General features: G+C 40.5%; 1 protein-coding gene and 1 long non-coding RNA gene across 2 annotated transcripts; one reads left to right on the top strand and one right to left on the bottom strand.

Annotated features, from left to right (window-relative positions):
- Positions 1–17518: 17518 nt before the first annotated feature.
- Positions 17519–60569, bottom strand: trhde.1 (thyrotropin releasing hormone degrading enzyme, tandem duplicate 1). The gene is made up of 13 exons (XM_088003269.1): positions 60508–60569; positions 54973–55038; positions 54417–54595; positions 45412–45500; positions 43475–43608; positions 43322–43377; positions 34916–35063; positions 34725–34828; positions 34190–34297; positions 26926–27093; positions 23778–23918; positions 23619–23700; positions 17519–21459 (listed from the first exon to the last, which is right to left on the bottom strand). The coding sequence occupies exons 1-13, from the start codon at positions 60553–60555 to the stop codon at positions 21307–21309; spliced, it is 1476 nt and encodes a 491-aa protein (XP_087859395.1). The 5' UTR covers positions 60556–60569; the 3' UTR covers positions 17519–21306.
- LOC148152540 (uncharacterized) lies at positions 54580–58991 on the top strand. The gene is made up of 2 exons (XR_015762131.1): positions 54580–54668; positions 56571–58991. It is a non-coding gene; the product is annotated as an uncharacterized LOC148152540 (long non-coding RNA).
- Positions 60570–72089: the final 11520 nt, after the last annotated feature.

Here is a 72089-nt window from a genome sequence, read left to right as displayed (position 1 = left end):
AAAATCCATCACAGCCGAAAAAAATGGAGAGAAACAAATGAAAAAGACTAAAGGAAGAGCTGAGCAGGTTAAGTGGAGCAGGTGGTAAAGTGGGAAGATAAATGAGCGGAGTGCAGCGGTGGAGAGACGGAGCAGGGTGACCTCCATTAGCCTCTCTGATGCAGCGATGGGAACCAGGAGGTACGAAAACATTACAGAGAAACTGGAGGAACGTCACAGAAAAGTGGGTCTCCATTAACTCAGCCGCCTGCTGCAAATTAAAACGTCCAAACGTCGAACTCACAGAAAGACTTTACAGCCAATCGGACGCGTCAGGAGGCTAAAATGTAGCTTCAACGTTACATTGTGATGCTAATAAAGCGGCGCTGCTGCTGGCAGGCCAACGATTAAACGATAAGAAAGGCGACTGAATTAATGCCGAGATGATGTAAAAGAAATTCATTTTAAACTAGTGGCTCAATTATTCTGACAGCTTTCTGCATAATCTTCAAAACAAAACCCCTTTCTTTTATTTATAATCCTGGCATTCGGCGTTAACAATTGAAAAACTGTGTTCAGCTTTAAGAGTATTTGTGTTTGATCAACTGTTGAAATGACAGGACTGAACGGAGATGACTGGAGGGCAATAAAACCTTTTAAATCCAGAAAATATGTCTGCCTATGATTCAGACCAGAAATATGGTGTTAAATATGTCACACAGACATTTACTGCAACACATGATGGGAAAAAAATCATCCATCCATTTTTTACAGATATTTTACATTTTTCTTTGATGTGTTTTGTCAGTTGGGATTATTTCTATTTAATCCCAACTGATTAAATACAAAACAAAACAAAAAGAGCAGGTTGTGAATCATTTCCGCAGTATTTGGTAAAATCTCCAGGATTTGGATCAAAGTTAGTTTTCTGGAGTTCTGGCCCATTCCTCTGCACAGAACCGGAGTAACTGGGTCAGGACTTTGTGGTGCCACACCAAAATGTTGACGACGGTTTCCTGAAGCTGAGGGTCGTCGTCCGTCCAGAAAACCCATCTGGGTCGGGTTAGAACCCGTCTCCGTCCTGAACGAGACGACGTTCGGACTTAAATCGACTTGTTTCCACGCTGAAGGTCGTCCTTTGGAGACGCCAACAGAACCACCAAAAGCCACAGCCGGTTTCCAAACCCGGCGCCGCCAGCAGGTGAATGCTGCTTGTTCTGTCCGGGTTCTGCTGCCAGTCGGTTAAATAATTACGGGTCTCTGTGTGTGAGACAGATCTGTATCTGCTTGTCGCTCCGGCTTGCAGGCCTCCCACATGCTGCTGCTATCAGGCGTGTCATCTCGCTCCATTAGGAGCTTCTTCTCCTCTTATCAGCCTGAACCTCGGCAGACACCGACGCCGATATCAGCCGGAAACACATGAAAGTGCCGTCACTCTTTCGGCTCCATTCAATTTAAAATCGCAGCGATACGGATCTGTTCCCCAGGAAAATCTCTTGGACCACATCTGTTTTCCAGAGGGAGTGGAGAAAATAAACGTGTGATCTGCATGTTTGGACTCTGATGTCAGAGGATTTCATCAGAACAGGAAGTGATGCAGGAGTAAAAGTTCTGGTTCCGACCAGTTTTATTCTTTATGTTTTTGATCGTTTGACAAATCATGAAAGTTATTCTGTAAAGTTAATGTTTTAATGTTTGGTTGGTTGTTATTTCACCTATTTTGGCTCCGTTTCTACGTTCATGTGAAGAGAAGAAGGTTTGAAGATGGAGATGTGAACGTTTGGACGGGGAAGTGAAATGAAAACTAAAACTCAGATTTCATCCTTCCAACACCTGCCCTGCAGCCTGGACTTGTCAACTCAGGCGGTTCCAGTAATTTCCAACTTGGGGAACAGAAACAATTCATGGAAAGGTTGAGAACATGTTCGTTCTGTTGTTCGAACACAACAAAAAGTAAATGTCACTAGAAAAGTTGAGAGAAAACTCCAGTGAGCAACACAGGTTGATCATCTCAGACTCCTCAGTTAAAAGCTGCAACCGAGAGCCGAGACGTTTTAAACTATTAATCAGCTCATGTCTCTACATGCTGCCATTAAGGAGAGGGATTGATGATTGATGATTGATGGATTGATTCAGAAATGATCCTTTGCACCAAGTGACTGAAAATATTTTCAATGGCGCCCAAAGGAGGGGCGACTCCTGCGCTCTAGGAGAGTTTTAAAGAAAACCGTGAAAACTACGGCTGTTGCACTTACACTTCCGTAAAGCAGACATGAGTGGCTGCGTTTTGATGCATGAAAAATTTCTGTAGAGTGAAATTTGAACAAACAGCAGCATTTTGTTTGAGAAAAATCAGTGATGTTTGACAAAGCATCTGTTGCTATAGCGACAGCTGGATTACACGGTAAAACCGAAAAGGGACAAAAATGTCCATAAATCCTGAATGGTGACATTAGAAAAACCGAGACACCAAAACGTTGAGTCAGATGAACGCAGCTTAACGGCTTGTGGTTCCTTTGAATGGAGTTTCTGAAATAATCTGTCAAAGTTGGCAGAATAAAGATTTTCCATGTATTTCAATGAGGCAAAAAGTTCAAACATTTCAAACACTATGATGACAAAAAGACAGCTGAATGCTCTGATGTATGAATTGTTGAAACGTACAGAGAAACGTGGGACTGACGAAGAGCATTCGCACCAATAAGCCGTTCTGACCCGGTCCAGCAGAGGGTCATCGATTCATGTGTAATTAAACTCATTCAGAAATCCACACAGCCTGAAACATTAGCATCATTGTTGTGCCTACGGACCAGCGCTTATTTGTGTTCGTTTCAAGGGGAAATCTTAGTGCCGACTTCAAACGAGGCCGGGCCTGATCACCGTGACCTCTCTGGTTCCTGATCCGACGCCTCCTTCTCGCCTCTTATCTCGGTTTCCCATTAAAGCCGTGTTCTCCCGCGTTTAATCAGAGTATTTAACGTCGCTCTGAGGCAGGTTTCTGATGTCGGAGGTAAAGAGAAATGAAAAACTTTCCCCGCCGCCGACTGCAAGTCGTCGTTCCGGTTCTGAAGACCCACAGGCTGCGGCCCAGAGCGGCATCGGCGCCGTTAGAGGAGCTGCTCCTAAATTACAGCTGGAGTGAAGCGAACGCAGCGAAGTTCAGCAGCGGGAGGCAGCAAACTTCACTTCCCTGCTTCTGAATTTCATTTCAGGATTTATCTGGAGGAGGAAAGGCGCGGCGTGTCTGCTGGTCTGTTTATCACCCTGCAGCCTTCCTTCCTCCTCTCAGATGTCTCCTTCCACTGAAGCGACTCAATTTGTTTTGTTCCCCGCGCATGTCTGAGAGCGCGTGTTGATAAGAGAGCTCGTGTGATTATCAGCCACAATTACAGAGACGGAGGAGGAGTGGGTGGAAGGAGGTGAGCTCCATTGATATGCTAATATCTGACACACACACACACACACTCTGAGTGAGGCCTACTGCGGTGTGACAGCCGGAGAATAGAGGCTCTCGTTCTCCGACTCACCAACATTTCATTACAGTACAGCGAGAGATTGAAACTGCTCATTAGAGACAAAGAAGAAAGGTGTTGCATTCAAGGAATTCATGCAAACTGGAGCGTGCAGAAGGTGACACTTTAGTGGCTTTTAGATCTTCTCACACCAGAGCAGACTGGAAGGGTTGCACGTAGATGTGGTAATGTATATTTAATGAGACGCTTCGTACGCGTCGTCAATGTTAAAAGCAAGAACTTCAGCAGCTCACAAGGTGCTTATATGCAATAAAATGATATGCAACATTTGGTTCTAGTGCAACACATTAACTTTAACCAGAGTTGGTGTCTGGGATGAAACTGCAGTCCCCGGTTTGTTTTGAGGGAAACTGAATCTTTCAGAGATTGAACTGAGTCCAGTTCGTTTCCATTGAAGGGAACAAACTGGGAGCCGATTAAAACTGTTTCACACCGGATAGTTTGGTAGATTCGGTTTGATCTGGGACCAAAACTGCAACATTTGTTTCATTTCCAGCTGCTGTGGTTCTTCCTCACTTCACTGAGTCAAACCAAACCCTTTAAAAACCTGTTCCCCTCCTGGCCTGTGGGGGCGCTGCACCAAAAACCACTGAAGGAAACGACACAAAAACCTCTGAAGACACTGAGAACAAATAAAGTGGCGTCTGATTTTAGCGATTGGAGGATTTCTCTTTTGTCTTTGCAACCAAAACAAACATGCTAACCCAACGCTAGCATGAGAAAGGCTCGTTATCATTTACCCAAAATGCCCTGCTCTGTAGTCCACTTCCTGCTTTTGGAGCGGTCTCCCGTTCACGTGGCGTTCACGTAAACATTCAAACTGAACCACTTCAACCGAACAGAGACCAGGGTTTGATTTTTGGTCCAATTAATCGTTCACAGCTGCCCAAACGAACCGGACCTTCCAGACAAACTGGAGTTGGTCTAAAGCGGACCAAACAGGACTGGTGTGAATGCACTCTTAGTTTCCTTCAAATGGACCAAAGTTTATTTCCCCTGTTGGTCCGGATCTTTAGTGCACAGACCTGAACCCCGGCGTCTCGGTTCGGTCCACTTCTGGTGCAAACAGAGAGCAGCTTCGATCCGAACCAACAGGAAATATTCAGCTTTTTGGACTTCCTGAGCCACCATTGCTGGGCGTTGTGGTAAAAATGAGCCCTTCAGTGTTGCTAATGCTACTGCTGCAGGTACCGATTGGACTGGAATCGCCCCAAAGTTTGCTGACCTCTGTCCCACCCCGTCATTTCTGTCCAATGGAACCAATATAATGTTGACCTGCATGGCTCTGTTTACAAATTAAAGCAGTGTGAAAACAAACGGCATCAAATAAAATAGAAAAAGTCTCATTTTGGACCGGACCAAACCAGCGGACCGGTTCTTTTAGCTGTTTAACTTGATGCTTAAATTATTTTGTCAGATCGTCTGACGGAACGGAACCAGATCAAGTTCTAATTGGATCAGTGGTACTGAGGGAAAGTTTTCAGTTTGCTTCAACTTCAACTTGTTTAGTGGATATAAATGAACTTTATCCAAGACATGAAGCTTAAAAATCTTTAAACCTAAAGATAACGAGCAGCAAACCTTCCTAGGAAGCTATATGTGGTTTATATTCTAATATATGCACATATATGCAACATTTGCTCCAGTTTAGTAACCTGAGCTGCATTCTGCAGTTTTTACCGTTATGTTAAATACTAAGGTGGGTGATGCTTATTCCATTTAATTTACACCAGCAGATTTAGAGCACAGACGGGCTGAACATCTGTTCTAACGTGCGATTATTTTAAATAAGCTGCAGACGACAGTTTCCGTCGCTTTCATGCACTAAAGTTGGTTTGACATTGAAACTTTTCTCTTAAAACTCGCAGATGTGCTCGCACCTCCAGCAGCATTTCCTACAGACGCTGTAGCGATGTCAGATTAATAGTCCTGGGGTGCGTTTGAGGCCTCAGGCTGCAGATAGAACCTCAATCATCCATCAACCATGACTGCTGATATAATTACTACACACACACACACACACACCTTTCTGTTTTCTTAACGTGTCCCTATGAAACAACCACTTTCCTCTGAACATTTCCATTTACCTCTGAGCTCCTTCTTCTCGTCTCGTCAGCCTTCCTCCTGATTGGCTCTGAAATAAATTGATGAATTATTATTGAATGCTCATTAATTACCACCTACTCAGTCAGCACTATTCTCTGGAACTAATTAAAGGTCACCAAAGTAATTAAAATATCATATGGTTCAGCTGCAGCTAACATGAATCTGACATCACTTACAGATTCTAACAGATCAGATAAAAGGATGAAAATCAGTCACATAAAAAGGTTCTAAAATGAGCCGGATATGGTTTAAAATCACCACACACACACACACACACACACACACACACACACACACACACACACACACACACACACACACACACACACACACACACACACACACACACACACACATCTGTAGCTAATATTGACTAAATCTTTGTGTGAGACCTGGTGATAAAAATTAGCTAACGTTAATATTAGAGCCATTATAGACGGTTAAAAAAAATGACACCAAAAAACTCAAATTTTAGATTAATCTCAAAATTGGAAATTATGAGTTTTAAAATTGCTATAAAAAACTCAGGAAAATATTAATCTCAGAGGAAAAAACATGGATATTTATGAGTTCGAAACGTCAAAAATGTCCATGTTTTTTTTCCTCAGAAATTTCTGAAATTAATCTACAAATTTCAGATTTTTTTCTAGCAAATGTTCAACTTTTCAGACTCAGAAATCTCCTTTTTTTTCTTTCTTGAAAATTTCCCAGATTTATCTCAAAATTGAGGGTTTTTTCTTACAAATTTTCTCCTTTCCAAACTCAGAAATATTCTTATTTTTTCTAAGAAATATTCTGAGATTTGTTGATGGAAATTTACTCCTCGTTTTATCACCCTTATACGCTGAAGGCAGATTAAAGCAGTGACATGAAATGCATAATAAGCAATACGTCACTTTATTGCTTGGATCTGAATCCTTTTACATCCAATGAAAGGATGTTAAATAAAATATTAATTACCAGAATTAATATTCTGGTAATTTTGTGATATTTCTACCTTTATGGTCTTAAAATAAAATCCTAAGTCCTCAGAAGCTGGACCTTCAGAGAGTAAAGAGTTAAACAATCAAAAGTTTAAAGGAGGTCACATCAGGTTTACCTGTAAAGGCTCTTCAGTTTAAACTAATTTTTTAGTTATAATCCCAGCGTAGATTATGAGCTTTATGAAAATATGCTGAAGCTACAAACTCAGACAAATCCTCTGAGACGTAAACAAAGTTAAGTAAAAGTGTTTGAACCTGTAAGAGCATTATCCTGATTTACATTAAAGCACCTCACCAGCAGCAAACGCATTAAAAACAGTGAAATAAAAGCATCGAGTCCAGCTTTGGTGTCTAAATGTGAGCGAAGTCAAACAGAAATTGAATTAAAATTGCAAATGAGTCCTGGATGTGTCTCGACCCGAGGAAAATCAGCTCAGCTTTCATTCATATTGAAATGAAGCAGCGAGGAAGCAGAAACAAAGTCGGATTAGGAGGAATAAGGAAACGACAGAAGAGGAACGAGGGAGACGGCAGAGGAGGAGTGGAGACATAAGAGGACAGAAGACGGAAAGAACGTCAAATCATCTGTTTGTTGGTTTTCAGAAGAAATAATCCACCATCAGCAGAGAAACACACTTTACACGCGAAACGAGTCGGCAGAGGTCAGGAGATTTCTGACGAGAGCAACCAGTTCAAACCTTAAACCAGCCTGAGGTCTGGTTAACTGGTCCGTTACAAACTGGTCCGTTACAAACTGGTCCGTTACAAACTGGTCCGTTACAAACTGGTTCAATACAAAATGGTTCAATACAAAATGGTTCAATACAAACTGGTTCAATACAAACTGGTCCCTTACAAACTGGTTCAATACAAACTGGTCCCTTACAAACTGGTCTGTTACAAACTGGTCCGTTACAAACTGGTTCAATACAAACTGGTCCGTTACAAACTGATTCAATACAAACTGGTCCGTTACAAACTGGTCCGTTACAAACTGGTTCAATACAAACTGGTTCAATACAAACTGGTCCCTTACAAACTGGTTCAATACAAACTGGTCCGTTACAAACTGGTCCGTTACAAACTGGTCCGTTACAAACTGGTCCGTTACAAACTGGTTCAATACAAACTGGTTCAATACAAACTGGTCCGTTACAAACTGGTCCCTTACAAACTGGTTCAATACAAACTGGTCCCTTACGAACTGGTCCCTTACAAACTGGTTCAATACAAACTGGTTCAATACAAACTGGTTCAATACAAACTGGTCCGTTACAAACTGGTCCCTTACAAACTGGTCCCTTACAAACTGGTTCAATACAAACTGGTTCAATACAAACTGGTTCGTTACAAACTGGTCCGTTACAAACTGGTCCGTTACAAACTGGTTCAATACAAAATGGTTCAATACAAAATGGTTCAATACAAACTGGTTCAATACAAACTGGTCCCTTACAAACTGGTTCAATACAAACTGGTCCCTTACAAACTGGTCTGTTACAAACTGGTCCGTTACAAACTGGTTCAATACAAACTGGTCCGTTACAAACTGATTCAATACAAACTGGTCCGTTACAAACTGGTCCGTTACAAACTGGTTCAATACAAACTGGTTCAATACAAACTGGTCCCTTACAAACTGGTTCAATACAAACTGGTCCGTTACAAACTGGTCCGTTACAAACTGGTCCGTTACAAACTGGTCCGTTACAAACTGGTTCAATACAAACTGGTTCAATACAAACTGGTCCGTTACAAACTGGTCCCTTACAAACTGGTTCAATACAAACTGGTCCCTTACGAACTGGTCCCTTACAAACTGGTTCAATACAAACTGGTTCAATACAAACTGGTTCAATACAAACTGGTCCGTTACAAACTGGTCCCTTACAAACTGGTCCCTTACAAACTGGTTCAATACAAACTGGTTCAATACAAACTGGTTCAATACAAACTGGTCTGTTACAAACTGGTCCCTTACAAACTGGTCCCTTACGAACTGGTCCCTTACAAACTGGTCCCTTACAAACTGGTCTGTTATGAACTGGTCCCTTACAAACTGGTCCCTTACAAACTGGTCCCTTACAAACTGGTCCCTTACAAACTGGTCCCTTACAAACTGGTCTGTTACAAACTGGTCCCTTACAAACTGGTCCCTTACAAACTGGTCCCTTACGAACTGGTCCCTTACGAACTGGTCCCTTACGAACTGGTCCCTTACAAACTGGTCCCTTACAAACTGGTCCCTTACAAACTGGTCCCTTACAAACTGGTCCCTTACAAACTGGTCCCTTACGAACTGGTCCGTTACAAACTGGTCCGTTACAAACTGGTCCGTTACAAACTGGTCCATTACATTGGTGTTAGTTAGGGTGTTCCTGCTCCTTTAAGTGGTCAGAAACGGTTGTGGCATTAATGTTATACTGGCTGCGTTTCCACTGCAAATCTGCACAAAACTTTGTCTATTAAAAAAAAAACAATTTCAGAATTGCTGTGCTTCAGTTAAAGAAACTCAATTGAAATCACACATGAATACGTTTGCAAACATGACAAATCATTAAAAACACGCAGCGTCATCATCCTCCACTTTCTGTCATTGTCTTCTTTGATGTCTCCGCCAGTAGTAACATCCTGTTTTGATCAAGTGTTCCCAGTGCAGCATTACAAAATAAACCAATTTCAATACAGCCAAAAAACTTTTTTTTTTAATCAAAAAAGTTTTTTTTTAAATTGTCTTGTTTCTATGAAGCAAATTTATTTTCAAAATGTCAAATTGTGCATTTTTATCTTCTATCTCTAACACAGTTTTTGAGCTTTAGCATTACTGCTCCTGCAAACATCCAAACATGAATGCAGTTACAGTCCGTCCTCAGCATTCATGGCACATTTAAATCGTTTTACAATTGCAACATTGTAAACACCCCAAACTAGAGCGACACGACACACTGAATTACAACAATCACTGCAGCAATAAGATCAAGGGGCTGCGCTGCACTATAAAACTTGTATTTTGAATAAATCTGAATAAATGTGGTGGGTGTCTGCAGGGCTGCTCCAGCAGATCCGTCCTGTTGTAAGACGCTGATCTCTGTGGTTCTTCTCGTCCCGCTGAGATCAATAAAAGCTGCCAGTACATCACGCCCGTCTGAACTCCAACCCCACTAATGCGCCGAGCACAATGCGAACATCTCACTCCGCTTCAAACGCCCAACACGGCTCAATAATGCACAACGAAGCTGATCTATTATGTATTTACAGCAACGCAACGCAGAGCTGCTTTATTATTTCAGTTTTTTCCAATAATATTAATAATAAAAAATATATGTATTATCCTCCCAGTGGTGTAAAGTAATTACCATGGCAACCATGTCTCATGCAAGTTATCAGAAAATGAATTATGATATCCTCTCTTTTTGCCGTCCGTCTTCCTGTCCTCAGTTTTATCGAAAAAGGTTTTCCAGACAGACGACATTTAGAATAATAACGACCGATTCTCTGCCTCTTTTCTCTCTTCTCCAACTGATGAGTCACAACCTTTGAATTTTTCATAATTACATAAAAAATAAACTACTGAAAGGTTAAAAACACCTACAGCTACGAAAACCTGTGAACATTACAAGTATGTTTAAATTAGCTAATTTAAACTAGTGGAGGACCAAAAAAATTCATCAAATTAAAAATACAAAAATGAATTTACTGTGATTTTTAATTTTACCTACTCAACAATAATTTTCTTGTTAAATCTGTAATCCAAAACATAAATATGGCTTCAGGCTGTTGCCTTTTTACAAGAATACAACAGCCTTCTTTTATTTTTATTGGGCAACAAAAACCGTTCTACCAGGGGCCAAACAAAATCATTTCAAGGGTCTCAAATGGTCCCCGGACCACACTTTGAGAACCCCCGCCTTAAATCCGAGACTCATGAAATCAACTCGGGAACATTTGTTGCCTTTTAAATCAATTAGCACAAAACGCTGCCGATGTGTGACGTACACTGCAAAAAACACCAGATCTCATCCGGTACTCGTCTAGTTTGTAAAGCTAATATTTTAGCACACTTTAAAATCACAAAACTAACTTACATGTAACTTTTCAGCAAGATATTAAAGCATGTTTTAAGTCAATAATTAAATCAATAATTCATAATTTAATTTGTAACAAGACATTTTTCTCCACAATACTACTTTAATCATTTTGAAGTAGGACAGAAATACCTGGTAAAATTGTGTTTTTGCATTGAAATTCAAAAACCCTGTTGCATTTCGAGCTGCTAATGTTTTTCTCTGAGTGTCTGAGCTAAATGAAGGAGTGACTGAGTGTCGTTTCTTTGCTTTGATTTCCCTTCGATCTACAACATGTAGAACCAGATAAAAGTGGCTTATCAGGTCAAACATGTAGAGTTGCTAAAGTGGAAATAAATCAGCAAAGATATCAGAGTTAGCAGGCTAAAGGTCAAAGTTCACGACAGGAAAGTAAGGCTGTTTGGAAGATTGAGTCCAATTTATCCAATGAAACTGAACTAAAACATAAAACCACCGCCTCTTTATTTCAAAAAGATGATTTAATAAAAAGAAAAATTACATTTGGCCAAAAATAACTTTGGAAGGTAAAAATGTGGAAAGCTGAATTTGACTGAAACAAGATTTATGGACTAATGGGCCAAAAACACTACACTGGTTTTTGTCTGAATGGCCTAGTCAAAGTCCTGACTGCCCAGAAACAACCAGAACCCAGGTTTTACCTCAGTATAACCGTTTAGTTGTGTTAATAACTCGTCTTGCCATACAGCTCTGGTAAAACCTTCTTCTCGGGTGAAGCGACACATCGACTCCTCTGCTTCCATTTCCATTCACAGAAACACTCCTCCGTTTCTCTCTCTCTCTCTCTCTATCTTCTGTTTACCTCATTTCTCTTTCTGTCACTTTCCTTCCCGGCGCCATTAATCTCAGCAGCCTCCGCCCACAAACACACCGCCGCGTTTCCAGACGTTTCCCTGACGTCTTCATAGCAACGGGACGCAAACACAGCAGAAAAGTCGTTGATTGCTCTAAAAGCTGATTAGAGGAGCGAAATGAACGGATCCAGTTCGGCAGGATTGGTTTCCCTCCTGATGCGTCCTCACAGCGAGGGTAAAACCCTCCAGAGTCTCCGTGGAGTGATTTCCCATGATGCCGTGGGAAAGCAGCGGCGTCATTCATCACGGTGGAAGAAGTTTGGAGAGACGTCGAACACACGTGGCGCTCTGAGCTCTGGGGGTTCTGGTTCTGATCCAGTCCCTGAACCCGACACTTCTTCCTCCCTCCATCAAATTAGTAAAAACTGCTCCAGCTGCGGTTTGCTGGGAATTCTGGGAAAAGTGGGCCAGCGGCGCCGCTCACCGGTGGGAACGCTCATCAGCCGCCGCTGCTCTCTGGCGGCGGAAACAACACAAACTTGTTTCTGCTTAATTATTCAAGCCAGAAAGCAAATCCTGGGTGAATTACTGAAAGTTTTCCTGCTGCAAACGTTTTAAAGTCTCGCAGTTTAAACAGATATTGAAGCTTAAAGTGATATTTGCCCGTTTTTGTTTGCAGAACTGATTAGGAGTCGATCCGGCAGAGAACCGGAGCGCCTGCTGGGAGGATGATTGTTCTCAGGCTCCACAGCTTCCCTAATGACGGAAACGGAAAACCAGGAGCAGAAACGGTTTTATTCTGCAGAACTCACATTAACGCAAACCTTTGATTACATCACAGCCGTTTGAGAGCAACAATAGACTGCAAAGCCAACTTTTCATCAGCACCGTTATTTCAGCTCAAAGAAAAAAGAAGACATTTTCTAAGTCTGACTAAATGTTCATTTTCTATTGACTTTGACAGTTATGTGCAAGTAAGAGAAAAATTTAAATATTTTAGGAAACGAAGATAATGGCAAAAAGTATCAGGGGTTAAGCAAGAAAAAGGTGAAAGTATTTTATTTTTCTGTCCTTTATGAGATTATTTGCCTTATTTGAGCAAATAAGTAAAAATACAATTAACAAGAAAAGGTTCAGAAAAAATGTTTTTCTTTTCTTGTGTTTTGGATGGGAAGAAAAAAATCCCATCAGTTTGTTCTCCACTTGCCCTTCAGAGTTCAAACAAAAGGAAATAATGTTTAAAGAGAAATATGTAAAAAATAATTTTCTTTTTTGATCTTTATTAACCCGAAAGAAAATAAAAAAAAAAGTTGGTGTGGAGATTAAATAAATAAATGAAGTAAATGAATAAATTTCAAATATAAAATAGTAATGAATAAATACATTTCTATTATAGCAAGAATTAATATACAGTCAGATTTCACATAATTTATTTGTTTGATCATAATAACCTGGATGTGGACATAAGTGTTAGCATTAGCACTGAGATGCTATTTTAGGCTTGAATAGCTCCTTTGACATGTTAACTCCTGTTAGCTCAACTTGAAAACGTTAACAGTCTTCTTCAGCGTCCAGTGAGATTAGATTAGGACGCAGAAATTAGCGTCAGATTTACCAGCAAAGAGAAACTGTAGGAAACAAAAAGACTGAAAAAGAACAAAACATTTTCTAAATGTATGTAGTTTATCAAAATTAATTAATTGGTTAAAGTGTTTTTCTGTAATTTCTGAGCTTCATTCTCTGACCACAGAAAGTTGGACTTCAGTTTGGAAATCCCAGATTATTCGCTCCCAGTTCTGGAAAAAACACTTCCTGAAAACCAAAAAACCGTTTAAATCATAACATTAATGTTTGATCACATTCAGTTTTCTCCCTTAATGATCTGCCAACCATCCTGACCACAGCAGAGATGTTTCTCTGTGTTTTATTTATTAATAATTCATTTGTCTGTGGAGATAAAACCTTTAAAAAGCTGTTATGTTCTGTGATTCTTCCATCGGCTGAACTGCTCGTCCTGCTGCAGGCGAGGAGACGATGGCTCTAAATCATCGACGCTCCTGGCAGCTATGCTACATCCTGCCTACAGGGGGAGCAGGGCAGTAATTCATCCTGCAGGTAATGGAGGAACGATGGACTTTATCCAACATCTCTGAGTGAAACAGCGTTTGGATTGGCTAAAATATTACCTGGTGCAGGCTGACAGAAATACCAAAGCAGTTCTTTTAAATGGAAGAGCAGCTCCTTATAAACTTTGTTTTAATGGTTAATCAGATTTTTTTTTTTTACATTAAATGGATCCATCAGACATTTATGGCTTATTTAAAGGGGCAGCATCATGTAATTAAAAAAAAAATCTTTCCATCATGTTGTTTTTCTCTCTTCAAAAACAAACCTGCAGTGTTGCTTTGGCTCATGTTTGAGAAATCCTTTAATCTCCATGGCAACCATGGAGCAAAACGCCTGGGTGGACCTAGCCCCGCCTTCGAGGCTTAGCTCCTCCCCCACTCAGCTCCTTCAGACTAGCCAGCAGCAATTAGCAAACAGCTGCAGAGCTCACAGTAGAAGTTTCTCTGGTTAATAAGAAGTCATATTTGATAGACGTAGCATTTTTATAACATTAACATAGTTACTTTTTGTGCTATAAAATGACTAACACATAATTCTGCCCCTTTAAAGGACCAGCTATTTCCCTAATTTACAGCTGAAAAATTAGGGAAGCTATCTCCAGCTACGACAGACATATCTGGATTGTAGATGAAAACGGTCAATTTGTCCTCCATTTGTTTGGCTTTCTCATCGTCTGAAGTCTAGGTCTGAACCAGAAACAAAGAAAACCCAGAGAAACCAACAGAAAGCCCAACTGTGGAAGAAAACTTTAAAAGGTTGCAGAAACGTCTGGATGCTTGAAAGGAAAACACAGAAGTCTGGTTTAGAGCAGCGCAGCGACTAAAACGGATGATTTCCAGTAATGACAGACAGGAAGAGACTAAAATCATCTCCACTCACTCAGGTGTCATTTTCCTCTGGAAGAGCAGCTCTGATATTTGGCAGCCGGTATTCATCACATTCAAACTATTTACTAGAACATAACAATCATGGAGGCTCAGCATGCGGCGGTCTGCCCTCCACATTACAGAGCCGCTGGACATTTGATTAAAAATAAGATTTCATTTATTTATGACAACATTTTATGCAATTTATTTGATTGGAAGAATCCAGCAGGAACCGTAAACGGAGCCGGAGTTATAGCTCAAAGCAGGTTCATGCGTCAGGAAGGCCTAGTCAAAGTCCAGACATAAACTCAGATAAGAATCTGTGAAAAGATTTGAAAACACAGATGTTTTCTACCCAATCTCAGTCATTACTTCAGTCTTTAGGTGTTTGAAGCGCTTAAATAAAAACATCCAGCGTTTTGTGGCAATAAGTTCAAGTTTTCTGGTGTCTGGAAGACGATCCACTTCGAAAACCTCTGAACGAAACGTCACAATCAGCAGACACTGCCCCCACACAGCAACCACAGCTTGTTACCTAGCAACCCAAGCAGAGTTCTGCCTGTTACCTAGCAACCCATTGTGATCTCCAGCACGTTTGGTCGGCTGGTTTTACCGCTCTATGTGCTGTACAATGGCTGCTGGAAAAGATGAGTGTTTTGCTGGATTCTTGTTGGTTGTGCAGGAGCTTCCACTTCTGCTTTTCAAAGACGTACAGTTGCATAAAAGCGCATCTGTTTTCAGCCATTTTCGTGTGTGAGTGTAAACGTTGAGTTTGGGGGCATGGCAAGCAGCGGCTTATTGGTTTTTAAAGTGACAGAGGCCCTAAAGGATCCAACTAAAACCTCATTTCCTGAAGGTAATGAACATGTTTTATATGTTCAAGGAAGCATATCGGGTCAGTTTTAAAATCCCATTAAGACATATTAAAGTTTGATTTGTCCAGGTGAAAAGGGGAAATTTTTAGCTTTGCTGCCGGTTTTTCTTCCCAGCGCAGAAAAGAGACTGTTCAGAAAGAAACTGAGTTCAAAAAGCTCATTTTCTCCAGTCGGCTCACATCCGCTCACAGGGAGCTCTGAAATCAATCAGTTCATGGACTCATGCTTTGTTTACACCTCTCCCCCAGATGACATGTTTCAAATAACAGCCACAGAAATATTTGTCAAAATCCTGCTATCAGCGGCACTCAGGTGTTCCCAGAACGCCATCAAGAATGCCGATCGCCGTCCGGGGAACGCGACGTAATACGGCGCTTCGCTGAGAACAAGCAGCCCCTCCACCAGACCTGCCGCCTGCTAACAGCTGCCTGGCTGCTGTGTTTATTTGCATTTAGAGTAGAAAGGTAGGAACCCGTCACAAGTGGACACCAGAGATGCATGTTAATGTGGGCCGTCCACTGGAGACGGCCGCATGTGGAGCTGCATGTTAACAGCAGGCGCAAACAGCGACACAACACGGGGCGGTACACTCCCACTGAGACCCACCGAGACCCACAGAAACCCACCGAGACCCACAGAAACCCACCGAAACCCACTGAGACCCACCGAGAACCACTGAAACCCACCGAGACCCACAGAAACCCACCGAGACCCACTGAAACCCACCGAAACCCACTGAAACCCACTGAGACCCACCGAGAACCACTGAAACCCACCGAGACCCACAGAAACCCACCGAGACCCACTGAAACCCACTGAGACCCACCGAGACCCACTGAAACCCACCGTGACCCACTGAAACCCACTGAAACCCACTGAAACCCACCGAGACCCACTGAAACCCACTGAAACCCACTGAAACCCACTGAAACCCACCGAGACCCACTGAAACCCACTGAAACCCACTGAAACCCACCGAAACCCAATGAGAACCTCTGAAACCCTGAAAAAAGACAAAACGAACTTTTCTAGGTCTCAATAAGCAATAAATCAATTAATCGTCTCATAAATTAAAACAAACTCATTGATTTCCATTTGATTTATTGTTTTTCTCTCTTTCTACCAAAAACTGGATGATAAAAGTTTTCAGTTTGGTGTTTTGGTCTCAACTGGCCAATTTTGTTTACAGAAACTTCATAATTATTTTTATTTGTTTATTTTGGATATTTAAATTGTCTTCCTGTTCCAGCGTTAAATGTTCATATGAACTTGAGAATGTGTCCGTGCATTATTATTATTATCCCATTATCATCATATTTCTATAAAATGGTCTCAAAACGATATTATCGTTTATCACAATAACTTCTGGGACAATTTATCGTCCAGCTGTATAATTGTGCCAGGCCCACTAACAGCTTGTTTTAAGTTAATAATCCTTGAATTTGGATTTAAAAATCATTAGTTCCTGTGGTAGATTTTTTAACAATTCTGTTATAAAAGAAAACATTTACCAATATTATTTTTTTCATTGTTAAACAAATTACTTAAAAGAAGCTCCTTTTATTCTGCTGAGAATGTTTTGAGAAAAAAGTCAGAAAATATGAGAACAGAGCCACAATATTACCAGAATAAAGATGTAATATCAGTGAAATGAAGTAGTAATTTTTTAACTTAATTACCAAAAATAAAATTAAACTGAGGAAAGTTGGGCGCCTTGTAAAGTTACGATTTGGTATCAGTTTTAAAAATAAGTAAACTCTTAATCTGCATCAACTTCTTATTGGTACCAGAATGATTTGAGTGGATCTGAGTTTTGCTCCCATTAAACATTTTGTTGTAATTTTAAGGCTTTCATCTGGTAACACTGCAACTTTTCCCCGTATCTTTTTAAAAAGCTCTTAGTCTTTCCCCGACACTCTGCTGCACCACTTTAGAAGACGGTTTGAAAATTTTTTCTCCTGATTACATTTCCATCTCCTTTCCAGCTAACCACTGTTTTTATTCCTTAAAAAGCGACGAACATCAACCGATTTGTTTCCACCCTGGTTGTAAGACGAAGCCACAGCAGAAACTCGCCTCACTGGAACATTTCCTTCAGGTTCTTTGTGACTTCAGGTGAAACTCGTTTTGGTTTTTCACACAAACAGAATAGTTTTTGTTGTTTTTGTTTTAATACGGTCCAACACAACAAACCAACACAATGTAAACAGGAAGTAGGACTAAAATGTTGCCTGCAACTTCCTGTTTCCTTCAGATTTTGATCGCGCGCCTTCAGTCACCATAAACACCATTTTCACCAACACAAACAGTTTCAGATTGCACTTTCTCTTTAAATATCACATTTGTATAATTTACAGTGTTTATCGTACATGTGGTGTGCTTTTAATGCCTGTAAACCCGATTTCCCTGACTGGACGTTAACGGCTGATGATGCACAGTAATTAGCTTTTTTCACGTCATCAACAATTATGGCAGCCGCGTCATTCGCTCTGCCTTTCCTCCTGATCCAATTAGAGCTTCTAATGACCAGAATCATAATTAGCCGTCCTCATTCTGCCGTTCCCATTATCATCATCATCATCTTCATCACACTCACACATCACTGGACACGATGTACAGAAGGAGGCAGGCCCGTTCATTCACATATGGCTCAGTTGTGAACATCAAAGCTGGATCAAACAGCAGAGGAACAACTCCGAAAAGTTTCTCCGGTCCGAGGTTCTCAAAATGTTCTGTCAAGATCCGTTGGAAAGTTTAGTTTCTCCAGAGCAAAATAAACGGTACAGTCCAAGTAAAGTTCGTGATTTGTTCCAAAATTGCGTCCAAAGACTCCACTGCGCTGAAGACAACCAGATATGTCCAACCGGACGATGAGTTCAAAGAACACAGAGCTGTCCGACAAACCGGAGAATCCTGCGAAAAAATATTCACTGCACACAGAAAGCCGAACTCTGAGGTCCATCGGGGCGTGGTCTCACTGCAAAGTCCAAACTCCGTAATCATGTCCAATCTGGTCCATCGTCAACATAGGAAAAGCTGCTGTAAAAAGCAACATCATCTGCATATAAAACAACCAAATGTTTAACCTGGATGGGATCAGCCGAGTCAGCAGATTTTATTCTCCATTTCAGGTCAGAGAAACACAATGGGTTGATAAAGATGTTAAAGATTGCACTAAATATGTATTTGATCATCAGTGAGTTATTACTATTAGAAATAAGGATTTTATTCTTAGGGTTTCAATAGGAAATGAAACTGGACCAGATTAAAGTCGGATGTTGGAGGATTTTAGACTTTCACTGGACAAACATGGTTTGGCCTCCATATTAATGAAAGGTCAGGGAAACTGAGGCTTGGAGATAAAAGTAATTTAGTTTGTTTTTAAAGAGTTTAGGAAAATCTATTTTTTCTATATTCGGTTTTGTTAGCTCACCAAATGACCACCATCTTGTTTGATAAGCGTGTTTTAAGAAAGAATGATTGAAATAATAAGATACTTTTTGTAATTTATTTCTTTTACAAAAAAGGGAAAGAAATCATTTAACATTGAAAATCATATTTTATTTTTAATCCATGTCGAATGGATCAAATTTAGTTTTAAATAAATAAAAATTCAGTCGATAAACATCTCATAAAACCAAGTTGCTAGGTTCTGCAGGACGGGACAGCTGGCTGTAAACTATTTTTTAAAACTACCTTGTTTTATTGCCATCATTTCGGTTGGATCGTTTTTAATGAAAATACAACTTTGCAGCATCATGAAGTCTCAAAATCACAACAGCAGCTACTTGATTTGAAGAAACTAAGCAGAAAAACTTTCTAAACTTTTGCAATCTGCAACAGAAATGAAAGAGCAGATAACGAAACCCAACCCTGGAATTATTTAACAACATCCACGTTTTCCTTCCAGCCTCTTTCTGTTCATTTACATTTTAACCGTGGAACTCGACTGGATTTGGGCTACACGCCATAAAATGTTAAGTTATTGGGACTTTCCTTGTTAAATAAAAATAATGAGTGATTTTCACCTCTGAGGTAAACATGTCTGAATTTATAAACGGAAAACTGATATCAGCCTTAAATAGAAAAAAGGGTGAAAAATTGAGACTTTCATGTATAATTAATAGCTTTGTCGTAAAATGCTGTCGGACATTTAGACTTCAAATGTTTGTCAAACCTGTTATTTTCCAACCTGCCGGGATGAAATGTCTGACAGCATCGTGTCTTTCATGCTGCAGCCATTTTTGTTTTGTTTTCTCTTTGAAATCTTCAAACATTCTGCAGCTCATTAAAACAAAAGACCGACCAGAACATCGTCGCTCATCAGAGAACAATTATTCCTGCACATGTGGGGCTCCAAGTGTTCAAGCTGCTGTCATCTTCATTTTTTTTGTTTTGTTTCTCGTTCTGAAGCAACAAAAGCCTCAAACCGTTGAAGTTTTTGCTCTCTGACTTCAAGCTGCGTCAGTGTGAACGCTGCGAAGCCGTAATGAGTCTGAATGAGTTTTCTGAATGCTGTGAACAGAGGAGACCTGGTTCAAACCGTGTTAATTACAGCAGTGATCGACACGCCTTCACATTAAAGCTGGTTAAATAAAGAAAACACATAAAAGTCAGATTTTAACTGAATCTCTGATATTCTATCACACAGAAAGGTTTCTCATTCTAAAGACAAAAATGTTGTTTGTTCAGAATGTTTTCAGGTTAAACTTGATTTTAGATGTTTGGCTCAGAGAGAACTTGGAAGTTAAGCCTTATCTGCTCTGATTGGTCCACACCAGTGGTCTGATGAGCTCCTTTTTCCATCTATTAAGATTGTTTGCCTCAAATTATTTCCAGTCTTAATGCGGCTAACGTAGCGTACATTTCCCACTAATGCCTGTTGATGCATATTCCACACATACCCCTGGCAGAAATCCTCTGCTGCCATCTAGTGATTTGAAGTTAAAGCCAATTATGTTTAATTTCACCAACTTTTGCATCTATATTATGTGCTACATTCAAATTAACACTCCCTTACTTAACTTAGACAACAAAATCAATCATTTATTTATTTTTTTGCACATAGTTGTAAAGAAATTCAGCCAGGAAAAGGTTTTTGCTTGTCATATAAAAAAACATTTAAGAGGTTGTCGTAGATACGTTTGTGTTTGTTTCTGTAGGCTCATAACTGATTTACGAAAACTAAACTAAGAAACTCAAAGTAGAATAAACTGAAATAATTTTGTATCTATTTTGTGTCTGTTGCCACAGATAAAGGAAGAGGGTTGAATTTTCCACAAAAGAAAAAAAAACAATGTTGTACCCCTGCCATAATGCTATTAATATAAATTTACCTTTTTATTTTTATCAACTCTAAAATCAAAAAGCTTCAACAGCCCACCTCCCTGCAGATAAACCCTTTAAACTTTAAAACCTAACGGGACATTGGGTTTATTCGCAACAATTTGTCTTGTTTTCAGGTGAAAGTCAACAGAAAGCAGAATCACTGATAGAAATCAGAAATATCAAATATCACTTATATGGCTTATGTTTCATTAAAGTCAAGATGTTAGAAGTCAGTTAACTTTTTTCAGTGGAAAGAGCTTAAGGGTATAGTCGGCCAAACATTTCAGTTTTCTTTAAATTCCAAAGTTTTTGTTGTTTCATTTTGTTGGTTGAAGTTGGTTGTTATTTTGTTGACGGATATAAAATCTGAGGCTAGCTAACCCATCCCTGGATCAACCGTTGTCACGTTTTTACAGCACAATTTGACCACAAGGGCTTTATGTTGAGAAAAACCATCGATGAACACATTAAACTTCTTTTAAAACAAAACCAGTTCAGAAACCGGCCCATTAACCAGTCAGGCCAGTTGTTCTGAGTGCGTCCGTTAGCTAGAAGTGCATTAGCTTAGCAGTCAGAGTGCAGTTAGCGTCGCTCCAGCGAGCCGGCGGAGCGTTAGCCGTAGGTGGAGCTCGGAGGTTTGCGAAGCCACTGGTAGAAGTGCCGCCGGTGGAGGCGGTGCCAACGGACGTTCCCCTCTACGATCTCCAGCGCCCGCGGCAGCGCAGGCCCCGCCCCCACACCGCTGGACTGGATAAACTCCTTTAACTGGAGGGGCGATGGTGGAGGGAGAGGATGGGGCGAAAACAGAAACGTTAAAAAACAAGAGTTATCGGTGTTGGAATAAACACCGACTTCAACCAACCCAGTAAAACTGTGAATGTTTAAGTCGTGTATTTTTATTCAACAAATATGTTTTATCTCAAACAAAGTGATAGTATGACAAACAGTGGCTTTGGCTGAGTTTCCATTATAAATGTACGCAAAACCTTTTCAATATTCCACTAATGGTGAAAAATTAAATTTCGCAATTGTGGAGTTAACGCGTTAACATGAACAAGTCATAAGTCATCAAAAAACATGCAGCACCATCATCCTCCAACCACTTCCTGTCGTCCTCTTTTTTGTCATTTTTGCCAGCAGTAACATTCAGTCTGTGATCATGTGACTCATGATGCAAAAAAAGTGTTTTGCAAAATAAACCAATTTCAATAAGGCCAATAAGAACATCTTCCCCAAAACTAGCTGGCATGTTTCTGTTAAACTAATAATTTTTTTAATAGCGTCAGCAGAAATGTGTTTCTGCATCCTGGTCCTGTAAACCAGACAGAGGAGCGATTACTGACTGGACACTTTTAATGGGATTTAATGACGCTGGACTCCAGCCGTGGAAGATCAGACAGTTTCTTAGCTGTTTTATTTTTTTACTGACCAGTTCTGATCAAGCACTGGGAACATTTCAGCTGAAAACCCCAAAGTGTGTGACAGTAATTTAAAGAAAAGCATCTGAAAAGAAGATTTTTTTTAATGTGAAAAGAGAAATAATTCAACTTGTTTCAGGTCAAAGACCAAAGCGAGAACTTGGTTCTGTACACAGTTTGACAGATCCAGTGGAGCACAGAAGGAAACCTTTCCCTTTAAGTCTCTTTACTTTGAATCATTTGTTAACGCTGCTCCCTCTCCCCCCTCCACAGTTTCAGTTTCTATTTACTTTTCCTTTCCTTTCTTCCTTTTTGCTCCCCAGAGTGATTCACCCAGACATTTGTTCAGATCTGAAATAAAAACCCCATGTCAATCTTCCCCTTTGTTGAGGTTTTGTATTCAGGCGTCCCGAGGGAAATAATGATGTTTTGTTCAGAGGTTTCACTGACAGTCAAGGCCATACAGAGACTGTAATTTGTTACCATAACAACAAGAAGAGTAGAAAAAAGGGCGAAGGGATAGATTTTCATTGAGGAACACCGTTAACCTTTCAGCTTTTATGTATTTCTGCTTCATGTATTTATCCAGGCGTCTTTGCTTTTGTCTGAATAAAACAGGTGAACCGGCTGTGAAATGACTCGACATAGAAATGATTAATCCAGCTTTACTTACCCAGATTAATCAACCCTTGATGTAAAATATTGATGAGGTGGTGAGTCCCAGGAGAACGTGTTAATACGCCATGATTAATTGGTGTCTCAGATTTCCTAACGGCCGCAGATCAAATGCTTTTTCAAGTCCTGCTGCTTCATACTTTACTGAAGTACCACAAGATTTACATTTGCTAAATTGGTAATAAAAAGGAACATTTATCCTGGTCGACAGATTTTCTTCTTATAACCAAACTCATAACAGTGTATCAGTTCTACTAAATATCATAGGGCGGGGGAGCAACATTAGCTTAAAAATCAAGGAGATATACGGTGTTTTAGTCCCTGATAGTCTGGTAGATTCGATTAGATTCTGAACCAAAGTTGCAACATTTGTTATATTTTCAGTTGCTTCAGTTCTTTCTCAAACTATCCTAATTAATTAAGCAACCTGTTCCCCTCCTCACCTGTGGGGGCGCTACACCAAGAGCCACTGAAGGAAACAACATGAAAACCTCTGAATAAGACAAAGTGGATCGCTGTCAGATTATAGCAATTCGAGGATTTCTCTTTAGTCTTTGGCTAAAAATCACGAGCCATTTCTTCCGTTAGCATTAAGCTAGCGCACTTGTTTTGGTATTTACCCAGAATGCCGTGCGGTGTAGTCCGCTTACTGCTTTTGCATTTCAATCAAACAGACAGTTAGGTTTGTAGGTGGACCAGAGTTTGATTTTCAGGTCAAATACGCATTTGCATCTCCCCAACAAACCAGACTGGAGTTCGACTAAAGATGGTTTCACTCCTGATCGTCCGGCAGACTCAGTTTGTTTGTTTTGTTTGTGTTTCTGTATTTACCTCATTGAGTTCTCGCTCCGTGTTCAGGAACTCTGTGACTCCACCGATGAGTTTTGAATTCATGAACAAAGCTTCTCCGTATCTGGACAGAAATGGCGACGCGGTTAGAGGAACACGCAGAAACAGGAAGTAAACCGGGACAAGGTTCTCCTGTCTCACCTGGCGTTCAGGATGTCCCACTTGTCTCTGAAGTATTTCCAGGCCAGGTTCCGACCTTGAGGGTTTCGTCCAACGTGGATGATGACGTCGATCACGTCCTGCTCAGGGACCAGGTCAGAGGTCAGAGACAGGTTCAGTAACCTAGAAAAAACAAACCCAAGAAGAAGAAAAACATGATTTAAAGATTTATAAAAAAAATATAAACTTCTACCAACTATAATTCATTTTAAAACAGGATGTAAAAGTCAAAAATCAAATCATCAAGGTAGAAAATCACTTCAGAAAAAGTTCTGATAGGTTAAGCATTTATGCCTGCCATACTTTCTATGTAAAATATCTATGGCTGAAACGATTAATCGGATTAACTGATTACTGAAATCAGTTAATCCGTTGACGAATTATCGTCAACTAATTTAGTAATGAATCGTTAACTGGAGAATACAGACTAAAAAAGCCCATTTACTGAAAAACAAAAACACTCACAGCAGTAATTAAGTCAGAATTATTAAAAAAAATCTACATTTTGAATTTATAGTTAAATATGTTTAAGTATTTATTTAATTACTGATCAAATCTAAACTAGGGCTTTAATGATTAATTTAATTCTTCGTGATTTCAATTATTGAAATAATCGTCTACTAATTTAGTGACCAATTAATTGATAATTGGAGTATATAGACTTAAAAAAGGCAATTTGTTGAAAAAAACACACCTTGAGCAGTAATTAGGCCAAAACTACACAAAATATATACATTTAAATTTAAGAGCAAATATCAAAGTATTTTTTAAATATTCAATAAAAAGGTTTCATTACTTACCTAATCTAAACTAGCCCTTAAATGATTAATCGTGATTAATAATTTAGTGATCGATGAATCGTTAACGGGAGCATAAACTCAGAAACAAAACATAGCAGTAATTAAGCCGAAATTGCACAAAAACATCAGCAGAATGTGCCAATTTTTTCATCCGATTAATTGTCAGAAAAACAATTTCTAAAATAATCGTTAGCCGTCACCCTGAAAATACCTTTGATTATAAAATCCTTCAAACTCTATAGAGATTATTATTCAGTTTCACATTATAAACGCAGTGAACTTTTAAAACCAGTCACAGCTGATTGCTTCAAAAGTGACAATGTTGACAAAAATAACTTTAAAATTTAAGTTAGAGACTCTATATGAGTTGTAAAGTGTAGTTATATGTAGAATCAACGGTTAGTTGATGAAGAATCAAGTTAGTTGATGAAGAATCAACAGTTAGTTGATGAAGAATCAAGTTAGTTGATAAAGAATCAACAGTTGGTTGATGAAGAATCAAGTTAGTTGATGAAGAATCAACGGTTAGTTGATGAAGAATCAACAGTTAGTTGATGAAGAATCAACAGTTAGTTGATGAAGAATCAACAGTTAGTTGATGAAGAATCAAGTTAGTTGATGAAGAATCAACGGTTAGTTGATGAAGAATCAACGGTTAGTTGATGAAGAATCAACAGTTAGTTGATGAAGAATCAAGTTAGTTGATAAAGAATCAACAGTTGGTTGATGAAGAATCAAGTTAGTTGTTGAAGAATCAACAGTTAGTTGATGAAGAATCAAGTTAGTTGATGAAGAATCAACGGTTAGTTGATGAAGAATCAACAGTTAGTTGATGAAGAATCAACAGTTAGTTGATGAAGAATCAACGGTTAGTTGATGAAGAATCAACGGTTAGCTGATGATCTTCTTCCACAACATAACAACCAGTTCAGAGTCTGTTTCTGAAAAGCATTTTGATCTGTGAGAATTTCTCTGATTCAGAACAGTTTTCCATCTGCACTGAGCCATGACCTCCCCCCGATTTCATTTCCCAAAAAGAAGAGCACGCCTCCTATGCTGCAGGAAATAAAGACTTTGGTCACTTTGGCAGAAACTCTGTGACCTTCAGCCACACAAACGTGGAGCTGAGGCAGGAAAAGGTCAGGTGGTTTGATGAAAATTGATATTTTCTCGCCGTGTTGTTGGGAGTCCCTCCACTCGCTGTTCCTGTCAACCAAAAATCACTTCCTGAAAGGACACACCTGAGCTACAGTAATCAGATTACTCCAGGCTGCAGCTGACTGACAGAAATATTTCACAAACACAAGAAGAAGCATGTTTTTTTTTTTGATTTTTGTTTTAGATGTGGGAGGAAAAAAGTTCAGAGTTTTCTTTCGCTTTCCTTTTTCCCATTTCTGTGTTTTCCTGTTGGTTTGGTTTCTGCTGCCGTTTCATTAAACCCTGAAATCAATTTCCTCTCCTTTCCCACAATCCCTCTGTGCTGAAACCATTTCCTCTGTGACCAATCAGGGAACTTCACGGATTCGCGTGTCGACTCCTGCGTGTGTGAGTGTGTGTGTATGGCTGATTGGATAAGGTTTACCTGCACACACACACACATTCATGCAACAACCCGGCTCCGAGTGTGTAACATCCATCTTCCACATATTTCTGAACACAATAGCTGCGGCTAACGGCTGATAAACACTCTGATGTTCCCACAGACGCAGCCAAAGCTGCTTTCCTCTGCTTTAAGTTCACATTTTCACCAACTTTCATCCACTTTGCACCATCTTTAGTCAGAATATCACAGGAACAATCTTCTGTAGAGCCTGACCTTTCACCTCATTTAAATGAAAATATTTGACCTCTGAAGCTTAGTAAGTATGTAAGCAACTGTAATCTGATTACTGGATTGATGTAGTAGCGCTTAGAGATTTACTCGTTACTGAAAAAAGAAGTCAGATTAGAGTAACACATTCCTGTTATGATGCAGTATAAGAGCAGATAGACTAAAAAAAGGAGTAATTTTTCTGCCAATAAAAATCAGAAACTTCTGAGCTGCAAAAGTGAAAAATTTGCATGAGAAAAACTTAAACATCAAAATTTAGCAGAAAACCTCACAAATGTGGAGAATAATCTCAGAATTTGTTTTAGGAAAAACAAGGACATCCCTCATGTCCAAAGTCAAAAATTTGCCAAGAAAAACTGAAATCTTGAGATTAATCTCAGAAATTTTCTAGGATGAAGCTAGAAACTTTTTGTGTAATCCCAGAATGAAGAGTGATCTCTGATCGATCGCATTGATCAGGCTTTAACCCCTTCCTGTTCCAGGTGAAGTGACGTAGCACCTGTTGAGGAGGAAGGTGTTGTCGGAGCAGGTCAGCGCCTCCAGCAGGATCTTCTTCTCTGAGACGGCGCTGGTGGAGTGAAACTTCATCCAGATAAACTCCCACACGTCCTCGTCCATCAGGCTGACCCCGGTGCAGTAAACGATGTCCCGGATGTTGGGAGGAATCCTGCAGACGGGAAGAAAATAAAAAAAAGAGGAGAGTTCAGACATGGGAAATGTAAAGCGTGTTGATAAGGGCTGGATTTAACTGGTGAGGGAAGAGCAGGACGAGAGCAGGAAACGTAATGAATCCAAAAGCCCCGATAAGACGCTTCCTCTGGATTAACCCCAACACTTTCTGGGTGCTAATTTCTCTCTCGGCAGGAAGTTGCTTTGAAAAACCTTCAGCTGGACATGAAAAACACACCTTACACTGCAAAAAACAGCATTTTTATCTAGTTTCTTGTGCAATTATACTAGTTGACTTTGAGTAAGACAAAACTAACTTAAAAGTAACTTTTCACCAAGATATAAGAGTTGAAGTAAACAATTCCTTATCAATAAAAAAGTGCCAGTTCCACTGGCAGCTTATTTTATTATAACATTATAAAAATGTCTTGCTATAAGGGAAATTATTTTCCAGTTCAATTAGTAGATATTTATTGATACTAAGGAATATCATAGGAACAACCTCCTATGTATTTGTGGAAAGTCACTTCTAAGTTAGTTCAGTCTTATTTCAATTATAGTAAGATATTTGCACCAAAACAACTTCGTAAAATTTGATATTTATAAAGTGTAAGACACTCAACACATCTGTCAAAATTCATAAAATTCACATAATTTCACTTTTATGCTCATTAAAATCTGTGCCAAACTCTGACTGGTGGAAATGTGTGATTTTTAAAAATCTGGAATCGTTTCAAAATAGATTTTTCTCTTTAACACAAAAAGAAAAACTGCATGTCAATATGAGAGTAATCAAAATCAGGACTGGCAGCGTCCTGATTTTGCAGCCTCATTATATTCATATTCAACTTGCTTCCCATCTGTGGTTTTTGGCAGTTTTATTATTCCCAGTAAACACTTCAATGAAGTGAATTGGGAAGTAAAGCGGATGTGTTGACTGACAGCAGCTCCTTTCAGAATGAGCCATTCAGATGCTGCTTATCACAGCATATCCACAACTCAACATTTACACTCACACGGGAAAATGGCTGCAAACCGATATGCAATTATACATCTGTACATCTTTGAAAAGCAGAAGTGGAGCCTCCTGCACAGCCATTAAGAATGCAGCAAGTGGACTCTGGATGGTAAACACTTGTCTTTTCCAGCAGCCATTGAACCAGCTGACCAAATGTTCTGAAACGCTGCTGGGGTTGCTAGGTAACAGGCTGGGCTTGGTTGGGGTTGCTAGGTAATGGCACAGTTTCTGCTGATTTGTGGCTTAACAATAAGGAGGTTTTTGAAATGGTTTGTTTTCCAGACACCAAAAAGCATTAAATTATTGCCAGAAAATGGTTGGATGATTTTTTTAAAGAGCTTAGTCTGTTTTAGGAAACAGTTGAGACCCAAATGGAAGAATAAAACAGCAAAATGTGAATTTTGCATAATAGTCCCCCTTTTAACAAAAACGTAATTCACAGCATATCTCTAAACTTAACCTTTAAAAGGGGGTCCGCTGCGTTAGTATGTGGTTTTTGTCCCCGTTTGGTTGGTCATTACACCAGAAAAGGTCCTGATTTGGTTACATAAACAGGTATAAACACACACACACACACCCCCACACACACACACACACACACACACACTGGATCCTCAGTAAAATGAAATTATATTCATTTCTTTCACACTGTGAAACTGACCTAAATGGTCAGAGAGCAAAACTAAGTGAGCTCTTTTGACTTCAAAATCACATAGTAAACTGCTGAACAGTGTGTGTGTGTGTGTGTGTGTGTGTCTGTGTGTGTGTTGTTGGTTATGTTACTGATTTAGGACCTTTTCTGGTATAATGACCAACCTCCTTACGACGGGTTGGTAATTTGGGGACCAAAGTACAGGACCTCATGTTTTAGGATTACTGTTTAGAACAGGGGGGTCCAAAGTGCGGCTCAAGGGCCATTTGTGGCACTTGGAATATGTTTATGTGGCCCCTGACTGTAGTTGAAGAATGGTGCAAATTTCACTTGTGACAAAACAATTTCCACATATTACATTTGAATTTATCTCCCAGTGGAAATAATACTTTCTCGTTAATGTTGAGGAATTATTTATTTTTAAAAAGCTCCTGTATGTTGCTGAAAAGTTACGTGTGAGTTAGTTTTTGTCTTTTTTTAAATGTACTAAGATATTTGCACTAAAAACTACAGTACACCAAAATTACAGTTTCTTTGTGTTTCTTTGCAGTGTGGGAGGTGTTCGGTGGCCATCTTGGTCAATGATTTCTGCTTCCCTTCTTGCTAACTTATATGTAAGCTGTTGTCATTGGGTTGCCATGGTAACGGGTGTCCACTGGGACTAAAGCTAACACAGGATGCGTTTACACTGCAGCCTGAAGTGACCCAATTCCGATTTTTTTGACGTAATGCGACCTGTATCCGATCTTTTCATGGCAGTGTGAACAGCACAGGTCGGATTCTTTTTCGAATGTGACCCATATCCGATACGTATCCGAGTCAAATGCGACCTAACGTCCAGGCCGCATTCATCCGAACTGAACGTCACTGATACTCAACAAATCTCAGTATTCTGTGTCCTGATACGCGCAAGCAGGAAAAACAACCATGACGGATTATATGAGGATTAAGTTGTTAATATGCTGCTCCGGTCGGACAACAACTTCAAATATGTAAGCTAAGCTCCACCGTTAGCCTCCATGTTTACTTCCGCAAACACTGAGCGCTTCTTCTTTTTATGGCAGTTGGCAGAACACTTAGAACGCTGACGCTATTGCGCCCTCTACTGCGCATGTGGGACACTTTCAGGTCGTTTGCCCGTTCACACTGCAGAACGCATACAGGTCGTATTTACTGGCAGTGTGAACGGCCCCGGCAAAAAAATAGGAATTGCCAAAAAATCGGAATAGAGTCACTTCAGGCTACAGTGTGAACGCACCCACAGACAGCGAGAAAAACAAGGTACGAGTCGATTTTAGTTGTTCTTTGCCCTTTTTTCAGTCTTATTTTTCCTTTGCTGTGGCGCACTGCAGCTGCTGTAATTTCAAAAAGATCAATAAACAACAAAAACTGGATTAACTTCCTTGTTTGTTTGTAAAACGTCAAACAGGATAAAATGTTTCATAAAGTTTTTAACAAATTACGTCTTCTACAGTGGAAATTATGTCCAGTACGAAGGAGAAAATTCGCTTAGTCCTGGCTTTTTTGAAGTGTAGAATGAATATAAGTCAATACACACTCCTAATACAGGCAGAAAGACAAACCAGTGTGTGTGTGTGTGTGTGTGTGTGTGTGTGTGTGTGTGTGTTAGTGAGTGATCCAGGGACAATTGCATTATTTACCGACCTGGGAAATCTTTTTAGAGATGCTCCACTTAAGAGCAACACAAACACATTCCTGCTGACGGAGGCAGAAAGTGTTCCTCCATGACAGCAGCTGCCAACGCTAAGCTCCGCCTCCTTCGGTATTAACCTGTTCCTAAATGTCCGTCTCTGATAAAACTTCAGAGAGATAACGTGACATTTTCTTGTTCTTAGCGCGCGCCGCGTCTCCCTCCAGATGGCTCTGATGCCATTAGCTTCCTCTCTCTGAGTCGGTGTGTGTGCTGCAGTCTGCAGAGGATGTTTCGGGTCCTGAAGCTATTTTTCCTGAAATATCTCGTCCTTCCTCTGCATCAAACTCCCACTCTGACAGTAAACATGCCTCTGCACCATCTGCTCGCTCCGTCCGTCGCTCTGTCTGTGGGATTCTGCAGTGTAAGTGTCACTCTGGCGTTCCCCAGAACTGCTGATGAAACATTTAACTGATCGGGCAGAAAAACAGTGGCCTAGTTAAAGGTTAAAGGTTGAGATACGTCAGGAGAGACTTGTTAAAGCAGACAGACTCAGACATGAAGTTTTAAACCTCCTTCAGGAGCAAAAAGCCGCTTTCTGTCTGATTCATTGGGTTTATGACGAAGTAAAAGGGCTAAGAAAATGAAACTAATATTAATAAAGTCCTTAAATTACAAATTTATTCTCGTGATATTATGACTTCATAAACATAACAGTCGGCCGTAATCTCTCCCGTCGCCGTGGAGGAAATTGGAAACATTTTTTCCAGACTTGCTTTATTTCGTTGGGTTTTGCAGACACTCATCTTTGAATGTCCAACATCATGCGGGCTTTGACTAGGCCCTTCCAAACACTGACTGTTTTCTTTCTCAGTCATTCTGTTGCTGTCTGGTATCATTGGTCTGTTCTTGATCCGGTTTGGATCCAGCTCCAGTTGTTCCCTGGGTATCACTGGTAGTTTGGTTACCAGTTGGATCCAGTTACTGTTTATGTGAAAAACTACTGGAGATAAACGACAATTAACCAGAGCCGATTAGCGTCAGAACAATGAAATGATCAGGAATTAGTGCTGTCAGTAAATCCATCCCTCACAGGCTTGACTGACTGACTGACAGTGAAACGTGTGTTGATGCTTCCACACAACTATAGGAGATAATTTAATCTCCGTGTTCAGTGGGTGTTCCTCCATTTCCTGTAACCTGATTAGACATGCTGCTTCTGCTGTGAAGAGGGGTCTAAGCCAATAATTATGCTCTGTTGCAGACCTCAGTGGTCTAATTTGTTAACTATTATTAAGCTTTGTAAAAATATTCACAACCCCAGGACCTTTTTTCAGGTTCTGATACATTGGAAACGCAAAAATTAATCTGTTTTACTGAGACTTTATGTGACAAAGAGGAAGAAAATAACTAAATAATCTAAAATGTGAAGCAAATGCAAAACTCAGAGTGATGAACACAAAAATACTCCAGTACTTTTCTCAACTTCTTTCATTTTCAATGTGCTTTAGGAAGAGCAGTTGGACAGATAAACCAGCGCGCTGTCGCCCCCTACAGGCACGGCTGTGAAACAAGGCCACAGATTAAACAGCAGCTAAACCTTTCTGCATTAAAAGGCATAAATTTAAAGCCAGACTCATTTTCTTTAGAAATGCTGGGTATAATTCATAAAATAGTGGAGAAAAGGAGGTTAATTGAGGTGAAGCAGTTTATTGGTGCCTATAACCCCGTTACAAGTTTAATCCATCCATTTGTCACCAAGATAACTTCAACAAAGATCTTCTTACAGCCATTTAATTTACAATGAATCCCCACTGTGGTTTGATTAATATTCCATATACTGCTCGCTGCAGTAATTACTCTCTCCCTGTTCTGGTCTTTGTGGTTTTATATTCAGGTGCGACTCCTCTGAGCAAAATAAGAGCCAATATTTAGTCCTGATTGGAGCAGGCTGGGGTCAGATTAGCTCTTCTCTGTCAAGGCTTTAATTATTGGATTCTGATAATAAAAGAATGTTTGGGATTTAAAAATACTCACAGACAGAAGGACTGCAGATGGGATTAAAATTCACCCTTTGGAAAAATTAATCCTGAATGAATGTGGAATTATTTATCACTTTTCCACCAACAGGGATAAAATATTTCCAAAATGACACATTTTAAAAGAAAAAGCTTCATTTATTGGTGGAATTTGGATAATTTCAGCGTATGTAATTGTAATAGAAAACTACCATCAAAATAATCAACAATTTCAATTAAAAACCCCAAACTTCATACTGAATTATTGAATAGATTTCAACAACACAGATATTTATTGTTCTTATCTGTTGTTCAACCATCAGATCGGTGCTACGTCTTTATAACTGAGATGCTATTTTAGGCTAACTCTCTTTAGCACAACTTGAACAAACTTTTCAAGCGTCCAATCAGATCGTTTTCATTTACAAACAAATGTTGATGATTGTGCATCAGATTTAACGGGCGTAGCAGAAACGCACAAATGCAAAGGTTCCAGTTGGGAAACTGTTTACTAAAGAGAAAGTTTTATAAATATGTAAAATAATGTTATATATTAATGAATAAATCAAGTCAAAGCAGTTATAGATATGTTAATCAAGTCTATCCAGATCCGCGCTAATGCATCATTGTGAGTTTATTGCAAGTTTTCCACAAAAATGGTCAAAAATATTAGGATTAAGTGATGCCAACTCTCACCTGCAGGTGGCAGTATTTAGTACTTCTATTGCTGCGAAACAGCTGTTTATTTAGATACAATCCTGACATATAAAACAACCCGGATGATAAATATTCATTCCTAAACGTTGCCTAATGAAGTCAGACCGTTTTCTTCTGGGTTGTATTATTTAAGGAAGCCTCTCATCATCAGCTCCCCGCTGTCCTCCACAGAACTCAAGCATCTGTTTCTATTTAATTTGCCGTTTGAAATTTAATTTCACAGATCTCGTTAGGAACCCGGAGGGAGCGAACACGGACGAGACACAAATAAACTTTGATGGAAACGCCAGAGAAGAAAGACGGGATCATGTGACCAAATCGATGATCAGAGATGGCTGACGGAGGTTTGTTGGGTTTTCAGATCTTATTGACTTGCAGGGAAGTCAAACTCATTTTGGGATAAATCAGGACCATGAATGTTCTTAAAGGGCCGGTTGTGCCAGAATGTATTGATAAAACACATCAAACTGTTAAAACATTAATAAATGGCTGTTTGTGCATCCAATAAGTACTTCTTAAAATTAAATAATATTTTGTGATTTTTTTACAATCTAAATCGCTGATTTGTGGAGCTAATTTAGAAATATTTGCAAAACATCTTTCAATATTTACACTTATGTATGACGGTAAATGGGAGTTTTTGTTCAACTATAACTAGACTCAGGTCCAGCTGAGGAAACAGTGTAGTAGAATTATATACTGCCCCCTGTAGGTGGGAGTCAGCATCACATAAACTCAAAGCTTTTGACTGTTTTGGTGGGAAATTTACAGAAAAATCAAAATTAATTATTATTGCAAAAAAGTGTGGATCTGCTGATTTTCCATGATCGTGAAATCACAAAAAACTGGAGAGACTGAAGAAAGTTTACAGATAAAAACCACTTTGATCTGGCTGAAGCAATATTATTTAAGCAGGTAAACCTTTAAAGGTTTTATTCATGTGACCCGGGCCTCGAGTTGGACACACCTGGACTAAAGTTTAAGGTTTAATGTAGCCGCGTTGCATTCAGGTACACCTCAGAAAAGTGTGTGCTGCACCTGTTCTTGTTGCTGGAGATCCAGTCGGAGATGTAGGCAACGGCCTGGCGGTGGCACTGCTTGTTCCCGAAGCTGCAGGCCAGCATGATGAGCTCCCGCTGCAGCTCCCTGCAGGAAACAGGAAGACATTCAACCAATAACAGAGACGGAGGATTTAATCTGGACTCCACCGGAGTGACCATCACTTTCCCTGCTAATGAGGCGCAGAGACGAGTTTCTTATTTAATCGACTCGGGAAAAAGCTGAGAGAAAAAATCTGGAGAATTTCCAAATATCTGTCGGATATTTCTTCTTCTGCAGAGAAAATGAAGCGGCTCTACTCCAGTCAGGATTTGTTTGAGCCGTTTTGTTTCCAAGATGGAATAATTATAACTAACATATAAATTAATTTACTCAGGATTTACTCTGACCCACACAGGGTCATAAGTATGCATACACCCTGATTGAAGAGGTTTTAGCGCTTATAATAACACTTTAAAGTTTTAAACAGAGTGACTCGCAATCGGACCCGGCTGACCAGAACCGCTCCTCTTACTCAGTCTGGTACGACGCCTGCAGGATGTTTCCCTCGGTTCCCGGTCCGTTTGTCGGCCAGCCCATCTGATGGTACCGGGACGCCACCTGCTTCAGCACGTAGTCCTGGACACACACACAGACACACACACTGGGTCAGCACCAGCGGCCCATCGTGGAGCTCAGATGGATCATGATGGATCGGTTGTTTACGCTGAACAGCCTGTAGTCGTCTGTGCGGTCCAACAGTTTGTCCAGCTGGTACAGCGCCCGGCTGGCGGCGTGCCACGGCAGGAAGGACGTCTCCTCCGGCAGGTAGCCAATCAGCTGCAGGGGAACGCCCTGTGGGAGGTACCCCGCCCTGAGTGTGGGAGGGGGGGAGTCAGGACGGAGACCAGAACATCACCGGTCCACAGGCTCAGCCAGAGAGACGGACCCTTCATGAACACACCTGAGTTTCCCTCCCACCATCTTCAGATCTAAGAACACTGGTGTCAACGTTAATGACACCGAAGCCCCGGACAACAGGAAGTAGAACGTTTTACTTTGAAAAGTCCATATTTGACCTAATCAACAGAAAGTAAGTTGGTGTAACTTGGTGTCCATTACTACCAAACCTTTGGCTCCAATTTAACTTATAGACGCCTGAATGTTATTGTTTACATCCGGAAACAATGTAAACAACGCTGGAGGGCAAACAGATCGTTCTTTTGCTCGCCATCCACAGCGGCAGTAGAACAGAACCGTTAACAAAATGACCCTGGAGATGAAGGTTTTATTGGTTTAGTGCAGCGTGTCACAGCAAAGGGAAAAATAATGCAGGAAGAATAACTCAAAGCCACTTTTCTCTCGCTCTCTGTGTCACACAGGCAGACTCGTTGCCATGGCGACCGGAAACAACACCATCATATGTTGCAAGATTCAACAGCAAAAAACACTCAAACATTTCAAACACAAAGAACAGAACATTCAGTCCGTTACAGGTTTGTTTTTAGGCTTCATGTTGATTTTGCAATTATTAACAAGCTGTCTTCCTTATTTTTGTAGCTGAACCAAATTCCACAGCACATCTAATTGTTAAGATCGTCAAAGTCAAGTTAGCATAACTGAACTACTTCTCTCTCTTTTTCCAAAAACTTTTTCCTGACCTTGTTTTCTCGCTGTCGTAGCAAAGATCTGTGTCCATTTTTTATTTATATGTCAGGCGTACGTTTAAGATTTAGGGCGTCATATTGACAACTTAGCAGCTAAACCCAATGCTAGTCATCGTCTGCTAGCAGCTTTTTGGTGTGACGTCACGATGCAACAGGTCAGTTCCCTCCAATCTGACCGGAATTTGATCTAAGTTGTTCACTTTTGTTAATAATTGCACTAAACAATATTATTCTTGTTACTCATAGCCAAACAACACCTACTGCTGCACAACACAGAGGCCGTAACAATCATCTTGTCTAAAACCTCTGGTTTTCTCTAATAACCTTCCTCTACTCTTTAAACTGCTGCTGAGAATGTTTGGGACTCACTGAGGCGCATTCAGGGTCAGTAAATCAATGTAAAGTCAGATTCTATGGTGCAGACTCGCTCTTCATTTCAACTCTCAGGAGTGATCCTCAGAATAGCTCAACACAGAAACAAGTTGAGGGAAAGTTGGCCTCTAAATGCCACAGCAGCTATTAGGCAGGCCGAGCCACATCCACAACCTGGCGCATAGCAACGAGCTCTCTGTGTGCGTTTGTTAACATTCCTGCTGGTTTTGTACCTGCTTCCTGCTTCAACCTTCAGCCTGAACCTCATGAATATCGATGGGGGCCTGTGGTTGAGCAGGGAACGTATACTCACGAGGTTCAGACATCTTCAGAGAGGGGAAGAGGTTTTCATTCAACAGATCCACACAAACACTTGACTGAAATGTTCAGGGACACGCCGACACTCTGACGTCCACCGAAAGTTAATCTGTCGGAGATAAGACACTCTAAGTCTCCGAGCAGCAGAGAAACCCCTCAATTCCAACCCATCACATTTCCATAATCTGCCTCGTATCGTCGCCAGGACCCATCATGCACCTGGGCTCCAACGCATTTCCATAATCCATCCGGTCTGCAGAGACTTTTGGTTCAAAACGATCCAAAACGCTGACAAGATTTTACATGAAAGAACCAGGAGAGAGAGAGAGAGCGAGATGTGGCGGTAACCATGGCAACGTCAGCCGACCGTTTATCTGTTTTCTTTCCTGTACTCGTCCCCTCAGCGTTTTCCATTTTTATCAAACTCCATCCATCATCTATCTGTCATATTAGCATTCACATTCTCCTCAAACTGAAAGTGAGATAAGAGACGGACATGTTGACGCTTCAAAACTACATGAACTGGTTTGAACCGGAGACATGAGGACGACGGCGTCAACCAAACTCTGGGAAGGCATCAGGACGAGCGTCACGGCCTGGGTCTGTGTTTCTGACCCATGTTCTGTTATTCTGCTTCCTCACCTTGTTTATGTCACTTTCACCATCAGTTATACAGGCTTTCCCTGAATACATGAGGAAAGTTCTGGTTCATCTGAGAACTGACATGTTCCTTGGTACTTTCCAGAAGTTCCAGAATACTTTCCCAGAGCTATCAGGTTACTTTCTAGAATATACAAGGCACGGACTGGTACTCTCTTAGAGCTTGAAAAGCTAATTAAAATACTTTCTGTTAATCTGGTTATTTCTACGATGTACAACGCATGTTGTGGTACTTTCCCAGAGCTTACAAGGTTAATTTCAGAACTTACAAGTTGTATTTGAAAATAATTTTCACAATTTAAAGGATACTTTTCCAGAACTATCAGGTTACTTTCTAGAATATAAAAGGTACGTTCTGGTACTTTCTGTTTAAGAACTTCCATACTTTGGTACTTTCCAGAACTTACTGGGTACGTTCCCCAGAACCATCAGTTCACTTCCTAGATTATAGAAGGTATGTACTGATACTGTTATGGAGCTTACGTGGTTAATTAAAAAACTTACAGGTTATGTTTTGGTACTTGCCAGAACTTCCCAGAACTATTGGGTTACTTTCTAGAATGCACAAGGTGTCATGATTGCAGCCCTGCAGCCCTACCCTGAGTATGCTGATTACTCATTACCCTCACCTGCACTGTGCTGCTGCCTATTTAAACAGCTGCTCATCACCAGCTCAGTGCGAGATCGTCTGTTGCCACAGTCACAGCTTTCAAGCCTTGTCCATGTTCATGAGTCTCCTGGTTTCTTATCCTGTCTGTTTTTTGACCGCAGATTTTGGCCTTTTCCCTCTGCTGTTGATTTTTTGACCTCCTGTTGCTGACCCCTGCCTGCCTCTGACCCTGCCTCCAGTTTTCTGTCTGCTGGACTTACATTGCCTGAGAAGCCCCTGTGCATGACCCTGGATTGTTTCTACAACTAAGTCTCTGGTTTGTGGATTTTGTCCCAGTCATCAAGTTGTCCCCGGAGTCCCCACGGCCCATTCACCCTCCCCTCCCCTAGCTGGCTTCCCTACCCCTGTGGTTTCCCCATTCCTCAGTCACCAGTGTGACCACACCCTGTGGAGCCCCTTCTTCACCCTTATATTGTAATAAACTTTTTGTGAATTTGAACACTTGTCTTGGCTGCGTTTTGGGTTCCGGCTTATTTTGCTTGTACGTTACACAAGGTAAAGTTTTTTACCTTCAGGTTATTTTCTTACGACAGCAAATTAGAGCCACTGTAAAAAAAAAAACAGAAAACATTTCTGCCAAAACTATCTGAAATTTTGTAATTAATCTCTGAAATATTCTAGAAAACCATTTTATTTAAAAAACTTGGATATTTCAGAGACTGAAAATTTGTAAATTTCTTAGAAAACCCCCCAGAAATGTACTTGAAATTTTCAAGTTTTAAAAATCAAACATGTTTTGACTTGCAGATGCACCAGATTACTTTTTCTACTTTGTCCAGAACCAAACATTGCTTTTTGGAAACCAGTGTTTTTTTGTTGTACTTACCTGGAACTTTCAGGCCTCGTTTCAGAACAGACATGTTTTCTGGTCCTTTCTAAAACTTATTTTCATAAGTTACTGTTTCTTTTCTAGATTTTTCCAGAGTTACATTCAGGAATTTTCTGGATTTTACTTGTGATCTTACATAAACCAAAGGATTACTTTCCAGGACTTAGAAGATGTTTGCCTGGAATTTCCAGAATCTAGACAGTTTTTTGAGTCCTTTTATATTTTTATTTTCTGACATTTTCTAGAACATACAGGATACCTGTTGCATCATACATTGTGAAACCTGTTTAATTAGCTCAGTTTCCTTTCAGGGACTCGTTTGTGTCATGAGCTAAAGCAGTACTTAGATATATGTCTAAGTTTTCATTAGTGTGTGGATTAGGGAGCCACATTTGCAACAAAGTATTTTTCTCTGCAGGGCTTTCATATGTGTTTTGCCACTGCAGACGTCAGAGCCACCTCCCTATTCTGAGCAGAAGCATCAAATCTCTGGTGAGAAGCTACAGGGTTAAATGTCTGAGAGGAAATCAGAAATGCATTTCCTAAACCATTTTGCTTTTAAAGAGCAGTTTCACCTCCGCAGCAGAGCAGCGGCTCTCTGGATCCGTAGAGAAGTGGAGGAAGCTGAGGAGATTAGCAGGTAGATTTTTAATTTTCCCTCCCAGTTGTTGTCTCCGTTTGGGTCTTTCTCCCAGCGTTGTCGTCTTAATGAGCTCATTAACTCTTTAACATCGTTAAGGGCCAGTTAATTGTTTGTCCATTAGCTATTAGCAAGGCTCAGTGGAGAGCCAACAAGGGACGGCTGTGATCGCACACACACAGGCACACACAAAGGGAGGCGACATCCATCACTGTTTAAGCACAGAGTCAAACAGACACAGTCATTTATTACTGCAGAACCAGCTTCACACACACACCAGCATGCTAACACACACACTGCCACCAATTGGCATTTATTGCTCCTGTTCTCAGTCAATCGAAGTGTGAGCGGGAGGAGAATCAGCATGACTGAAATTAATCCTGAGATTAAATGTCCTTCCAGGCGTAATCAATTCACTGAGCAGAAATGCTGAAATAACATCTTTGTAAACAAGAAGTATTTTTGCGGCTTAAATGGGCTAAGCAGGCAGTCCTAACAAGGATGGAGTGGATCTCCGTCTCTCATCCGTTTCAGCTGAAATTCATCACCAGTTGGCAGGAGTTTTATTAATCCACTTTATCAGAAGTTTAAATTAAGCGAAGTGATCTATTAAAGGGTGAAAATAATTCTCTGGGATCAATGAGTACAATAAACACAAATCCAGCTCCCAAACTTCAGCCCAGATATAATCTACAAGGAAAACTTCTGATAAAATAAAATAATATCCAGGAGGGAAGAGGCTGGTAATGAGGAACCATGATGTCAGTAAGACGCAGCGGCTCCCAGAGTTTAACTCTCCTGCAGATAAATTATTGTTCCTCTGATTCTAGCAGCTCCTGTAACGTGAATATATTTTATTACTGTTTTGTTTGGTTTGAATTTGTTTTGCTCAGCACATAACGTGTTTTATTGTTTTATTACGCTTCGCTCAATAAAGTCAAACTAAGTAAAAAAAGTCAAAATTCAAAACTAAAATTCTGGGATTAAAGTTGGAATTTAGAATTATCAGATTAAAATCTGAGGTAGAATTCATGAGATTAAAGTCAAACCTTTTAGATTAGAATCAGTTTTTTTTTGAAGGTTTGTAAACTGGACCATTATAACACATGAATGCTGATAAAAGCTGACGGCCGTTTTTTATTTTCGGGCAGCAGCGGATGCAGCTTTAATGCAGCAGGAATTTCTCCTGATGTTTCTGAACCTCACAGAATCGATAACGCGAGTTTCATGCGTGGTGACGAAAACTGTCAAAGGTTTCTCAGTTTTTTAAAAAATATTAAGACAAATAAATGATAAAAAGTTGACGGAAGTTGTTGCGGAGCTACGCGGAGTAGCGGCGGCTGATCGCTTCCCGTCGTGACAGATTCAGGCTGAGGAAGCTGCTTCAGCTGTCAGGGTGAATATTAATGGATATGTAGCTCCTTTTTCTGTGCAGATGGGAACTCGTCAGCGCGCGGATCCTCAGAGGATGACAGCGCAGTAGTCTGGAGCTGCTGCTCATTCAACATGACAGAGCGCAGATGGCGGAGTGAGGGGGAGGAAGCAGAGACAGCAGTGGATTGAGTTACAGAGCCGGTGTCACCCTGGATTTCTGTTACGGCGCTCACGGCGCCGCGGGCCGAACACGCCGCGGTGAGGCGGGACGGCCGCAGGAGATTAACCGGGCGCATCTTCAGCAGGCTGCTCACTTTCTGCTCACGCTGACCGGATCGGCTCTGAATGCAGAGCAGATCCAGATCCTCCTGCTGCACTGCAGCAACTCACCGTCCAGTAATAATCCAGAATAATCTGATAAAAGCTTTTTTATTTTAACCACTTGAAGCTGCAGAAATACAGCAGTCAGTCAGAAACAGCGCTTAGCGCTGTTAATCATGCTGGTGTACACGCTGTTCACACCCTCTCCTTTTTCTCTGTTACGCTACAACTTCTTCCCGACAGCAGATCTTGTTGTGGATGCTAAGGTTAGATAGCATAGCCACTGATGAAGCCAGATAAACAGTTTTCTTAGTTGTTTCTCAGCGTGTACAAGAGGATGATTGACAGCGCTAAGGCCCTCCTCCTGACTCTGATTGGTTGTTTTTAACCGGGAGCGGTGCAGGCTTGCAGATCGCTATAAAAGCTCAGGGAGCTTGATTTTTTTCATCTCTCTTGTAACAACATGGTGTCAGTTTTAGCAAATAAAAAACAGATTTATTTTATCACAGTTACGTAGTGTGCAGTTAATAAATGTAGGATAGCAAAAGGTGCTCAGTATGAGTTGGGTTTTATTTTTTACAGAATTTGAACCAGGTGATAAAAATGTTGCTTAAGGAGTTCCAGTTAGAAAATATTTACAGACAAAACGTTTCTCACCTTAAATTCAAAATGTTTGTGTTTTGTCCAGTTTTGGCTTAATTTCTGCTTTGACTGGATTGTTTTTCTTTTTTGAGTCTGAATACTCAAGTTATCGATTAATCGATTACTAAATTAACTGGTAATTATTTTAACAATCGATCATATTTCTATCTGATCTGCTCCTTTGGCTGAAGCTCTATGTTAAAAACAGAAGGTCTGTTAGGTAAGTCAGTGAAAAGTTTCTATATTTCAGTAATCCAATTCAAGATGTCCAATTCATTTTTCAGTTTCATTTCACATCCTGGTGTTTTTCAAGCAGTTGTTTCCTGAGAAACGTTAATTATGGTTCACAGCTGAGGAGAACCCAACGAGTCAGAAAACTGGTTTAGCCCACACCAATAAAACTGCATTTTAGTAGAGAAATGTTTCGTTTCTATGCCTATAAAGTCACGGAAAAGCTGCTGGCTTGATAGTTGCCCAGTCACTGTTTCACACGTTGCTACGTCTAAGGAGCTAAAATCTTGTTGCATTTATGAGAAACAACTAATATTATTATGTAAATATATATTGTTGGGTGAGGACTTTAACATGTTTATTTTGATTAATTATTTATTGATTTTAATGTGTTAAAAATGTTAACACAATTAATTTTTGTTCTTTTTTAAACATGCATAAGTCCAAAGATGGAACCTTTGTGTTTGTTTCCGGTACGTCTTTAAATCTGATGCACAGCCGACATCCCCAGACACAAAGCCGATTCTCTGGTCCTACTGGGGGTTAATTTCTGCTTTTAAACGATCTGATTGGACGCTGGAAAAGACTGTTGTTGTGTTCAAGTTGTGCTAAAAGGAGTTAGCCTTTCAAGGCTAAAATAGCATCAATGCTAAACGTGTTGCTAATGCTAATGTTAGCGTCTACATTTTTAAAGAAGCTCCATGAATGATCAGGGTTTCCTGAAACACTGATGGTCAAATAATCAAAATTACAGATTAAAAACAATAAATATCTTTGTTTAAGTTCAAATGTTTATTTATGAAATAATTTACCAGCAAAATTTGTTTTTTAACTGAAAGTGTTGTTTATTTTGTGGATATATTGTTTTCAAAGGAAAGTGATTAATTTTATCGAGTCCCACTGATATTAAATTGTGTTTTTAAATCTGTATCCAGGATACAGTTTTACTTTCTTACAGTTTCTCATCAGTCACTGTTCGTTTATTTTAATCTGGTGTATAAAAAAGCTGTGACACTTTAAAAATGGTGTCATCTGCAAATGTATAGTTGATTCCTATTGATGGCATTTCAACAAAACAAGATGAGAAATCAGAAATCCGGTCAGGGGCACAATAAAATGGACAAATGAGGAGAAACATCCGTCCATAGAACGGCGACAACAACAAAACCAAGAAGTTTTCAGCCGAGACTCAAGAACCAAGTGAAACTAAGTAGCAGGGGGTCAGACAGATAAACGACGCTGCCAAAGAAAAGTGCAGATCTCTTGGTAAAACTTGGAAAGATCAGAGGTGAGATAAAACTTCAAAAAGTCTTTCAGCTACAAGATAGATCGATAAAACATATCAAGACTGTTTGTACTTTGACTGACTTGTTCTTCCAACCCAACTGGTTGAGGTCATGTGACTCACCTGGCCAGGTTGAAGGCGTCGTCGATGAGACCCGCTCTATTTCCAACAGAAATGATCTGGAGAGGAGAACAAACAGCAGGAAATGAGTTGATTTGGTGATCGGATTTGGAAATAATTCAGAAAAATCAAAGCAGACAAATAGAGAAGGTTTACCTGAGGGCTGTTGTGGAGCTGCTGAATGAGCAGCTTCCAGTTCTGGAGGTCATAGTTCACGCGGAAGTAGCCAGTCTGGTTGATGTTTCCCAGCAGCCAGGTGCTGTCATCCATCTGACCAATCCTGTGGCTTTCTGAGTGAAACAACACATTAAATTAGATCCGTAAACTAAAGCATTGAATTTATTATCACCCAGTATGCTGATGATATCTTGATGTACATTCTAGTTGGTTATTGGCGTCTCCTTCAGGTCATTCAGTCATTTCCCAACTGTCCTTTGATGAACTTTCACCTCTGACCTGCTAACTAAATCCTGAGGAGGAGCTCTTGGGTTTTTGGTCAATTCTCTGGGTTGAACCTGCAGGAACGTTGATTCCTGGGAAGATTGGCAGATGTCTTTGTCTTCCAGTTGTAAATAACCTTCAGATACTTTGTCAGGGTTAGCTCTGCAGAAACACAAAATCCTACTAAGTATTTTGGTGCCAACATCTTATTACACCCGAAATAAGACAAAACAAACTTAGAATTAAGTCAATAGTTTCTCCATATTGATGAAAAAGTAGTGGAGATATTTTAACTTAAAATATGGGAAACGTGTTTAAGAGGCAGATTTTGTCACTTCTAATAGTTTTTCATCAATATTAAGGAATTGTTGACTTAAACAAGCTGAAACGTTGCTTGTAAGTTTGTCATACTTTAAGTGTAATGAGATTGGAAACACTTGGTGAGATTTTGTGTTTTTGCAGTGTAGGTGTTATAACCTTCCCAGACTGATTGGCTGCTTCTCTAGACGTCATCGCTGATGTTTTTCTGCCTTGGACTGTTTTAGCCCGGAAAAAGGTCTTAAAATGGATGATCAGTTATTTATGCACTTGGAACTTTTCCACTTTAGCTTAATCTTCATCAAACCTCTCCAGGAAGTAGTCTGAGCCCAGCTGATGGAGTGTTTACATTTTGTAGGTTTGTGGATCAGCAGCATCACGGGGCCACAGGAGGAAACCAGCACATCCTGCTGAAATTAGGTTGAAGCTTCAGTGAAGCAGCTTGTAGGACGTTTCCCACTTTGAGAAACAGCCAGGTGATAAAAACAGAACGCAGCTGTTAGCCCACTTCTCCTTCTTCTTGGATTTAAACCAACTCCTCGCTCTCCTTGCATCAGATTGGTGCCAAAGTGGCGACGTGGAGATTACCCTCGTCAGGCTGTAACAACACAACCGGAGCGAGCTTCACGTTCACAAAGCAAAACAAGTGTTTTATTAGGGGGAACGGAGCCAGCAGGAGCCCCTGTTTCCACCAAAACCCAACACCAAGCAGTTCAGGATCAATTCTCAAAACATTATTTTGTTCAAAAAAGGGACTAAAATGAGCTTTATTCACTAAAACAGAACCCCTAGAGGGTTTTGTTCTTCAGAAACAATGATGAAAAAAGAAAAACAAAATGGGGTTTATTCTCAAAGCTTTTTGTTTGTCAAAGTAAAGAGGGGACCTACAACGGAGACTAATCCGAGCGAACAAACGATTGATCAAATCTTTGAGTCAGAAAGCTGACCTGTTAACAAAAGAGTAATCCTTTCAAAAGAACAGCAGAAGCAGCGCCGTTTTAAAAAACATGAAAGGATAAAAAGTAATCAGGATTTTTCTTTTTTGAATAAAAAGCAGACGCCAAATTACAGGAACCGTAACGATGTTTATTCCCTCCGCCTACAAACCTGAGAACAGAGCAACACGCTGCACCTGTGAACCTTTAAAGCCCCGGCAGAGGCAGCTCACGTGTACAGAGCTGAGCAGATAATTAATTAGAGAACCTGAGCCGGTTTGATCCGCTAACAGATCCTCCCAAGGAAACAGCTCGTTATCTCCCGGCAACAAGATAATTAAGACACAGGTGGAAATAAAGTTTCAGAGACGTTCAGCGGCGTCTCCGGCGGCGCCGTACCTGTCCTGTTGTTGATCCAGATGAGGCTCTCCAGGCAGACAGAGGACACGTTTCCCACGGCGACAGTCAATGGGACCTGCCACTGTAAACTGCAGAGGGGGAGAAGGATGTTAGCGACGGTCAGCGGGATTGGATCGGGTTTTATTGCCCCTGTTAGGGGAGCGAGGGTCATCGGTCAGCTGGAAATGAGGCGAGCGACAGCCGCAGCGGCGGAGCGAGGGCTTAACGACCGCACAGGCAGCAGATATCAGTCAGGAGAAACTGACTGGAGGCCGGCGTCCCTGTCAGGGAAAAGCTAGCTTAGCATTTTCACACCTTTAGGAAGTTAAATAAACTTTAAAAGTGATCCAATATGCTTCTCTGAGCAGGTTAGGGTAGTGATACAAAACATGATCATCACATCTTATACTCAAAGTTATTTTGTTTACACTCACACGTGAAAATGGCTGCAAACTGATGCGCAATTATACAGCCGTACATCTTTGAAAAGCAGAAGTGGAGCCTTCTGCACAACCAGTGAGAAAGCAGGAAGAGGCTTCTGGATGGTAAGACAACGACAAAAACACTTGTCTTTTCCAACAGCCATTGTTCAGTGCATAGAGCATCTTCAGTCATAGGCTTCTTCAGATCTGCAGTGACACAGACTGCTACAGGAAATCTTTCCTGCCAACACCCAACAGCCATCACCATCGACGACAACTCTAAAGAATCTGAGTTAATATGAGTCACGACAACGTTCACTTTGAATTCAATAAAGTGGCTTTGAATTTGAAAACCAGCTGACCAAGCGTGCTGGGCCTCAGCTTTGGTTGCTTGGTAACACTGAAACTCAGCTTTGGTTTCTAGGGAACACTCTGAAACTCAGCTTTGGTTTCTAGGGAACACTCTGAAACTCAGCTTTGGTTGCTAGGTAACACTCTGAAACTCAGTTTTGGTTGCTAGGGAACACTCTGAAACTCAGCTTTGGTTGCTAGGCGATGCAGTGCCTGCATTCCGCAGGTTTTTGAAACGGTCTATTTTCCAGACACCAAACAAACATGAACTTCTTGCAAAAGAAATGGCTGGATGTTGCTGTTGCTTAAGTTTTTTAGAAGCAGTTGAAACCCAAATGCTTCTCACCTGTTGAGTTAAACTGATCTCACAGGTAAATACTCCATTATTTTCCAAAATGTGCTCTAGACTGTTCAAGCTTTATTTTTAATATAAAAAAATCCTTTATTAATGCACATCTGCAGTGTTTTATTTCACTAAAGCTATAAAATCAAATTTAGTGTTTGTATTTTTCTTCAATTAAAACCATCTTTACACTATTTTACAGTAAATTGTGAATAAGTGCAATACATTAAAACTTTAATATTTTCTGGAAAAACTAGTGAAAGCATTAAATCAAAGAACATTTTCTGTCCTAAAACAGGCAAAAACATCCAGTCGTACATTTTGAAGTTTAGGAGTAAAATGTGTGTGAATAAGCCAAGAGAACGGAAAGAATAATGCCTGAGAAATACACAGAAAAAAGATGTAGCATAATAAGCATAAGAGCCAACAGCTGCATAATTAAATGTATAAAATATAATGCACTATCTAGACCCAGAATTATCTTCTTAACATTCCTCCACAAAGATTTCTGGACTGGACCGACTAAGAATTATGTTATTAGGTGAAAAACTGGTACATTGTTTTCATTTAATTAAAGTAAAAATGGTTTTAAAAATAAAAAAATGTGTTTTCTTTATTTTATATTACAATCATGCATTGATTTATTTTGCTGATTGCAAAAAACTATGAATATACTGAAGTTGCAGGGCAACAAAATATGAAAACATTTTGTGTTGTTGATAAATGGCCCAAAATGACCAGATTCATTCATGCTAAGTGTTTTGTGGAGGTGAATTAGACTGCTGGTACGTGAAGAAAATAATCTTTCATCTAATGTTGGATCCACAGAGATGAAAACAAAGGAACATTATGAGGATTTTTGCCTCAATGCCTCTCACACGGTGGTTTGGCCATTATATTGAAGGCTGTTTATGAAAATAGGAGATGCTGAATGTTTTGCCTGCGACTTGAAAGAGTTTCAGACGTGAGTTGGAGCTTGAATGTGTTTTATGATGGATTTGTTTTGTTTTAAAAACAGAAACTTTTAAAAATAAGAATAGAGTCAGGTTGTCAGTGTCAGTTAGCAAAGCTAGCTTTAGCGCAGAAGAATTAGCTGCTAAACTAGTTAATGAAAAACAAAGAAAATTTTTAGTTTCTACAAATGGTTGAAAATGTGATTTTAGTGGTTAAATGTTTCACTAAAACATGAAGCTCTAAATCAATACGTTTTTTGATTTTCTTGTATTTTTTTTTAATCTAAAACTGTTACTGAATTTGCCAACAATTAGCCTCCCAAGCTAGCTTTAGCTTTTATTCATCTATTGCCAGCAGCTAGCTAAACAGTTTCGCCAAATTAATCAATCTGTGGCAAGTTTGAGTTAGTTTTTAATAATTTTAACCATTAGTTCACCTAATTCTGTCACTGAATTTGGAGATCTGTACTGAAGTATTTTGTCCTCAAATCATATTTAGTTTGGTTAACTAACTCTCACTGGTTTTATTCAGTTACTCTGTATGAGGTCTTAGTTGCTGTATTTTTTCAGGCAGACTGAACTTTCATTTTAACTAGACTTAAGTTTTGAGTTATAAAACTTTTGATTCTGGAGGTTCAGCGAAGGAATTAGCTTCAACATGTGATGAGAAGATGCTACTAATAATTTAAAACACCAAATACAGCATTATGCATCGATATGCAGAAGCTAACATTTACATCGTTCCTTATTTCTGCTGCTGTGTGTCCAGCCAATCAGCAGCAAAGAAAATAAATGCTGCTTCTGGATTGGCTGTGTTGCATGTAGCATTGTGTATAGATGTCTTAGCTTCCCAAGCTACATTGTTTACCAAAATTATACATACATTTTACTATAAACTGGTAAGTATTTGGAGTTATGCTCCACTAATACTTCAACTTCACTTTCACAACATTAATTGTTTTCATCCTTTCAAGTTCAGAGACATTTCCAGACGTTTTGGTGTTGTGGGGTTTGTTGTGCATCTGCAGACCAGCTGTGTGAGGAAAATCATCAAACTGTTGTTTCTCTCCGTCTTTCACTCTGAGCCGTTACTGTATGCGAGTAATAATGGCACCAATAGAAAAGCGGTTAAAACATTAGATTCTTCTCAGTTCCACTAAAACCCAGATTTTCATTAAACTCGTTTTGATCAAACTCATTTGGATTTTAATTAGACTGGATGTTAATTAGGGGTTGAATACAATCAGCTCGACTCGCTCAAACCAGTTAAACACAGATGTGTGTTTATGGTTCGGAGTGCGTTCACTGTAAGCGTTGTTGTACCCCAAAAAAACGTTCCTACAACCACCGTTTGTCGCCGCAGGCAGCAGAGGATCAATACGAGGCCCAAGCAACCAAATATTTAATCCTACATTCATATCAGAGCGACTGACAAGAAGAGAACTCAATCACACGCAGTCAGCAGCACGGACAGCAGAATGTGTTTATTAATATTGATGAGCGCGCTCGTCCTTAGAGTTTATAGTTTATTCATCAAAGCCAGAAACCAACTGGATGTATAAGAAGAAAAGCAGCAGGAAACCATCAATGCATATTTTTACAGTCAAAACTCTTCAGATAACAGAAACCCCTGTTGCTCCTCATCCTCTGCTACAACACACATCGACCTCATTTATATGTTAGAAAACCAAAACCAAAGATTAAAACATATACTTCAGCAAAAAAGTTGATTTTTTCCAGTGGTTGGGAGTTTAATGCAAAGGTGGAGCTTCACAGAGACACATTTAGACGGCTCTCATGATAAATTCATATAAATGAAGTTAGAAAACAAACGGTCCATCTTGTCAGGAGTTTTATTTTACAGTTTTCTTCAGTTTGTTCAATAAATTTCAATTTATTTGTGTTTATAGGGATTTAATTACTGTGGTATTTAGTGCCAGCCATACAGTTACGTAAAAAAGTTCTAGCTGATGGCGTCACTTTTATCGTGATCACAACAGCAACGAAAAAAATATGGTGACGAAGCTTTACGTCCGTAGCGCCGGCTCCTAGCTTGAAGTGAACAAATTTTAATGTTAGACAGAAATAATGAAGGATTTCACTCGTTATCCTGACCCTGGAAGTGATGATTTCACTCGTTATCCTGACCCTGGAAGTGACGATTTCACTCGTTATCCTGACCCTGGAAGTGACGATTTCACTCGTTATCCTGACCCTGGAAGTGACGATTTCACTCGTTATCCTGACCCTGGAAGTGACGATTTCACTCGTTATCCTGACCCTGGAAGTGACGATTTCACTCGTTATCCTGACCCTGGAAGTGACCCTGGAAGTGACGATTTCACTCGTTATCCTGACCCTGGGAGTGACGATTTCACTCGTTATCCTGACCCTGGAAGTGACGATTTCACTCGTTATCCTGACCCTGGAAGTGACCCTGGAAGTGACGATTTCACTCGTTATCCTGACCCTGGAAGTGACGATTTCACTCGTTATCCTGACCCTGGAAGTGACGATTTCACTCGTTATCCTGACCCTGGAAGTGATGATTTCACTCGTTATCCTGACCCTGGAAGTGATGATTTCACTCGTTATCCTGACCCTGGAAGTGATGATTTCACTCGTCACTCGTTACATCCAGGCCTGGTTACAAAAAAATAAAGAATCAGAACCTTTTTGATGACACGAAAAATATCTGAAAGAGCAAAAAATCTGAGAAAATTGATGAACGGATGAGAAAGTCTGGAAAGGGTTAGAAAACCATTCGTCATATTTTGGGACTCTGTTAAAATCAAGCAATTTTAAAGGGGCAGTATCGTGTAAAATCAACTTTTTAAAGCTTTATATCAAGTTTTAATGTTCCTCCCTCATCAGACACAAACCTCGAGTCTTTCATCATTCTTAAATCTCCATGGCAACCATTTAGCGTTGCAAAACACCTGGGTGGACCTAGCTCCGCCTTTGAGGCGCAGCTCCTCCCCCTTTCAGCTCCTTCAGACTAGCCAGCAGCAATCAGCACACACCTGATGGAGCTGCTGAGCTCGTTACAGCAACTGCAGCTCAGAGCAACGCTGGTAAAAACGTTGGAGCCATGTTGGGATGATTTCCTGAAGGCGGAGCTTCAGAGAGAGCAGGAGTTCTTAAAGAGACGGAGGCCCAATTTCAAGGCATTAATTACAAAGTCATATGCGATACATATGGTAACACAGTTACTTGTTTGTGTTATAAAATGGCTCTCTGTGCCTGGAAACTCATAACTCATAATTGTAAAGCTCGGCTCAGACTGCAGACACATCAGCTGACAGGTAGCAGAATGAGGGTCTGTGTTGATTTTAGGAGTTTTAATGCTAACCAGGACAGTTATGAATAATTCCCCTCTCAATTTGTTTATAATGTTTATTTATAAACAGCTTAGCCGTTTTAAAGTGAAAGGTGTCTCTTCGGAAACGTCCCAGAGGGAAAAGGGAACAAAAATGGAAATGCTGAGTGAAATGTAAACAGGCTGGAAGTCTTTTAACTGCTTGTGAACGTTTTTTTTAACAGCCAAGGTGAGCGGAAGCGGACGGCGACAGCGCGTGTTCGTGCCGGCTGTGACAGTTTACACCTACAGATACGCTGCTGCGAAAAACTAATTGCTCAATTACAGATTTATTCAGAAGGTTTTTAACAGACAAAAATAACCCGGTTGCAGTTTTCACACGATTTAATTTTTGAGCTAAAAAAGTCCAGAACAACTCGACTCCATGTGCAAAAGTAAGTGACCCCTAAACCTGATAACTGGGTGTCCCTCCACCGGCACAGACAGACGGCAACATGTCTTTAACGTCACTGAGAGACATTTTCTCCATTTTCTTTACTGAACAGTTTAATTTAGCCACAGTGGAGCATGAGGCACAGCCTTTCAGTTTGATGTATGTCCATACTTTGACTAGACCTTCATTTTGATCGCGATCTTAAGGAGTTTCCGGTGTCTCAGTTTTTACGTCTGGTTTCTTTAGGAAGCAGAAAGATCTGAGTGAGCGTGAAAACATCTCATGTTTAGTAACTGATGAAATGAGCCTGCAGATGTGAAACCTTTAGCAGCGACGCTAGTTGACCGTTTCTCCCTTTCACTGTCTGAACTGGATGAACTTTCCTATAATTATTTGAACTAAATCTCCACTTTGCTTCATGTTTCCAGCCGTCTCTCTTCTGCAGCAACTTTCAAAGCTGCTTTGATGAATGAACATCATGAAAAATACACACTGCAAATAAACAGCATATGGCCTGATTCTGAGTCTTTACGCAGAGACGGGACTTTGACTGGGATCGGCAACAAACGTCCGAAGAATAAAGCCTTGTGTGATTTAAAGCCAGGAGAAGAAGGAGAAGCTCATTAAACTCCACAGATAACAGCCTGTTTAACTGTTCCTAAAGCCTTGGACACATCTGACAGAAACACAGAAAGCTGCTCTCGCTCTTCCTCTGCAGCCATAATGTTCTTAGCAGAAACAGTTTCAGTATTTATTGGACTATAAACCTGAGAGCTGCAAATAAAGGCTTCATTTAACCTCCGAAATAAAAGAGACACAACAAAACATCAACAGTTGCGTCTGATTTGAGCCTGGATTTAGTGTGACGCAGAAAAGGAGGAACACACTGAATTAATGCAGGTACGATGCTAATTAGCACCACTAGGCACTTAGTCATATTCATAAAACTAGAATATTTTCTTGAACAATAATTGCCATTTTTATCACTACATTGTTTCAAATATAGCTTTTGTTATTTCATAATAACAAAAATCATTGTATTCTATACTTCTATAATGAATTATGTATCATCATTATTCATTGATTATCTAAAGCAATTTTTTCATTCAATGTTGCATTATTGAAGTCCATGTACACAATTTTAAATTTCTACAACTGTAGCTAAATTGTGCATATAATAGGTACCTAATTATTTTAAAATGCTTTTAACTGGTTAATAGTTCAAACATTAAATACACCTTAACATGCTTTAATATGACCATTCTCACACTACAGCCAATCAGGAGCTAGGAAAATAAATGCCACTTCTGGATTGGCTGCTTTGCAAACACCAGCCAATAGTGTGTCAAGTAGCGTTGGCCCAAGGTATTTCAGCTTCTGAAATGGTACTTTCTTTCAAACATTTGAAATAATTCTACAACTAATTTGGAGAAAAATCTACAAATAGGCAGGAATCAACTATAACACCAAACTAGCATTATTCATTTCCATTCCTCAGTTGCCTATAGTCGCTAAAAAGCATCAAACCCAAAATTAAACGAAAGATTGAGTATATATGTATATATGTTATTGCACAATCTACACCAGGGTTAAGACTATTTACTGAGTATATCAGCCAAACTTGAGCTCTGGCCAGTTCTGCGTAGTTCACACTCTGACCACTAGATGGTATCAAAGCCCCTCTAACCGCATCCTTAGAATGAGAGGAATTGGCATCAGCCAGAGTTTGTGAGATTCATACATCACCTTGGCTGCATTCACAACCAAACAGACGTCACTCGTCCATAAGAGGTTTGATAAAGGAAATACGCTTCTGAACGCAGCTCAAAACGTTGCTGTTTGTTTACCAAAGGGCGGGCGAACGCTCTGGGATCACTGAGCGAGTTTCTGACTCAAAGAGAGGAAAACCAGCAAAGCCTGAAACAGACGGCTTCAATTCAACAGCCAACCGAGACACAAAGGGCTCAGATGAAAAGACGACAGAGGAAAGGAAAGTTCCAGCGAGAAGCCGAGCGGGACGGAGCGACTGTAAACTGCCTCACGGGAAGAAAAAAGGAAAGAAGGAGGAGGAGGAGTGAGCAACAGGTAAAGAGGTCTGCTGAAGTATTAATGGAGGAGAAAGTGGGTCGATAAAACGCAGAAGAGAATAAACTCCAAAGATTGTCAAGGATGTGAATAAAACATCATGGGAATAAAATATGAATGATGCATAAATGATAGAAAAGTAGTAAAGGAGGTGAGGAAAAGTGGGCAAAGGGGGAAATGCGTGATTGCAAATTAACAAATTTAGTGCTGAATGCGTCACAAAAGATCATCCTGAAACAGCTGATGAGTCATGAATTTACGTCACCAACACTTTCCTGCATGTTTCACTCAGAAGAAACGAAGCTTCAACTGGTTTTGGGACAAATTATTGCTTGAAGGTTTGATAATTATCTGTTAATATTTCCTAATCCCTAAAGATTTCATTCACATGCTAAAAATGATTATTTACCACATTAGATATACGAGCAGGCATTTATTTTCTAAGACAGAAAGAGATGAAAACTGTTCATGTTGATTTTCTGTTTTCCAGTCTTGGTAATGACTATTATACATCACACTAAGTCATGAACAGATTGTTATCAGACATTAACATCCCATAATAATCCACCAATGTCACTGGTTAATAATCAAACTTATCATTTCGCAGCTCGTCGCTAACAAACCGGCTTCCTTTCATTTCTGTAACGTCGGATAAAACTGGAGACTCAGAGAAGTCCAGCCTGAAATCTCTGATTTTTATGAGTCTAAAACTCAAGCTGAGAAATTTATATTTACAGAACAAAAGTTGGTTAAAAACCAACTTTTAATCACTGCTGATGAAACTTAATGACGCTTAGAGCTGAAGACTCCGGGTGTAAAACCCTGAAGACAGGAGTGAGAGCAGATTAACAGATATTTAACTGGATAAAGGTCTATTGCTTAAGTTAAAGTCAGTTAAAGCTTTTATTAAGTTATCTTTTTCTAATTTGCAGGGATTGAGAATTTAAATTGTGATTGTTTTCATTTTTGAACGATTGTAAAAACCCTGAATTTATCAGCTTCATTGTTTCAAGGCAGGAAAATAAATTTCCATGTACAAAACTCACCATCTGATGATTAAAAACACTAATGGACCATTTGTGTTGGACTTTGTTGCTACCTGAGGTTGTTTCTGACTTCCTCTCCGTACAGGAAGTGCTCCTGGGTGACGGTGATGTAATGGGTTGGCAGCTGCTCTGATTGGTTCTTGCTGATGGTGACGACAGGGTAGCCCATTTGTAGAGTCCATCTGTCCATCATCTCCCCGATGTCAATGTCCCGCCCTTCTGAGCGCATGGCCTTTAGACAGAAACAAATGCAGCGAGCTGGTGAAGGTGCAGAGCCTGATTGGAGGAAGACGAGTGACCTTCAGGTAAATTAGGTGTCTAATTGGCTGCCTGTTAATCAAAGATTTTCAGTATATAAAAAAACAAATCAATGGTGATCACATTAAAAGCTTCTTGTTGAGAAAACAACTCACTCTGGTTACCAAGGTAACAAACTTTCTCCATCTCATCAAGTCTTGGCGAGCATCGGCCTGGCCTTTGCTAGAATTACTAAATAATTACCAACTTCAGTGAGTCAGCCTGCTCTCCTCTCCTGCTGAGGCTAATGTGCCCTAAAGCCTCAAGTCCAAATAAAGAAAAGAAAAATGGCTTAAAACCAAACAGACGTACCTGAGTTAGTTTACTCCAAAGGTCGTCTCTGGCTGCGTTGCTGTACATGTGACTCAGGAGATAATCCTGAAACAAAGACACAGAGACGTATGATGGCAACGTCTCCAAGACGTTTCACACATCTAACTGCTGTTACGACGTCCTTCCTGGACGAAACTGGACCAGAACCACTTCCTCAGAGATTTCAGAGATGCTCACCAGTCGTTGAGAGGAAGGCCTCTCCATTATGTAAGGGGCAAGTCAAAAATAATTCTCCAGTTGAGTCTTTCAGGGATAAGTCAAAGTCTAGAGGCTTTTAGGTAATTTCTTAGTGGGATTTGAAGTTAGACCAAGTCCAGCTTCAAGTATTTGGAGGGCAAGTCCAAGTCATGACTCAAGTGTTTGAAACAAGCGTCAAGTTTTTCAGGGACAAATGCAAGTTAAGTCTCAACAGCATGTTATTCTCAAGGCCTTGAGACACAAGCTGAAGACAAATCTCAGGGGCCTGAGGGTCAATTCCTTATCCTTTCCCAACAAGGAAGTGTCAGAAGTTGACAAGGGTCTTTGAGTCCTTGAGGGGCAAAACCAAGTCAAATCTAATGAGGGGCAAGTCCATGTGAATTCACGAGTCTTTGAGGAGCAACTACAGGTCAGGTCTTGATCCTGTGAGGGGGCAGGCCAAGTCAACTCCCAAGAACTGGAGATCTAAGTTCTACTCAAGACTCAAGTCTTTCGGGGACAAGTCCAAGGTCAGTTTTACAGCTTTGAGTCAAGTTCAAGACCAATCTAAAGTCTCTGAGAGACAATTCCATGTCGTCTCCTAATTCTTTATGGGGCAAGTCCAACTCAACTCCTGAGTCCTTGAGAATCAAACGTAAGAATAATCTCAACTGTTTAAGACGAGTTCAGCTCCCTGATGATCAACTTTAAGTGAGTCTCTAATGACTATAACAACAGACCCAATAATGTGCTTGATAAACTGCATCAGTGTAAGATGAAAATACAGACCTGGGCAGTTTGTCACATTTAACTGTTATATGTTCATCTTTTATTCTTTAGCAGTAACGCTTAAGTTTTATATTTATATAGCAATTTTATATGTAAATTACCCATATTTTTTTATTTTATCCCAGTTTTTCAATTATCCTTTATTCTAATACCATATTTACACATTAGGGAAAAAATGTGCTTAAAGGAAAAGGTGTTGAATTTTTTATGGTCTGTTGTACCAGGCAACACCTTTTATATTTTCAACCTTTGAAAATGTAATCTTTAAAGTTAATTTACACATTTTACAGAAAATATTTGATGTAAATAAACCTGATGTAAATGCATAAATGCATAAATATAAATAAAGATCTGATTAACACCTTTCAAGGTATAAAGGGATTTTAACCAACATTTCTGCAGAGACCAGTACGAGCAACAGTTGAACCAGATTAAACAGATTAATTTTTTTCTTTGGCTAATCCAAAACTTTTAAGTTTAATTGATGAGTCCCAACGAACTAAAGCAAAACTACAACAGCAGATTAATTTTCTTACTCCAGGCAGCAGAGGAACTTTAAAGTCCTGGGAGGATTCCTAATTTACTTCTTCCTCATCTGTGTTTTTTCCCAGATGATCAAAGTTGGCTCTTGCTCGGCTGTCACCGCTGCTGCTATATTCCAGGACATCTTCATGCAGCTGACGCCTCCCAAACAAGTCTCTGCTGTGAAGCTGTGAGCGAGTTAAAGTCACAAGCAGCAGAGCTCATTTATTTTGACTTCACTGTTAGAAGAAATCTGCTTTGTTCACCGTCTGCAGGCTCTGCCACTGAGCTGAGAGAGAAACAAAGAGCTGCCAGTTTTAATAATCTCCCACTCATTGCTTGGATTTGTACAACACAACCAAAACAAGGAGCCTCTCATTTCTGCCGCATCAAAATGAACTGTGAACAAAGCAGTTAGTGAATGAAATCAGCTGAACAGAACATGCTAGCGGTTACAGCACCCTCTACTGGCCAGATGGGGGTAAATCCACGCACAAAGAGTGCGTGGTTTTTCCACAACTGTCCTGTTGGGGGCAGCAGAGCGTCTATTCCCGATTGTACGTTGACGAATGTTGTCGCCTAGCAACCATGAAAGCGCTAAACTACTAGCAAGCTAGTAATAATGGAGTTTAAAATCTCACTGATGATTTTCTGTCACTCATTTAATCCTTTTTAGTAAAAATATTTAAAAACAAAAGCCTAGCAACACAACCGCCTTGGAGGGATGAAGGCCCTGAATTTGGACACAAACTCCGCCCACATCAAAGATCCTCAGAAGAGCGAGATGCACATCTCCTGGAGAATTTTCAGTCGAATAGCGCTTACAAAAAACTGGTGGGACAAAATGTTGATTGCTGTCAAAAAACAACTTCAGTAAGGCTCTAACATAAAGGCTGGGTTCAGATAATTAAAAATTTTCCTTTGAACAAAAAAACTATTCGAACCAAAGAAAAATAAATAAAAACACAGTTTGGGCAACAACTTATTTTTAAATAATAAAGTAAAGATACTCTGAACCCCGAAACTTAAGATTGAATGTTTTATATGATGAATGTAACTTTTGTGGTAAAGCCAACATGTGACACATTTTACTGTATATTACATTTTGTTAACTAAAATCCTCTATACCGTCTGGGAATCAAAGAGCTCTAATTTCAGCTAATTAATATAAATATCAACAATATTATCTTACATTTTTATCACAATATTTCATGTCACAGTTGTGATAACAGTGACAATAGGAACCGTTTATTTTAGGTAACTGTATCGCTGTGCAGCCCCACAAACAAACACAGGTTTTGAAAAACTTCCTCCCAATCCTGACATGAAGGTCAAGTTTTGATTTTAATAAATTTATCATGGCATGGATCGTTACCTTCGTTACCTGATCTCCGGTTATCAGAAGATGATGAACGGATGAGAATATCCGCAGCTCTCCTGTGTTATTTGAAAGAAAGTGTAAATGCTAACAGGTATCTGAGAGGACTCCCACATTTCTGGCGGACAGTGAAAAGCTTTTAGATAGGAAACATGTCAGGACAGAAGAGTTTAATTTTTAATCTGGGTGGCCGGGCGCGCCTGGCGGAGGTCGGGAGTTTTAGGAGCTTCTGGCTGATGAACAAGCGGCAGGCTGCGAGCTTTGTGTTTCTCTCTCGTTCTCACGGCAGAGCTTAGCGAAGTGAGAGGTTTGGATGAGTTCATGATCCCACAGACAGGCAGGCAGGAAGTGGCCGGGCAGAACCGGGACCGGTGGGGCTCGATAAGCGGATCAGAACCCGGATGAGGTGGTACCAGCTCGCTGTGTGTAAGTCAGTTTGACTCCGACACCTTTACTGACAGGAACAGATGTACAGAGCGCAGCGCCGGTCCAACACAAACAGATCTAAACAAGCAGCCGGTGATAAATATGGGCTGCAGGAATCTCATTAGGAGAATCTGCAGCTTCGTGCCGGAGCAGTTGCAGCTTCGCAGCCTGTTAATGAGGTCTTGTTTTCCTTTCTGAAGGATCTCTGTCAACACAGCTAACACTTCAGCTGCCACTTCCCTGCGTCTGCAGACGGCTCCTCAGAGCATCGACATCCATGCTGCCAATTAAAGCTCTGAGTGTGTAAATCATATGTAAAGGTTAGGAAATAAAGGGATGTATGTCAGAACAAAGAATGTTGTATGTTTTCCTCCTTTTTGTGTCTTTTGAATAGATCTGATGATGTTTTGCGTATTTTTTGTGCTTTTTGGGTGATTTTGGTGTCATTTTTAAAGAACTTTTCAACCATTTTGCACCAATTTTTCCACTTTTCAAGTAAAGATCTTATTTTTCCAGCCTCCATTTCTCAAGTATAAGTGGAACAATGCAGTGAAGCAGAGTGGGTCAAACTCCATGTTACATTAGTTAGACTTTTATGCCTTTTCTTCCTTAATTAATGAAATCATCCCTGGAATATTGTATTTAATATTCACCCTGGTTCTGATGATCTGAAATATTTATAAAATAATTCTGTTCGGTCCACAAACTGTCTTTAATTCATTCTGTGACCTAAATTTAAAGGTTGTTTTCTTTGTGGTTCCCCCACAAACTGAACCGCGCCGTAAAAAGCCTCCGTTGTTTGTTTTTATTGTCTTATTGCATTTGCATCACCTTTTATAGACTCAGGAGCTTCATGGCTGGGAATCAGCAGCGTTTATATCTAACCTGGTTTCCTGAAAGTTCTGGGTCACCTAAATTCTGCCGGAGAATCAGGACGCAGCATTTATTGTGTGCAGATGAACAAAGCATTTTTAGTTTATTTAGAGCAAATAAAAACAAGCAACAGCCTTCAGGGAGCATTAAATAATATTTTACAGAATTTCTCTGTGATCTGAGTCCAGTTTTATGGATTAAAAAAATTTCTGGCTGTAAAATAAATTTAAGCGTACCGGCTGGCCTCCATCTTATTGGCCGGAGTTCGTCTGTAATGAAGTGAGCTGATGCACAAATGAGACTCCAGGGTCTCCAGCTCCGGCTGCTGTGGCTGAGCTTCCTTTGGATTTTTATCTGCTGGAAAATCAAACTTCTGTAAAAGTTATTTCTGTCACTAAACTCCTCCCAGCTTCCTCTTTGATCCAGCGGCTGATTCTGTCTTTGAACTCAGTAAAGAAAATAGAAACATCATCAGGAATGTGATGTTTTTACTGAGGATTTACTTATTAATGTGTGGCTGCTGCAGAATCAGCAGCTGATTTTCAGAGCCTTTCAGGGGTTTTTGAGATATTTGAATTATTCTTTTTTTGTTTGTTTTATCCAGAAAGACAAAAACAAAGAAAGAGAGAGAAAGGAAAAAAAGTGTTTTTTCTTTGGAAGGAAAGATGAATCATAAAAACATGCAGAGTTTTTGCTTTGGTCTTTAAAAACTGAGTTTTCATGGATGCAGAGCAGAGAGAGAAGCAGGAAGTTCAAACCTTGTGTGATGATCATCATCCACTACTCCAGCATCTTTCTAACCAGACACACTCAAAGTGTCGAAAACAAACCAGGTTTTTACTCTGACTTGAGTATAAATGTGTCGAAGCAGAGCTGCTGTTACTCTGCCACCTCTGAACTGATTGTTGTGTCATAAAAAGATTAATTTTAATTCAGAAGGTGATTCCTAAAAGGAACAAGTGGGAGCAGAGTAAACCCATTTTCCAGACTGATGGGAATGTTTTCACCCTGCGGTTGGAAGTCTGGACCAGCGAAGCCTCGTCTTTCAGACTAAAACCCACCATGTCCTCCTTCAATCTGCTTTCAAAAAGAGGGAGAAACATCTAAAAGAGCTTTAACTCAAACCAAAGAGCTTTTTACACAAACTGCCTCCGCAGCTCAACCCTACAATTACCATAAGCTCTTAAGGGTAAGAGTGTTTCTAAAATATGGCTTATTGCCGTCTCTGCTCAGATCGTCTGTCTGAAACCTTCAACTCGACTCGCTGACAAATCTCTTAAGAACACTTCAAAGCCAGCGACCGGCTGTCGGTTCCAAGTTAAAACCTCCAGGAACAGATCTGCACTCACGTTCAGCCCCTTCTGGAACAGCGGCTGCCCCATCACGTTCGCCAGCATCCGGATCAGCGCCGCCCCCTGCAGACAGCGCACAGGAACAGCAGGGAGAGTCAATGAGCAGAGCTAGCGTTAGCTTAGCATCACACCTCACCAACCGGGCCGGACTCTCTGGAGTCGGGTTAAGCAGCGTGAACAGGTCTGGGCGACTTGCAGCCCGTTTCCTGTTTTCAGAGCGTCATCAACATCCGATTCATTTGGTTTGGATTTTTCTGTGTTTGACGTCTGGATTCAACACGTTCAGAATCTGAACAACTACATAAAAAACTTGTTTCTGCTTTTATTGGGGCTGGTTTCCATCAAACCATCTCTGGAACTCGGTCCAAACGGTTTCACTGAACCAGAACTTCCTGGTTTTGATCTGATGAGAAGTTAGTTGATGTTGATGCTGAAGTTCTGCAGAACAGTTGGAATCGCTGGTCTACCTTCTTGTAGGCGATCCAGTCGAAGACGCGGTCGATGTCCGTCGCCTGCTCCACTTCCTGGGAGATGGGATGGGAGGAGCCGAGTCCGTCCAGCAGCATCACCTCGTGGAGGACGTCGGTCAGGAATCGCTGCTTCTCCTGGACACACAACGGAGAACCGAGACGGTTTCGACTGGGAGCGACGGAGAGAAACGGGCTGGATGAGCCTGAACGAAACCGAAACCAAACAAACTGTCCGAAAGCTCCAGCATCATATTTACTGTATGCTGCGTCACCTTCCTGCTGCGTCACCCTGCTGCTGCGTCACCCTGCTGCTGCGTCACCTTTCTGCTGCGTCACCCTGCTGCTGCGTCACCCTGCTGCTGCGTCACCTTTCTGCTGCGTCACCCTGCTGCTGCTGCGTCACCCTGCTGCTGCTGCGTCACCCTGCTGCTGCTGCGTCACCCTGCTGCTGCTGCGTCACCCTGCTGCTGCTGCGTCACCTTTCTGCTGCGTCACCCTGCTGCTGCGTCACCTTCCTGCTGCGTCACCCTTCTGCTGCGTCACCCTTCTGCTGCGTCACCCTTTTGCTGCGTCACCCTTTCGCTGCGTCACCCTTTCGCTGCGTCACCCTTTCGCTGCGTCACCCTTTCTGCTGCGTCACCTTTCTGCTGCGTCACCTTTCTGCTGCGTCACCTTTCTGCTGCGTCACCTTTCTGCTGCGTCACCCTGCTGCTGCTGCGTCACCTTTCTGCTGCGTCACCTTCCTGCTGCGTCACCTTCCTGCTGCGTCACCCTGCTGCTGCGTCACCTTTCTGCTGCGTCACCTTTCTGCTGCGTCACCTTTCTGCTGCGTCACCCTGCTGCTGCGTCACCCTGCTGCTGCGTCACCTTCCTGCTGCGTCACCTTCCTGCTGCGTCACCTTCCTGCACCCTTCTGCTGCGTCACCCTTCTGCTGCGTCACCCTTCTGCTGCGTCACCCTTCCGCTGCGTCACCCTTCCGCTGCGTCACCCTTCCGCTGCGTCACCCTTCCGCTGCGTCACCCTTCCGCTGCGTCACCCTTCCGCTGCGTCACCCTTCCGCTGCGTCACCCTTCCGCTGCGTCACCCTTCCGCTGCGTCACCCTTTCGCTGCGTCACCTTTCGCTGCGTCACCCTTCTGCTGCGTCACCCTTCTGCTGCGTCACCCTTTCTGCTGCGCCACCCTCCTGCTGCGTCACCCTTTCTGCTGTGTCACTTTTCTGCTGCGCCACCCTCCTGCTGCGTCACCTTTCTGCTGCGCCACCTTCCTGCTGCGTCACCTTTCTGCTGTGTCACCTTTCTGCACCTTTCTGCTGCGTCACCTTGCTGCTGCATCACCTTTATCACTTTTTAACCTCCACAGTCTCTCCTGCCCACTTCAGTTGGAAATGGTTTAGTCAAAGTAAACCCAGAAGCATCCAAAACGTTTTAAAACAGAACATTTAAATACGAAATACATTTTTGGCTGATTTTTTTCCGCTTTTGCTGATTGGCTCTTTGCAGAGGTCAGAGGTCGTCCTCTACTGAATTAATATTATTGAAACGTTATGAGGCTAATCTGATGAGTGGCTCAGTTAAAGCAAAAAGTTTCTGATTTTAGATGAAAAGCTTTAGTCGGATTTTAAGATTTTCTTACATTAAAAATAAATCATCAATTCATGTAAACCAAATTATCTGGAAATTAAAGGTTTAATTTGGTGATTAGGAGTTAATCTGTTATTATCCGTTTGTTTTGTTGTGACTTCTAAAGTTTTATACATTTCATTTAAAGTGTTTTATTTGATATTTTATTTTCTAATTCCACCTTAAATCATATTTTAATCCTTTCAACCTTTATTTTATGCCAGTTCTCTTTTCCTTTCTTCACGTTTTAATTGATTTCTGCCAACATGGCCGCCTTTAACGAGCTCGGCGTACTTTACCCCGGGGATCAGGCTAAACCTAGACGGAGGCGGCTCTGTCTAATTTATGGATTAGTGTTTACTGAGGTTTAAAATGATTATCTGTTGAGAAATGCTGATGCAGTTTTAGATGCTGAGGAAGAAGATCAGCAGCATCGACAGGGATCAGTCTAATTCCTGGTTTACAATGGATCAGTGTAATTCCTGATGTGAATAAACCTGAGTGAGACGTGATCTTTGTTTAAATCAAACCAGTGGTTTTCACATTTCATTTCTTCTTCACTTATTTACGTTTTTATTTTCTCGTGACTGAAAATATGAATCTAATAAAATCTGATTGTTTCCAAAAATCAACTGGTTTTGATTTGGGGGTTTTGTTGGAAAAAAAAGACAAAGAGTAGATTTAAATAATAATATGCTTCTTTCTATTCCTGTTATGTTGATGTTGGACTGTTTTGATTATCACTTTTCATGTATGTTTGTTTGTGTTGTTAATTTTCATGATAAAAAGCTTCGATGCAACAAAAGAACTTCACTGAACCAACAGTTCGGTTTCAAAGCAGCAGGAAAACAGAAACTCCAGCAGATTTCTTTATTTTGTGACTCAAATTTCAACCCAAAGCTGATAAAAACATCCGGCTGTTTCTCTGTTCAACGTTTCCTGATCTTTTATTTCCACTGAAACCACCCGCCTTCATTCGCTGCGTCCTTTTACCATTTCTTGGTAAATCGCTCTTTAAATGAGGGATTTTATAAATTCTCCTACAAAGTAAATTTGATGTTTCCCTGTAATAATCCGTTGCCATGGTTATTCTGTGAATCAAAGCCTGTATTTTTCCAGAAGCTTTGATTTGAGCAGAAACCGTCTGTGTTTGTCTGAGGGATAAATTAGTTTCATTGGATCCTTTCAGGACCAAAGGGACAGTCGGGTCTGACTAATTCCTGGATTTTCTAGATGTTTAAACAGGAGACGGATCTGATTATGGCCTTCGTTATTCACATCGGCACAAACACAGCGAAGGCAAACACACAGTGGACGGCTTCCACCACAAACCACACAATTAGTTCATCAGTTAAACTGAACATTTGGATGAAACTGGAACGACTGAGAGGAACGGAGCAGAGAATCGGACTAAATGAGACATCAGCTCTGATTAACTCAGGCTTTCCATCACCTGGAGAGGTGAAACCGGGAGTTCAGCTGCTTCATAATGACCAGATGGACCCAAACTGAGCCAGTACAAAGACACAGATGCCGGGTCGGCGCCGCGTTCAGGAGCAGCTGGTGAACTTTAAACCGTCTGCTGATCCTCCATCCCTCCCAGAGCGCCACTCCTCCTCTCCACCTGTCCTCCTCCTCCAACACGGAGCCGTTTAAACTCGTCTGGGTAGCAGATCGCTCCCCGTTGATCATCGCTCACAGAGCTGGAGGCGTGGCCTCAGATGTTTACCACAGACGGTCCGACACTGTCAGGTAAAAACTGTCAGTGTGAGTATTTTACCCTGCTGTTCGTCGTTCCCTGGTTTATTTTACAGAGTCTCTACATCCAGCGGGTGAAACAATCCCAGTAAACTGAAATCTTCCTCTGCTGGTCGATAAAGGAGGACTTCAGGGAAATCAGCTCCAATTCCTGACTGCGCAAAAAACCAGTTTATTCCATCAATCTGAGCAGAACGTCGTCGGAAATGATTAGAATTAGACCGAGTACAAAATTCCCACAAGTCTGAACCTCAGTGCACAGTGGAGCCAGTGGATCCAGTGGATCCAGTGGATCCAGTGGATCCAGTGGATCCAGTGGAGCAACAAAACGAAAACGTGGACAACTCTTTATCAACATGCGACAGAAAGACAAGATGGCTGCTGTCAGGGTCGGCTCGTTAGCATGCTCTGATTTGCTGTATTTGTTTTATTTTAAAGCAGCAGCAGCAGCTGCAGCAGCAGCTCCAGCAGCAGCTGCAGCAGCAGCTCCAGCAGCTGCAGCAGCAGCTCCAGCAGCTGCAGCAGCAGCTCCAGCAGCTGCAGCAGCAGCAGCAGCAGCTCCAGCAGCAGCAGCAGCAGCTCCAGCAGCAGCAGCAGCTCCAGCAGCAGCAGCAGCAGCAGCAGCAGCAGCTCCAGCAGCTGCAGCAGCAGCTCCAGCAGCTGCAGCAGCAGCTCCAGCAGCAGCTCCAGCAGCAGCAGCTGCAGCAGCAGCTCCAGCAGCAGCAGCAGCAGCTCCAGCAGCAGCAGCTGCAGCAGCAGCTGCAGCAGCAGCAGCAGCAGCAGCAGCTCCAGCAGGCTGTGTGCTGCAGCTGATAAGCCTCCTCAGTCCAGGCAGTAGTGGAGGTAAATAATGCCGCCCTTCAGCAGAAACAATTTAAAGTTCTGCAGCTCAGAGCTGAAGACGTTTTTAACCAGATCCGCCTCGTCTGTAGCAAATCTGAGGAGGAATTTCATTCTAATCTAGTCGGATTTCGTCCCGTTATTCTCTGCACATTTGTTTGGCAACGTGAGCGAAACAACAGAGCAGAACCGCTGCAGCTGAACATTATCTGCTGAGCAGCAGGAAAGCAGATATTGATCCGCAGAGCTTCACCTTTTAACTTCAGCCTTAAATTATGTCACATTTTACAGAGAAAAGGACGAGAAGAAGCAGCAGGAGGCCAAGTTTACGCTGCAGGAGGAGGAATGTCTCCTTCATTCACGTTTATTCACCCAGAGGAATCCAGACAAACTCAGAGCTGAGCTGGACGTTTCTGTTTCAGTCCCCCAGTAAGAAATGTTAAAAATGATTGATTTCATTCTGGAAAAAACACCTAATTAGTTAATAATTTAGCATTATGAAAATAATAAAAAAAATTAATACTTGAGGATAAATATAAGTATTTAAGCTGAAACTCTTAGTTCATTTAATAATTTTTAGTTGATATGTAACAATAAAGAGACATACAGACTAAAATACATAAAACTTTAAAAAACATTTTTTCAAAATTTGGTTTAAAAAGCAGAAAATGTTAATATTTTTAAAAATTATTTAAATATTCAGCTTCAGAAACTATTTAACTGTTTCTGGTCATTGTAGACTTGCAGAAACTTACAGATTATTAAATATATTATGTAATATTAAAATATAATTTTATTTACTTTTAATATTTGAGATATTTTTCAGTTTTACAATTTTTCCATTTCCCAAAGTAAAAAAGTCTTAAATTTATCTGATCAAACTTCTTAGGTAAACCTGTTTCAGTTTGAATTTTCATAATGTTGACATGAGGTTTTGATTATTTAGTTTTATGTAAAATTTGTAAAAAAGATTTTTAATTTAAAAGTTGGCTGAGGTTTAAAAATTCCCAAAATGAGTAAAACTTTGAAAAATATTCCAAGCATTTCTAAAAACCAAATGCTACGTTTGGAAATTTGAATCCAGGACTTACAGAAGTTTATCTTTAAGTTAAACAAGTAAATAAATAATGTTTTATTCCAGACTTTCCTTTGAACTGCAGCTCACTGATTCTGACTCCAGCGCTGAAGGTCCAGACTGATGTTGGACAGACGGAGAGTTTTGCTCCACTCACCATGTTCCACTTTGGGAAGAGGAAATCTGTGCCGACGTACTCGAAGAAATGTGCGAAGCCTTCCTTCAGCCAGACGTCCTCCCACCACACCGGCGTCACCAGATCACCAAACCACTGAAACACACAAAGATTCGTCTGGTTTTAAATTATAGACAATTATTTTCCTTTTCCATGAACTCCTGAAGGGAACGTCTGAGCTAAACTGCTACTAACACACTGAAAACCCATCTAGCGCTGCAGTAAACAAGTTTACTAGCTAATAACATTGACATAATGCTAATGGCTATGCTACCTACTAACACTGCTGTTAATACACCAATATGAGTGTTTGCTAGATGTTAGCCTCTACGAAATAACAGCTAGTAAACAGTGGGATTAATATGCTACACCTAGACTCGGTTAGCTATAGCATGTTAGCATGCTAACATAAGTTAGCATGGTATATCTATAAGATAAGGGCATGTTAGCATAACAACCCTGCTAGAATTTACATTAGCATACATTAGAGGCTAATTATGGCTAAAGCTAACATTTACTTTTAGCCTTGATCAATATTTAAGCTAGCTTTAACAATTAACTACATAAAATCTACCAAATGGTTTTTGATTGTTGCTGTTGACGCTTTGTGTTGCTAAAACTTTGGATTAACAAAACCAGCCATTATTTAAAGGAAACAAAGTTTTCTCCAATTAAATGTTTGAAAGTTTGTTTTCAGCTAAATGAGGTTGTTGACTGTTAATAAAAAATAAATAGAAATATTTAAAATGTATATTTCAAACCACAACTTTTCACATGCAGATAAATTTCAACTAATTCTCATCTTTTAAAACCTTAACATGCCATCTGTTATGTAAATTATACGGTAATTTATTTCTCTTTCCAATCATTTATTTTGTATGGAAATACAATTTTGCCAACATTCCACTATAACTTGATTAAAATGATTTATCACGTAACAGTCAGCATTCTAAGTTACCTGCTGTGACACATAAACTGCGTTATAATAAAATCTTATTTTATTTTTTGTAAATAGTGTGTTATACATATTTGGTGTTAGATGTTGAACTTTGACTAAAAGTTGCAGATTTCTAACGGAGTGAAATCTTTTGAGTTCTTTTTATGCAGAAACTGACCTTTAACTTGATGAAGTCATACAGACTGATTCTTTTTTTTTATTTTCACAAAAGTAAAGTTAAATCTTCACTTTCGTTTTTAAATTTCACTTCCACAATAAGTAAAAAAGATGAACTGATTTATGGTTTGAACTGATTAGATTTTACTCCTTTTGCACAGTGAAATTGTTCATGTGTTTTTTTTATGAACACCCAAAACTCAGTAGCTGAAGAAACAGATTACATGATTTGAGTGTAAGTGGAACAGAGCGCTTTGTACTATATTAATGGGAAGTTTAGTGGAAGTAAAACAGTGTGGTAGGAAAACCAAAGCCTCCTGGAGCAAACAAGGTAGATTTTTGCTTTGATTTGACATTTCATTTCTTTGTCATTTTGTACCTAAACTGAGTTTTTCTGCTTTCACACCAAGCAGGAGGAAAATTCAGCTGTTATAGTGAAGCAGCTTTACACTGCAAAAACACAAAAACTCAGTATTTTGATGCAGCTTCTAGTTCGAATGTCTTAGTTCACTTGAAAAAACTAACTTATAAGTAACTTCTAAGCAAGACATAGAAGTTTGATTTAAGATTTATTAAACGTTCCAGTTCCACTGCTGGATTGTTGTTATAATAATCTGCCAGAGGAAGTTTTCCATCAAATTTTACATATATTTTACATATATATTTAAAGATATATTTACATATATCTTGTTGAAAAGTTACTGACAGGTCAGTTTTGTTTTATTTCCAGTCTAATAAGCCATTTGCACTGGAAACCAGACTGAAAATACTTGCAAAGATTGTGTGTTTTTGCAGTGTAAGCCCTACAGTGATGAGTATTTTTCCAACTAACACTTGAAAACAAGGATGAATTTTCTGCTGTAACAAGCCGCCCAGCTTCTCTGAGTCGTGTTGGAGCGAACCAGAGGTAAAGTTTGATAAAAGATAAAGCTTAACTCTGCAGTATCTTCCTGTTTGTTCTGCCTGAATCTGAATGTTAATGTCCACAGAGTGACACTCGGCCACAGGAAACAGAAAACAAGCCTCTGACTCGACTGCGACCCACATGAAACCTCCTGTCTCCTGGAGAAACGCTGCAGGTTCAGCCTGAGTCTCTGGCAGTCAGACTGAACAAGAAAAAGCCTCTGCTTGCATAATTTCATCTGCAGGTGAAACACATTCAGCGAGGAGCCTCAGATGGCGCGGAGCAAAGCGATTCAAGGTGGATTTGTTGTGGAGGTGACGGAGGAGCAGGAGCAGGACGAGGGCGGCGGCGGGGCGAGGGCGGCGGCGGGGCGAGGGCGGCGGGGCGAGGGCGGCAGCGGCGGGGCGAGGGCGGCGGTGGGGCGAGGGTGGCGGCGGCGGGGCGAGGGCGGCGGTGGGGCGAGGGTGGCGGCGGCGGGGCGAGGGTGGCGGTGGGGCGAGGGCGGGGGCGGCGGGGCGAGGGCGGCGGCGGGGCGAGGGCGGGGCGAGGGCAGTGGCGGCGGGGCGAGGGCGGGGCGAGGGCGGCGGGGCGAGGGCGGCGGCGGGGCGAGGGCGGCGGTGGGGCGAGGGAGACGGCGGGGAGAGGGTGGCGGGGCGAGGGCGGCGGCAGCGGGGCGAGGGCGGCGTTGGGGCGAGGGAGACGGCGGGGAGAGGGTGGCGGGGCGAGGGCAACGTCGGGGCGAGGGCGGCGGAGGGGCGAGGGAGACGGCGGGGAGAGGGTGGCGGGGCGAGGGCAACGTCGGGGCGAGGGCGGCGGAGGGGCGAGGGCGGCGGCGGGGCGAGGGCGGCGGCGGGGCGGGAACAGCGGTGGAGTGAGAGCGGCCACTTCAGTGGAGATCAGTCAGCTGAGAAGATGAAACCAGACGCTGCCAGATGCTTTCTGTTGTTTTGTTCTCATTGTTTACGCAGAAACCGCGTGAAGGAGGGACCGAAAAACTAAAACTCAGTTTATTCCTCTATTGTCATGCTTGAGTTCATTTTTTAAAATTTAGCAATATTTTATGTTGTTCTTTTGAGCATATTTATCATTTAAAATTCAGATTGCCGTTTCTGCAACTCATCTTTCACTTCAATGTGTCTGCAGGTGATGATCCATGGAGTCTCTGCAGCTCAGTGATGCATTAAGCATCAGACTAATGCAAAACGGTAATGGCAAAACATGCTAGTTTGAGAAACTACAGGCTTTTCTCTGCATCTAAATATAATTTAGGTTTTACAGAGAAAAAATACAAATAAAGAAGAAAAGCAGAAACGGCTCGGTGGAAACGTTACAGGAAGAGATTCATTAAACTGAAGTGAAATTCAACATGGAAGAGAAACAAAAACAAATCAAATCAAAGTTTCCTCGTCTTCTGGGTCTGTTAATAAATCACAGCAGAAACAAAATGTTTTTGTTTTAATACTCAGGACTCAAAATGTTTAAAATGTTTTAGTCTTTATTTTAAATAAGTTGTTTTATAAATGTGTAAAGTTTATAATCAATAAAACATTCATAATTCAGTCGTTTGTTGTTCTCCTTTGTTGCCGTGGAAACGCCTCATTAAAGTGATTTAAAGTGTCATTTTACTCAAGTCTCTGCTGTCACAGTGGGAGTAAAGACTTTAATTAGGCCAAATTAGTTTAACTTCCTCCAGTGTCAAACTGAGTGAAACGTTATTTTTCCCAAACCCCCAACGACTTAAACGCCCAGAAATAGAAAACAGGAAATGTACGGAATCCCATTCAAGTAAACATCTGAATTAAAAAAACTCTTGTAATTATTAGTATTTATGGCTTCATTAATTAAATGCAACTTATCAAAAAGTTAACAACAGAGGTTGTTTCTGTTCTGCTAACGTCACATTCAGACATAAATAATCAGCAGCAACACAAGAAAAGTGGGATTATATTCCTGTAATCTGTGGATTAATAATAATTATATTGATCTGGGCTTGAAACATTCTTCAGCTTTTTATAAAAAAAAGATTAAAAAACAAATGATTTGACCATTTTCAGGTGAAATCATAACTATATTCTTTGAAACCAGTCTGGTGTTCTGCTGAGTCAGAACCGACAGAATCGTAAATGTTGGCCAAACATCAGGATTAAAACGTTCCAGCAGAACCGGAGCGATTCATTTTAACGTAAAGCTCTTCCTCTGCAGTGAAACTCGACTTCCTGTTGAACAAACCGCTGATCTGCTGAGCGTCTGAGTTTGGTTTTACTTCTCATCCAACTGGCTTCGATGCTCCAAGTGGGTCAGTAAGTTCTCGGTTTGCTGAAGCTTCCAGACAAACAATTAATTTTACACTGGGGAGGTTTTTAGCTTCACGGTGACAGAAATAAAATCTCCTTGTGCTTCTTTCTAGTAATTAAAAATGACAAACGACACGGCCGAGTTGATGAGCTGCTCTCGCCAGGCTGAGGCTCATTAAAACATGAAAACGCCTCCAGCAGGTCCGACGTTTCTGCTGAGGAGGTTGACGGCGGCTGCTGTTGTCATGGAGGCAGTGGTGCATTGTGGGTGGGGGTTTACGAGCCGGAGGGGGAGACGAGAAACATGATGAGTCGGTGGAAAAAGAAAAATGTTTCCAGCAAACAACTCGGCTCAATATTGAGCCGTTTTCTTCTGATCATCCTGATCGTTGGAGATTATAGGTAATAAAAACCCAAAATTAGAATCTCAGGAAAATACAACATTACATAAAACCAAAGAAAATTTAATTATTTACACATTTCCTTCACTTGAGTTTACAGACAATCTGTAAATAACTCAAAATAACCAGACAGTGTTTTTAGCTGCTATATCAACAGATTAATGTATTTATTTCATTAACATTTTATGATGCATCTAAATGACACATTTTTATATTATTTTTAATATTTTTATATTACATTGGCTGTTTGGTGTTGATATAAATTACACTTTTGCATGTTTGTAATAAGTTATAAAACAAAATATAAAATATTGTAAGCAATCAATCTACCATGTTTTTGTTTTTCATTTCAAAATTTTTAGAAAAAAAAAAACAAATCAGAATATTTCAATTTATGTAGCAGGAAATAACGAATGTCTCGCGTCAGTTTAGAAAACAAATAAAAATTAATTCAACCAGTTATTCATATTATTATTATTCAGACTGAGTTGCATGTGGCGACAGTAGAGAGGAAACAGGAAGAAACCTCCAGCAGAACCAGAACCTCAGAGTCCCCCGAACACATAAATACACAATAAATGTAAAATAATCCACATTTTAATGGATTAAATAAAGTTTAGACAACATCTATAAATGTAACGACTCAAAATCAAATCCAATCTAAGAGAAACTATTTCTCTTTTGTGCCCCTAACAGACATTTTATGATTGATCTAAAAATCTAAATGTAGTTCATATTGTTTTTGAAGATACTGAAACGAAATCGTCATGGATACAAAAGTGATTTAAGGGTTAGTACTCAGACAAGTTTTCTTTATAGAGAAGTTTATCTAACATGGGTTAGATAAACTACCAAACTCATGATCCAGATCAGGGTTTTTCACTTATCAGTCCCTCCAGGGTTTCATCGTGTTTTTGTAATAAAGTG

The sequence above is a fragment of the Poecilia mexicana genome, unplaced genomic scaffold (assembly GCF_051168715.1).
Source record: "Poecilia mexicana isolate PSO_F unplaced genomic scaffold, ASM5116871v1 scaffold_23, whole genome shotgun sequence".
Classification (NCBI taxonomy): domain Eukaryota; kingdom Metazoa; phylum Chordata; class Actinopteri; order Cyprinodontiformes; family Poeciliidae; genus Poecilia; species Poecilia mexicana.
Note: the sequence above shows the minus strand (reverse complement) of the source record. Positions and strands in the feature narration are given on the sequence as shown.

Bases quoted from the DNA above. Each gene is read 5' to 3' on its own strand.
- trhde.1 (XM_088003269.1), bottom strand. From the start codon at position 60,555: ATGCTGGCGAACGTGATGGGGCAGCCGCTGTTCCAGAAGGGGCTGAAC. The intron at 34,829-34,915 runs GTAAACAACCGA...GTGTGTGTCCAG, and splicing joins ACGACTACAGGCTGTTCAGC to GACTACGTGCTGAAGCAGGT. The intron at 23,919-26,925 runs GTGCTACGTCAC...TGTTTTTTCTAG, and splicing joins AACACCTTCCTCCTCAACAG to GTTACTGAACCTGTCTCTGA.